Here is a 56,056-nt window from a genome sequence, read left to right as displayed (position 1 = left end):
GGGAAAATACCCAGTAGTTTGATCCCTGGGTTGTAAGGTAGCTCTATTTTCAACTTTATTTATTTATTTTAATTTCTTTTAGGTGTACCAGAATTTATGTACCACACCCAGTATTCCATGCAATATGTGCCCTCCATAATATCCACCATTAGGCTCACCCCACCTCCCATCCCCCAAACCCTTCAAAACTCTCAGATTTTCAGAGTCCACAGCCTCTCGTGGTTCGTCTCCCACTCCAATTTCCATAAACTTCCTTCTCCTCTCCATCTCCCTATGTCCTCTGTGTTATTTCTTATGCTCCACATATAAGTGAAACCAAATGATAATTGCCTCTCTCGGCTTCACTTATTTCACTCAGAATAATCTCTTCCAGTCCCATCCATGTTGCTACAAAAGTTGGGTATTCATCCTTTCTGATGGAGGCATAATACTCCATCGTGTATATGGAACACATCTTCCTTATCTATTCATCTGTTGAAGGCCATCTTGGTTCTTTCCACAGTTTGGCAACCGTGGCCATGGCTGCTATAAACATTGGGGTACAGATGGCCCTTCTTTTCACTCCATCTGTATCTTTTGGAGTAAATACCCAGTAGTGCAATTGCAGGGTCATAGGGAAGCTCTGTTTTTAATTTCTTAAGGAATCTTCACATTTCCCTAAAGTGGCTGTACCAACTTGCATTCCCACTATCAGTGTAAGAGGGTTCCCCTTTCTCCACATCCTCTCCAACACACGTTGTTTCCTGTCTTGTTAATTTTGGCCATTCTAACTGGTGTAAGGTGGTATCTCAATGTGGTTTTGATTTGAATCTCCCTGACGGCTAGTGATGATGAACATTTTTTCATGTGTCTGTTAGCCATTTGTATGTCTCCATTGGAGAAGTGTCTGTTCACGTCTTCTGCCCATTTTTGGCAGAATTACCTGTTTTGTGTGTGTTGAGTTTGAGGAGTTCTTTATAGATCCTGGATATCAACCTTTTGTCTGTACTGTCATTTGCTAATATCTTCTCTCATTCCATGGGTTACCTCTTTGTTTTGTTGACTGTTTCCTTTGCTGTGCAGAAGCTTTTGATCTTGGTGAAGTCCCAAAAGTTCATTTTTGCTTTTGTTTCCTTTGCCTTTGGAGACATCTTGAAAGAAGTTGCTGTGGCTGATATTGAAGAGGTTACTGCCTATATTCTCCTCTACAATTCTGATGGGTTCCTGCCTCATGGTGAGGTCTTTTATCCATTTCAAGTTTATCTTTGTTTATGGTGTAAGAGAATGGTCAAGTTTCATTCCTCTACGTATACCTGTCCAATTTTCCCAGCACCATTTGTTGCAGTGACTATCTTTTTTCACTGGCTATTTTTTCCTGCTTTGTTGAAGATTATTTGTCCATAGAGTTGAGGGTCCATATCTGGGCTCTCTACTCTGTTCCACTGGTCCACGTGTCTGTTTTTATGCCAGTACCATGCTGTCTTGGTGATCACCGCTTTGTAGTGAAACTTGAAATCAGACAACATGATAGCCCCAGTTTTTGTGTTTGTTTTTTTTTTTAATAAATTTTTTATTCATTTTCAGCATAACAGTATTCATTGTTTTTTCACCACACCCAGTGCTCCATGCAATCTGTGCCCTCCCTAATGCCCACCACCTGGTTCCCCCAACCTCCCACCTCCCGCCCCTTCAAAACCCTCAGGTTGTTTTTCAGAGTCCGTAGTCTCTCATGGTTCACCTCCCCTTCCAAATCCCTCAACTCCCTTCTCCTCTCCATCTACTCTTGTCCTCTATATTATTTGTTATGCTCCACAAATAAGGGAAACCATATGATACTTGACTCTCTCTGTTTGACTTATTTCACTCAGCATCATCTCTTCCAGTCCTGTCCATGTTGCTACAAAAGTTGGGTATTCGTCCTTTCTGATGGAGGCATAATACTCCATCGTGTATATGGACCACATCTTCCTTATCCATTCATCTGATGAAGGACATCTTGGTTCTTTCCACAGTTTGGCGACCGTGGCCATTGCTGCTATAAACATTGGGGTACAGATGGCCCTTCTTTTCACTACATCTGTATCTTTGGGGGAAATACCCATCAGTGCAATTGCAGGGTCATAGGGAAGCTCTATTTTTAATTTCCTGAGGAATCTCCACACTGTTCTCCAAAGTGGTTGCACCAGTTTGCATTTCCACCAACAGTATAAGAGGGTTCCCCTTTCTCCACATCCAACATTTCCTTAGCAATTCTGGGTCTCTTCTGATTTCACACAAATTTTGTGATTGTTTGCTCCAGCTCTTTGAAAAATGCTGGTGGAAGTTTGACCGGGATGGCATAGAAAGAATAGATTGCCCTTGGCAGTATAGACATTTAAACAATGTTTATTCTTCCAATCCATGGGCACGGAATGGTGATTCCTGTTTTTGTGTCTTCTTCAATTTCTTTCATGAGTGTTCTGTAGTTCCTCGAGTGCAGATCCTTTACCTCTTTGGTTAGGTTTATTCCCAGTTATCTTATGGTTCTTGGTGCTATAGTAAATGGAATTGATTCCCTAATTTCCCTTCCTGTATTTTCATTGTTAGTTTTTAGGAAAGCAACTAATTTCTGTACATTGGCTTTCTATCCTGCCACATTACTGAATTGCTATATGAGTTCTAGTAGTTTGGGGGTGGAGTCTTTCAGGTTTTTATATGGGTCCATATAAAGTACCATGTCATCTGCGAAGAGTGAGAGTTTGATTTCTTCATTGCCAATCTGAATACCTTTTATTTCTCTTTGTTTTCTGATTGCTGTTGCTAGGACTTCTAATACTCTGTTGAACAAGAGTGGTGATCCTTGTCCCACAAGAGTGGGAATCCTTGTCATGTTCCTGATCTCAACGGGAAGGCTGCAGGCTTTTTCCCATTGAGGATGATATTTGCTATGGGTTTTTCATAGATAGATTTTATGAAGTTGAGGAATGTTCCCTCTATCCCTATACTTTGAAGCATTTTAATCAGGAACGGATGCTGGATTTTGTCCAATGCTTTTTCTGCATCAATTGAGAGGACCATGTGGTTCTTCTCTATCCTCTTATTGACTTGTTCTATCACATTGATTTGTGAATGTTGAACCATCCTTGCAACCCAAGGATGAATCCCATCTGGTCATGGTGGATAATCTTTTTAATGTGCTGTTGGATCCTATTAGCTAGGATTCTGTTGAGAACCTTAGCACCCATATTCATCAGTGATATTGGTCTGAAATTCTCTTTCTGGTGTGGTCTTTGCCTGGTTTGGGGATCAGAGTAATGCGGCTTCATACAAAGAGTCTGGAAGTTTTTCTACTCTTTAATTTTTTGAAACAGCTTCAGAAGAATTGGTGTTATTTCTTCTTTGAAAGTTTGGTAGAATTCCTCAGGGAATCTGTGAGGTCCTGGGCTCTAGTTTTTCGGAAGGTTTTAGATCACTGCTTCTTGTGGTATGTTACTCTAAATTTTTAGGTTTTATTAAAAAACCTGCATAGATATTCTTTGTCAAATGATCTCTCTGTGTCTACTAAAATGATCACACAGTTCTATCCTTTCTGACTGATGTGAAGTATCAACATTGATTGGTTTGGGAATATTGAACCACTCTTGCAACCCAGGAATAAATCCCAAGTGGTCATGAATTTTTTTAATGTATTATATAATTTAATGGATTTCATTTGATAGTATTTTGTTGAGAATTTTTGTGTCCATCTTCATCAGGGATGTTGGCCGGTACTTTGCTTTTTTAGTGGTGTCTATCTGGTTTGGATATCAGCCTACTAATGGCCTCATAGAATGAATTTGGAAGTTTTGCTTTCTATTTTATTTTTTGGAATATTTTGAGAAGAATAAGTACTAACTCCTCTTTAAGTGTTTAGTAAAATTCACCTGTGAAGCCCTCTGCCCCTGGGCTTTTATTTATTGTGAGTTTTGATGTGATTATCTTTTGTGTGTGTGTGTTGAGTTTGAGGAGTTCTTTATAGATTTTGGATATCAGCACTTTGTAGTGTCATTTGCGAATATCTTCTCCCATTCCATTGGTTGCCTCTTTGTTTTGTTGACTGTTTCCTTTTCTGCAGAAGCTTTTGATCTTGATGAAGTCCCCAAAGTTCATTTTCACTTTTGTTTCCTTTGCCTTTGGAGACATGTCTTGAAAGAAGTTGCTGTAGCTTACTTTGAAGAGGTTACTGCCCATGTTCTCCTCTAGGATTTTGGTAGATTGATTTGTGACTCAATTTCTTTGCTGTTTACAAGTCTGTTAAAATTTTCTTCTCCTTTCTTCCTTCCCTCCTTCCTTCCTCTTCTTTATTTCTTCTTCTTTCTTTCTTCCCTTCCTCCCTCCCTTCCCTTCCCTTCCTCCCTCTTTCTTTCTTTTCCTTCCTTCCTTCCTCTCTCCCTTTCTTTCTTTTCTCTTTCTTTTCTTTTTTCTTTCTTTCTCTCTTTCTGTCTCTGTCTCTCTCTTTCCTTTCTCCTTTTCTTTCTTCCTCCCTTCCTTCCTTTTCCTTCCTTCCTCTCTCCCTTTCTTTCTTTCTTTTCTCTCTTTTTGTTTCTTTCTTTCTCTCCTTCTCTCTCTCTGGTGCTCTCTCTCTCTCCCTTTCTACTTTTCTTTCTTTCTCTCTCTCTCTCTCCCTTTCTTTCCCTCCCTCCCTTCGTTCCCTCCTTCCCTCCTTCCTTCCTTCTTTCTTTCTTTCCTTTCTTTTCTCTGTTTAAAACCAGCCCCCTTTTATTGAGAAAATAGAGTTGATCCCTCAATCTTTTCCCAGGTGCCTCGCCACTGATGTGAGGGGGCGTCCTTCTGCCCCCAGGCCCAAGGATGCCCGAGGGTTCACTCCATCCCTTCACAGAGGCCCACGTTTGTCTGGACAGGTATGGGTGGGGAGTGACTGGCCGCAGAAGATGGTATCTTACTGGAATTCGGGAAGGGAGAGGAGGAACACCATCATCTCCCAAGGCCTGGCACTCTCTCCCTCCAAATTCGTGGTAAATAAGACTTCACAGTAATAGAGGAATGTCCATCTCCAGGGGCAAACCAGCTGGTTTCCGGCTAGGGAACCAGGCCTTGGGGGCACCGCATGCGCGTCCTCAGCGGGTTGGGTAGCACCAAGACTGCAGAGGTTGGAGCACTGCTCTCTGGCTCTGGGGTGGGTGTGGTGCAGCCCATCTGGAGGTTCTGAGCATTGCTGAGGTAGTCAGGGCGGTCAGCCCCGCTTCCAGACGGGGTGGATGGAGCGTCACAGGACACAGCTGCGAGCGAAGCCACCTTCGAGAGAGGAGCAGCAACTCCAGGCTGGTCTGGTGGCGGGGGAGAGGGCTGCCCAGGGCCTTGCGAGCTTCCGTCTCCTGGAGGCCCAGGGGCATGGGCGGCAGAGGAGGGGCCTGTGAGCCTGCATAGTGTTGAGCTTCTCCTGAAAGGGCTGCCTGGGCCCGTGGGGGAGACTGAGGCATTTCATGGGAGGTGGAGAATCTCCTCTGTGAAGACGAGAGGACCGCCCCTCTCCCATCCAGGGCCAGGCCTAACCCGGGTACCTGAGCACGGGGGTTCCTTCAGAGGCCACTAGGGCCTCCCTCCAGGTCACAGGGAGCTCAGCAGGGAACCCAAGTTAGGAGGGGACCGGAAGCCAGCGGCCTTGCTCCCAAGATGACCTTGCGCAGGCGGGGAAGGACTACTTTCTGGGTCCACCACCGAGGTCCCCTTCTGGCTCACTGCGCCCCATCATGCCCAGGGGGCCACAAAGCCCCACGCTCACCCACCCCCACCTTCATGCGGGGTTGAGGGGCAGGGAACCACGATCTCTGTCCCGGGCATTGCAGCTCCAGCCCCAGGCCGCCGGGGGATTGGGGGTGGGGTGGGGAGGGGGATGCTCAAGAACGCGGGGGGGTCTGGCAGCTGTCAGAGCACCTGCAGCTTACCGCGCAGGTTGGGTTGCAGTGCACCAGCCCCCACATGGCCAGCAGCTCGGCTGGCAGCAGCTTGTGCACCTCGAGCACGGAGCGGAAGAAGCAGGGCTCCTTGTTCATGAGGCTGTTGCGGTTCCGGGAGATGCCGAACGTCCTGAAGCCCTCATGGGCCGTGGTGCACGCTCGGCACCTCAAGACACATGCCGAGGAAGACGTCGTCGATGGGGTACAGCTCCATCGTGTCACAGGTGCGGTGCAGGCGCCGGGCCAGGCGGGAAGCCGCCGCCGCCCGCGTATGGCGGGTAGCTGGCCTTGCTGTACAGGACCCCCGGGACGTAGTACTTGTCCTTCTTGCGGATGGGCCGGGCGTGCTGCACGACGTCGCCCACGAACAGGCCCTCCTGCGGCTGCGGGTCGGCCAGGAACTCCAGCATGTTGGTGGGGTTGACGAAGACGTCGTCGTCGCCCTTGAAGATGAACTGGACATGGGGCAGTAGGTGTCAAACCACTTGAGGAAGTGGAACTCCTTGAGGGTCAGGTTGAGGAAGCCGTCCAGGAAGTCCCACTGCAGGATGTCGCCGTACAGCCCGTCCTCGTATGCCAACAGCTGCTGGTAGTGGGCGCGCTCCTCCTGCTTGGAGGCGGTGCCCAGCAGGAAGAGGGTGCGCACAGCGCCGCGGCTCCCCGGCTCCTGCTCCCGGCCCCAGGTCTGGCGATGGCCTCGTGGCGGTCGTGCTGCGTGATGACCGACTTGACCACCAACAGCAGGTAGACGGCGCCGCGGCACTTCTCCGGGTGGTTCAGCAAGCATGGGGAAGTAGCGGCAGTGCCAGTAGGTCAGAAACTGCCGGAAATGGGGCTCCAGGCCCTGGAATCAGGGCTGGTGGGTCAGGTTGACGTTGGCTGAGCAGTTAGTGGTGCTCACATCCCAAGTCTGGGGCCCTCACGGGGCCATGCGGGTGGGGGCAGACACATCCTTGGCAGACACATCAAAGGCTTCCAGAAGCCTTTGGGGTTCACCAGGTGTCTGCTGAGGTTCTGGGCCTTCTGTGGCTCCCGGGTGGGCCGCGGGCGCTCTTCCGGTGGAGGGTCAGACTGCGCTGGAATACTGTTAACGGCCACGAGGAGGGCCAGGGACAGGCACACGCTCTTGTAGGCAGTTTTCTTCCTGGAGGGGTGGGGGAAGGTCGTGGTGGGGATGGAGGGTGGCACGGAGGAGAGAGGAAAGGATGAGTCCTCTGTGACATGTTCGGAGCTGCAGGGAGGCACATACTCAAGTCACGAGGCACCCCCTATGGTTAGAGGAGGGGCCTACTTTCTCTCCCTGCCTGCACTGCCTCTCTGCCAGGACCAGGGGACATAAGCAAGCCCTGCAGAGTCAGGCTGTCTGGGTTGAAATATTGACTCTGTCACGTACAAGCGAAATGACTCTGAATGGGTCCCCCTTACTGTCTCCAAACCGTGGTTTCTTTTTCTCCTCGATAAGGATAACAAGGAGTTGGAGCACTATCTAGGGAGTCCCACTCCCAATGGGTGTGCAGTCCAGGGAATGCTGTGAGTCTCTAAGGACGACCTCTGCGGATATTTCTGCTTGTTCCCCAACCCCAGCAAGCCACCCCGTTTGCTTTCATTTCCCTCTCCAAACCTGGTGAACCATTGGGGTGAAGCTTTGGGGGGAACCTTGGGCGGGGAGAACCATTGGAAAGGGCAAGACACAGGAGTTTCTCCACAGCCACGGAGCTCAATAACCTGCGGGGACACTGGGGAGAGTCTCTAATGTGGGACCTGAAGAAGCCTGTCCTTTCCCCTTCCACCTCATCCATCCGACCCAATGCAGTAAAGCCCACATGGCTGATGAAGGCCTGAGAAGGGGGCAGGCGGCTTCTGGCACCACCAACGCCCTCTTGCGACCGCAACTCCATCTGTGCCCCACTGTCTTAATATCCCGCTTGGAGAGAGAAGGTCCCCCATCTCTCTGGGAAGGGGAAGGGGACACATTCGGATTTTATTTTGCAGGGACATTCCTTGCCCAGATAGCCCCTACCACACCTATTTCAAAGAAGAAATTAAAGCCTTTTGCAGGAGTGCTGGCAGATCCTGGGCACAGGCAGCGGAGAGTGGGTGCTCCCCAGGACCCTCTGTCCTCAGCTCACACTCGAGGTGGCCAGGCCTCCCGCCCAAGTCTCTCTTGCCGAGACACAGGGGCTGAGGGCTACCGAGGAAGAGGCAGGATAGTAGTGTGGCCTCACAGGGCCAGGCCAAGAGGGAGACAGCCCGGATCCCCAGGGCGGCGCTGCAGGGCCAGGGCGAACGGAACAAAGGGACTGCAATGCACACGTCACAGGGACTCTGGAGAAGCCGGGGGTGGCCTTCAGGACTGGCTGGTTGAAGGTGCAGGCACCCAGGGCAAGTGAATGTGGAGTACCCTGGAGCGACATTTTCCCACGGGGTCCCCGGGTTTCCCTGTGTATGCGGTTTAGGGAAGACTGGGTCATTCCCAGGTGCTGGAGTAGGGGCTTTTGGAAACGGAGATTCGACCCTCCCAAAAGGGACAGTAGAATGTTCTGGGATCAGGGTCTCCGGGGGATTTCAGCGAATCACCCCTTCCCCCCAGTTTGGGAGATCCAGGCTGGAGGAAGTCGCACGGGGGGTTCACCCCAGGGGAGGGGGATGCGGGGAAGGTGTCCCTCCGCTCCAGGCCGGTCCACTTGCACGGCCCCACTCCATTTCTAGGACAAAAGTCCCGTAGCAAAGGAAGGAGAAAGGGAGAGGACAAGAGGTGGAGGACCGGAGGCTCTAGCTCCCCGGGAGAACGAAGAGCCCCCCGCGGGTGAGGTAGAGGACTGGGGTCGCCGAGGCGCAGGATGCCCTCGGAATGGGGGACGGGACCCAGCTTCCCCGAGAGACCTTGGGTCCCCAAAGCCCGGGGTCCCGGAGTGGGATCGAGGTGCCGAGGGGCCCGTGCAGTGGGAGCCGAGGGGCCGCCGGCGAGGGCAGCGCGCACAGGTCCCGCGGTTCCCCCGCCCCCTCGGGTTGGTTCGGGCGCCGCTCCCCGTCGGGCATCCCAGCAGTCGCCGAGCCCGTCGGTTCCGAGAAACTGAGGCCAGTCCCGGGGCACCGAGCGAGGCATCATCCTCCGATCTGCTGGAGCGGCCCGGCGCCCCCGGCGCCTGTGCGTCTCCAGACCTCGGGAGGAGGGAGCCGGGGTCCCGCGCCCCCCGCCTCTGCCCCCGGCCCGACCATCCGGGCCCCCTTTTAACCCCAGAGACGTGGCGGCCCGGGCGGGGGCGGTGGGGGCGGGCGCGCGGGTCAGGGCTCTGGGCACCGCGGCTCCACACCGCACTTCTGTTAAAATTTTCTATTTCTTCCTTTTTCAGTTTTGGTAATTTTTATGTTTCTAGGAATTTGTCCATTTCTTCCAGGTTGTCCAATTTGTTGACATAGAGTTTTTCATAATATTCTCATACATATGTATATGTGTGTGTGTGTGTGTGTGTGTGTGTGTGTGTGTGTGTGTGTGTGTGTGTGTAGATATATATTTGTATTTTTGTGGTGGTGTTTTTTTCTACCTTCTTTTGTGATTTTATTTGAGTCCTTACCCTTTTTTAAATATCTGGCCAGAGGCTTATCAATATTACTGATTTTTTTGAAAGAACAAGCTCCTGGTTTCATTGATCTCTTTTGGCTTTTGTTGTTGTTGTTTATTTCTATATCATTTATTTCTGCTCTAATCTTTATTATTTCCTTCCTTCTGCTGCTTTTAGGTTTTGTTTGTTCTTTTTCTAGCTACTTTATGTAAAATATTAGACTGTTTACTTGAGACACCCCCTCACTCCCCCCCACCCCGCCTTCTTAAGATAGGCTTGTATCACTATATACTTCCCTCTTTGGACTGCTTTTGCTTCATCCCAAAGATTTTGGACGACTGTGTTTTCATTATTATTTGTTTGCTTGCTTTTAAAATTTCTTCTTTGATTTCCCAGTTGTCCCACTCATTGTTTAGTAGCATGTTTTTAATCTTCATTATCTCCATTATTTTAATGTCCATTTCTTATGGTCTTTCCAGATTTTTCTGGTGGTTGACTTCCAGTTGGTAACACTGCGGTCAGGGAGATGCATGGTATGATCCTGGTCTTTCTGAATTTACTGAGGTTTGTTTTATGTGATGTGTTCTGGAGACTGTCCCATGTGTACTTGAGAATGTGTCTTCTGCTGTTTTAGGATGAAATATTCTGAATAATCTATTAAGTACACCTGGTCCACTGTGTCATTCAAAACCATTGTTTCCTTGTTAATTTTCTTTCTTTCTTTTTTTAATTTTTTATTTCTTTTCAGTGTAACAGTATTCATTGTTTTTGCACCACACCCAGTGCTCCATGCAATCCGTGCCCTCCCTAATACCCACCACCTGGTTCCCCCAACCTCCTTGTTAATTTTTTGCTTAGATGAACAACTATTGTTGTGTTACTATAGATTGGTTTCTTTATATTTGCTATTAACTGTTTCATGTATTTGGCTTCTCCCATGTTGGGTTCACAAACACTTAAAATTGTTACATCTTTTTGTAGGATTGTGCCCATTACGATTATGTTCTTTCCTTCTTTGTCTCTTGTTACAGTCATTGTTTTTCAAAGTCTAGTATGTTTGATGTAAATACTGCTACTCGACTTTCCTTTGACATCTGTTTGCATGACAGATGCTTGTTTAACACTCACTTTGAATCTGCAGGTCTCCTTAGGTCTATAATGAGCTTCTTGTAGGCAACATACAGATGGGTCTTTTTTTTTTAATTCATTCTGACACCCCGTGTTTTTTGATTGGAGTGTTTAGTCCATTATTTATTTTTTTAAACATTTTTTAAATTTTTTTTTAAAGATTTTATTTATTTATTTGACAGACAGATCACAAGTAGGCAGAGAGGCAGGCAGAGAGAGAAGGGAGGAAGCAGGCTCCCTGCTGAGCAGAGAGTCCGATGCGGGGCTCGATCCCAGGACGCTGGGATCATGACCTGAGCCGAAGGCAGCGGCTTTAACCCACTGAGCCACCCAGGCGCCCCTTTTTTTAAAACATTTTATTTATTTATTTGACAGAGAGAGAGAGAGAGAGATCACAAGTAGGCAGAAAGGCAGGCAGAGAGGGGGGGGGGGAAGCAGGCTCCCCGCTGAGCAGAGAGCCTGATGCAGGGCTCGATCCCAGGACCCTGAGATCATGACCTGAGCCGAAGGCAGAGGCTTTACCCACTGAGCCACCCAGGCGCCCCCATTCAAAGAAATTATTGATAGATATGCATTTACTGCCATTTTATTACTTGTTTTGTGGTTGTTTTGCTTGAAAGTATTCTGATCTATTGTCTTTTACTCATGTTTTGTGATCTTCTTTAGTGACGTATTCAGATTTCCTTCTCTTTATTCATTGCATATTTTTAGTGTTTTAAAAAAAATTTTTTTTAAAGATTTTATTTCTTTACTTTTGAGAGAGAAAGAAAGAGAGTGAGTGGAGGGGGGAGGCATAGAGGGAGAGGGATAAGGAGGCTCCCCACTGGGCAGGAAGCCTGATATGGGGCTTAGTCCCAGAACCCTAAGATCATGACCTGAGCTGAAGGCAGATGCTTAACTGATTGAGCCACCTACGTGCCCCTATTAGTGGGTTTTGATACACTGGGTTTGTATATAACCTCTTCTGCCTATACCAGTCTATATTAAGTTATTAGTTGTTTAAGTTTGAGTCTATTATTTTCCCTCTGTACATTTAAGGTATCTGTTATTATAGTTTAAATTCTTTTATTTAGTGAGTTCCTTGGGTAATATTTTACAGAAACATTCATTTTCACTGTTTTTGTATTTTCCTATCTTTTTTTACTCTCACATATGGTCTCTCCTTTCCCCTCAAATGGTCCCTTGTAAAATTTCTTGCAGGACTGGTTTACTGGTTGTGAACTCCTTTAGCTTTTGTTTTTCTAAGAAACCCTTTATCTTTCCTCCTACTTTGAATGATGGCCTTGCTAACAGAATACCCTGGGCTGCAGATTTTTCCCATTTAGCACATTGAATATTTTATATCACCCTCTTCTGACTTGCCAAGTTTCTGTGGACAGAGCTGGGTACGGCTATACCCAAGGCCAGCCTCAACCAGCAGCCAATTCACCCCATTCATAACAAGAGGGAGGAAGCAGCCCATATAGGGGGTACAACCAGATTCTGGTGAACAGGACAGTTCATAAGGCAGGGTACTATAGGAGGTTTTCTTCATAAGGTCACTATTTTCAAGAACAGGAGAGGTAGCTGACTTTCCTTATTCACAGAAACAGACACAGAGAGTGGGAAAAAAATAACAGAGGCATATATCCCAAATGAAAGAAAAGGACAAAACCATAGCAAGAGACTAAATGAAATAGAAATAAGTGGTATGTCTTGGTCTTAGCCTGCTTTTGTTGATTTTGATGGGAATTCTCCCTCCCCTAGGAGGAAGTGCATTGGTCCACACCACAGGAGTCCATAGTTTGGAAACCCAAAAATGGGTCCTGTATCTGAGATAAAAATGCTCAGTCACAGGCTGGGTGAACACAGAATTTGGGTGGAAACCAGGGACACAAGAGTGATTGACTGCTTTTCTGTGAGGGCTCACTGAAGAGGGGGGGCCTGGACATTCAGTTTCTGGGATAGAGATTGAGGCGCTGCCATTTTCATTCTGTGTGAATGCAAGACAAGTGCAATTTTGCCAGGGTAAGGACAACAGAGGGTAAGGACAATTTCATCAGGTTAAGGACAGCACAACAGGCCCCTCCCCCAGAAGGCCAGCAGGAACATTCAGCTATCACCGAGTATATTGATCATATTCAACTATAGTCCTTCAGCTCCTGGGGAAAACAGTATATAGCATTTGTGGCTTTTTATTATTCTTTAGTCTTTGTTTTAATTTTTTCTCACTATATTCTTATTTTATCAATTTTTTAAAAAAGATTTTATTTATTTATTTGACAGAGAGAGAGATCACAAGTAGGCAGAGAGGCAGGCAGAGAGAGGGGGATGGGAAGCAGTCTCCCCGCCGATCTGAGGGCCCGTTGTGGGGCCCGATCCCAGGAGCCTGGGATCATGACCTGAGCTGAAAGCAGAGACTTTAACGCACTGAGCCACCCAGGCACCCCTATTTTATCTATTCTTTTCTTGTTTTTTAATTTTTATTTTTAGATCTATGTTATATACGTATATTTTTAATTTTTGGTTTTATTTTATTTTTGGTTTTATTTTGGTTTTATTTTTATTTTATTTTTGTATGCGCGCACACACACACACACACACATATATATATATATTTTTTTTTTCTTTTTAACATTCTTAACTACTTTCCTAGTTTCTTTTAACAAACGGGACAACATGCACTCAGGATCTAGTTTAGTGTTTTGTTCTTTTTTACTTTTTTCCCCTTATTTTATTTTGTCTTCTCCTTCTCCTCCCCCCCACCCCCTCCTGATGGTTATTGCTATTTTTGTCTTTTCTCTTTCTTCTATTCTTTTCTGGACATAATGATGAGATGGAGAAATTCAACCCAAAAGAAAGAGCCAGAAGTAGTACTCTCTGCCATGGAATTATGAATATAAGATGTTGGAACTAGAATTCAAAACGATTATAAAGATACTACTTGGGCTTGAAAAAAAACATAGAAGACACTGAAGAATCCGTTTACTATAGAAATAAAAGAACCAAAATCTAATCAGGTTAAAGCTTAAAATGCCATTACTAAGATGCAATAAAAAAACAGAGGCTCTAACTGCTCGGATAAATGAGGCAGAAGAGAGAGTTAGTGACATAGAAGACAAAATGATGGGGAATAAGGAAGCTGAGGAAAACAACTATGGTCATGAGGGGAGAATTGGAGAGATCAGCAATACCATGAAGTGAAATAATATTTGGGTACTTGGTATCTGGGGTACCAAAAGATGAAGAGAGGGAGAGGGGCAGAAAGTTGATTTGAACAAATTATAGCTGAGAACTTTCCTAATCTGGGGAAGGAAACAGGCATTTAAGTCCAGAAGGCACAAAGAACCCTCCCCTCAATCAATAAAAATAGGTCAACATCATGACATATAACACTGAAGCTTGCAAATTTCAGAAGAGAAAATCATGAAAGCAGCTCAGAACAAGAGGTCCTCAAAATCTTAACTTAAAAAAAAATAAAATAAAATGAAAAGTGGAAGAATAGACTACTCACAAGATAATAAATCAACTTTTACTTTCTTTTTTAAAAAATATTTTATGTATTTATTTGACACACATGAGAGAGAGAGAGAGAGAGAGAGCGCATGCGCACGCAACACAGGCAAGGGGAATGGCAGGCAGTGGAGAAGCAAGCTCCCTGCTGAGCAAGGAATCAGATGTGGGGCAGGATCCCAAAACCCTGGGATCATGACCTGAGCTGAAGGCAGATGCTTAATCATCTGAGCCACCCAGGCATCCCTGATAAATCAACTTTTAAATACAGCAAACATTTTTACTGTGATGCTTATATTCTCCAGCTTATTATATTTTCTAAATTCTAATAAAATATTAGCTAAAAATTATTTGTGTATTGTTAATCATCCAAAAGAATGGATTAAGGCCACATGTTGCACCAAAGAGTCACTAGTGATACTTGACATAATAGGACAATAAATTTTTCTTAAACTTCTGCATAATTAAAGAAAAGCTCTAAATAATATAATCCCAATAATATATGGCTAGCTTATTTTACTTTAAAAGTATATCATGTGGTTTCTACAAATAATGATGATTAAAACAAATGTAATAGGCTAATTAATACAGCCCTAATCAATAAAATAGTTAAGTGGGAAGTCAAAAAGTAAAGAGAGATAAAAGATACTGAGATAATACATTGAAGGGAGGGATCAAAACTATTTATTTATGTATTTTTGTTTTAAGTTTTTATTTAAATTCCAATTAGTTAACACAGTATAATATTAGTTTCAGGAGTAGAATTTAGTGATTCAACAATTTTATACAGCACCATGTGCTCATCACATGTGGCCTTCTTAATCCCCATCACCTGTTTAACTACTCTCCAACCTAGCTCCCCTCTGGTAATCATCAGTTTGTTCTGTAGAGTTAACAGTCTGTTTCTTGGTTTGTCTCTCTCTCTCTCTCTCCTTTTTTCCTTTGCTCATTTGTTTTGTTTTTTAAAATTCCACTATGAGTAAAACCATATGGTATTTGTCTTTCTCTGACTTATTTCACTCAGCATTAGACACTCTAACCCCATCCATGTCATTGCAAGTGGTAAGATTTTATTTTATTTATTTTAAGAAAATACAGGATTTTTAAAATTTTTTTTAAGATTTTATTTATTGATTTGACAGACAGAGATCACAAGTAGGCAGGCAGGCAGAGAGAGAGGAGGAAGCAGGCTCCCCGCTGAGCAGAGAGCCTGATGCGGGACTTGATCCCAGGACGCTGGCACCACGACCTGATCCTAAAGCAGAGGCTTTAACCCACTGAGCCACCCAGGTTCCCGAAAATACAGGATTTTTAAAAAAGCTTTTATTTATTTATTTGGCAGAGAGAGAGATCACAAGTAGGCAGAGAGGCAGGCAGAGAGAGAAGAGGAAGCAGGCTCCCTGCGGAGCAGAGAGCCCGATGCGGGGCTCAATCCCAGGACCCTGAGATCGTGACTTGAGGCAAAGGCAGAAGCTTAACCCACTGAGCCACCTAGGCACCCCTCAAGTTTTTATTTTTCATTACTAATATATTATAATTTTTTATTTTTATCTTATTTTTCATCACATATATTAATATACATATTAATATAATATTACATTATATTAATATACTAATATATATACTAATACAATATATTGTGCCTGTTTTGTGTGTGTGTGTGTGCATGTGTGTGTATATATAATGTATTCTTAATATATATTATGTATATAATATATATATTCTTGTGCTTCCCATATTTTAACTATTGTTGATAATGCTGCTGTTCAACTATCATCGTACATGTGAGATCAACACTTTTAAAATTTTGGATTAGGGGCGCCTGGGTGGCTCAGTGGGTTAAAGCCTCTGCCTTCAGCTCAGGTCATGATCCCAGGGTCCTGGGATCAAACTCCGCAACAGGCTCTCTGCTCAGCACGGAGCCTGCTTCTCCCTCTCTGCCTGCCTCTCTGCCTACCTGTGATCTCTGTCTGTCAAATAAATAGTAAAATCTTTAAAAATAAATAAATAAAAATAAAAAATAAAATTTGGATTATATATAAATATACTATATCTTATTTTGTTATGTATTATAATATACATATACATATATTATACATACATGTAAGCATCATACATATATACAATATACTATATACATATCACATATCTCACATGTGTCATATGTATATTATATTAATTATGTTTGTTATATAATCATACAATATTTAATTATATACTATTTAATAATACATAACATGTATAAGTATGTATATGCACATATCTGCACATGTACACACACATATAATACATATACTTATACACATGTATATGCGTATCACATGTATATAATGTATATGCATTGTATGCATATGTGTATATGCATACATATGTACATGTACTATATGTACATATTATATATGTACATGTGTATATATATGTATATTTACATGTATATGCAGGCATTGTATGTATTGCACATATATAATAGGTATGTTTATATATGTATATATGTTTTATGTATAATATATGTATATAATTGTATATGTATTCAGTGTTAGGCCTGGGTTTTGCAAGCATGCATCTATCTATTCTGGGGGAGGGGGAAAAATGGTATCTGCCAGCACGTTTGTGTGTGTGTATGGGTGTGGGTATAACATACATATATTATACATATATAATGTAAGTGTATAATGTATGTATACATGCTTATGTATACATGTAGGTAGTATATATATAATATATATTATACACATATATTTTACATATATAAATATTTATGTGTATATACACAAAACGGATATAAATACATTACATATATACACACATACACAAACACACATGCAAACACACACATATTTATACTTGGGCTTTCCATATTTTGGCTATTGTTGATAACACTGCTGTACCTATTGGTGATAGTTGCATGTGGGATCAACACCTCTTAAAATGTAGGATTAAAATGGGGATGTACTGTTGCTCTACAGGAATAACAGATTTATATTGCAGTCATTGTAGAGTTTTGAGGGCAGAGAATTAAGTTTTGTAGAGTTTTGATGGCAGAGAATTAAGTTCCTTGTCTATAGATGCTGCATGTTGGACCTTGGCTTAAGTATATATAGAGTTGTTAGTCAATAAAGACGTAAGTATCAAGTAAAATAACTCAGAAATCTAGACAGGAAATTGAAAATCAAACAGCAGCATCATCAGACTTGAAAGCTCCTGAAGAAAATAACTTCAGTTTGAAGCTGGTTCTTACTTCTGACTAGCCAGGTGAAATAATTTTCCTTAGTATAAAAAGAGGGTTGTGAAAAATATCTTTATCTCAATTTTTTTGTGCTTAAGATGAAATGAAATATTCCGTGTTTAGGAAAGATGATGGCGTGGAAGGATCCTGAACTTGTTGCATTTCACAGATACATGTGGATAAGAGCTACATTGCACAACTCTGGAAATGATCTGAAGATTGGCGGAACAGACCCTTCATGGTTAATCATACAGAGGAGGCAATATCGAAAAGGTAAGAGGGGTAGAGACACTAAGAGAACACAAAGACTAACAACCATAAACAGGGACACCACAAGCATGGAAAACTAAGAAGAGCAGAACCATAGCACAACTCACTGGGAAGATAAGACGCCATAATATTTGTCTTTGAAAAATAGGACAGCTTAACCCTGAGAACTTTAAAAATCAGCACTCTTAACTCCAGGTGAACTGAGGGAAGTAGGAAACCAATTCCTTGCCCTTAGAAAGTCACCATAAAATAAATAACCCAGGCTAAGAGACAGCACAGAAGCAGCAGTCTAAAAGTGTGTCAGGTGCACATAAACAAGATTTACTGATTAATCTTTACTGAATGTGTGCTGGGAGGGTCAGGAATCTGCAGATTTCTCCAAGAACAAATGTGCTGGCAGATGCCATTTTTCTTCCCCTCCAACAGACTAGACAGATGCATGCTTGCAAAACTCAGCCCTAACACTACATCTAGCTTGCTACTCCACCCAGGTGATCCTCTGCATGCTCAGCCCAACCAAACTTCCACCCCTGGTAGGCATCACACCAAAGCCCACTCACCCTGCAACACCTGGCTGGCTCCTAGGCTGGAATGGGTGCCACTCCAAAGTGACTCCTGTCATGTGGAGGGGAACAGATAACTCCACACACTGACTGGGCTGCTTAACTAGCTGTGCAGGAAGGAAACTCTGCCCTTTGGTACACCTAAAGCCGTCAGAGAAACTAATTGCAGATAGCCACTCTGAGTGCTGTCCCTGCCCAACAATGAGCCTATAGCTGCTGAAGACAGACCTCTCACCAGTGCAGGGAAAAAACTCTGGCAAATGTACCCACACCAGGCAGAGCAGATCTGTAGAAGACTGGAGTGAAGGTAATCATGGTCCAGAAAACAGAAGGGCACATGGCACCAAGGACTTCTACCCAAGGCCATTATTTTCAGGAAGTTAGCTGACCTACCTAATACATAGAAACAAATACACAGAGACACATTAAATGAGAAGTCAGAGGAATATGTACCAAGTGAAAAAGAAAAACTCACAGAGAAAGAAGAAAATAAAAAGCAGATAAGCAGTAGGCCTGATTTTAAAAATTAAGGTAATGGTCACGAAGATATTCACCAGACTTAAGGAAAGAGGAGATGGAGTCAGTATGAATTTCAACAGAGACAGAAAATACAAAAAAGAACATGAATTCAAAAACACAATATTTGAAAAAAACAGAAGGAATTCACAGTATATTAGATGGTGAACAACAGTGGATCAGTGAATTGGAAAACAGGGAAATGGAAGAAACAAGTTGAGCTGAAAAGGGAAAAAAGAATAGTTAAAAATGACAATAAGGGAACCTAATGATATCAAGTATAGAATAATTTTATAGAGGGATTCCAGGAGGGTAAGAGAGAGAAAAGAGGAACAGAAAACTTACCTGAAGAAATAATAATTTGGTGAAGGAAATGGACATCGAGGTCTAGAGAGAAGACAACCCCTAACAAGATGAAACCAAAGAGGTCCACACCAAGAAACACAGCAATTAAAATGGCAAAAAGCAAGAATAAGGAAAAGTTTTTGAGCAGCAAAGAAAATAGTTATGTATAAAGAAAAGCTCTCAGGACATCAGCTGATTTTTCAGCAGAAACTTTGCAGGCCAGAAGAAAGTGGAAAAGGCCATAACCAGAAGTAAGAAAATAATGAAAGAAAAAATTTTCACAGGTAGAAGAAAACATATAGTGAAGATAGTAGATTAATCACATATAAAGTCAGTATATGGAGGTTAAACAATTATATTTACAAAAAAAGTCAAGGGATACAGAAAATATAAAGATATAAAGTATGACATCATACATGTGTTAGTGAGGATAAAGATTTATTGCTTTTGAAATGTGTTCAAACTCAAGCGACCATCAATTTAATACAGACTACTATACACCTAAGATGCTATATATGAACCTAAAGGTAACCACAAATAAAAAACCTATAATAGGTTTTTGTACACTGAACATAAAGAGAAAGGAATCCAAATGTAAGACTAGAGAGTGCCACCAAACCACAATGGAAGAAAGGAAGAGAAGAATGGAACTGAGAAGGACTACAAAATGACTAGAAACCAAGTTACTAGAAAATGAGTAATAAAATGACAATAAATACATATCTATCAGTGATTACTTAAAATAGATAAATAGATAAATACCCCCATCAAAAGACACTAGGTGACTGAATGGGAAGAAAAAAGCAATAAGACTCATCTGTATGCTGCCTACAAGAGATTTACTTCAAACCTAATGTCACATGCAGATTAAAAGTGATGGGTGGAAAAACACTTACTTGCAAATGGAAGCAAAAAATGCCAGGGTAGCAATACTTGTATCAGATAAAATAGACATTAAAAAAAGAGAGAGGGGGGAGGCACCTGGGTGGCTCAGCATTAAGCATCTGTCTTGGCTAGGGTCAGGATCCCAGGGTCCTCAAACTGAGCCCCAGATTGGGCTCCTTGCTTACCAGGAAGCCTGCTTCTGTCTCTCCCACTCCCCCTGCTTGTGTTCCCTCTCTTGCTGTCTCTTTCTTTGTCAAGTAAATAAATAAAATTTTAAGAAAGAGAGGTAAAGAGAGAGAGAGACTGAAAAGAAACAAAGAAGGGCATTATGTAATGATAGAAGAGTCAATCAAACAAGGGGATATAATAATTGTAAATATCTATGCACCCAAAAAGGGAGCATGCAAATACATAAAGGAAATATTGACAGATATAAGGGAGAAATTGATAATAAAACAATAACCCTCCAATTACATCAATAGGTAGATCATTAGGTCAGAAAAGTAACAAGAAAACCATGGCTTTGAATACACATTAGACCATGTAGACCTAATAGAAATATTATTCCAAAACAGCAAGGTATACATTCTTTTCTAGTACACATGGAGCATTCTCCAGGATAGATGACATGTTAGGGCACAAAACAAATCTCAGTAATATGAAGAAGACTGAAATCATACCAAACATCTTTTCCAAATACAACAGTATGAAGCTGGAAATCAATTACAAGAATAAAGCACAAATGCACAAATACATGGAGGATAAATGATATGCTACTGAACAGCCAGTGGGTCAACGCAGAAATCAAGAATGAAATTAAAAAAAAAATACACGGGGAAGAAAAAGGAAAACACAAATGTCGAAAATTTTGGGAAATAGCTAAAGCAGTTTTAAGAAGGAAGTTTATAGTGGTTTAGACTTACTTCAAGAAATAAGAGAAGTCTTTAATAAACAAATGTAATCCTACACTAAATGAGCTTGGAAAAAAAAAACCCACAAAGACCAAAGTTAGTAGAGTGAAGAAAATTACAAGGATTAGAGCAGAGACAAATGAAATAGACTAAAGAAAAAATAAAGATGATCAACAAAACAAAGATCTGGTTTCTTGAAAGATAAACAGAATAATAAATCTTGAGCCAGACTCACTAACAAAAAAAAAAAAGGAGTACTCAAGTAAAATCGGAAATAAAATATGAGATTAGCAGACACCATAGGAATACAAAGAATTCTAAGAGGATATTATGAATAGTTATATGACAACGATTTGGACAACCTAGAAATAAATAAATTCCAGAAAACACACAATATCTCAAAATATATCAGGAAAAAACAAAGAAGTTGGACAGATAGGTTACTAGTAATAAAATTGAATTGGTAATCAAAAAATTCCCAATAAACAAAAGTCTAGGACCAGATGGTTTAACAGGTAAACTCTGTGAAATACATAAAAATTTAATGCCTAATTTTCTGAAAGTATTCCAAAAAAGACAGAAAAGGAAGAAAAACTTCCAAATTCATTCACAAGGCCACTGTTATCTTGATAATAAAACCAGACACACTAAAAAAAGAAAAGAGAACTATAGAACAATGTAGCAGATGAACATAGATGCAAGAACAAAATATTAGCACACTGCATCGTCACAATACATTAAAAAAAATCAGTCACCATGATCAGGGTATTCCAGGGATTCAAGTGTGGTTCAATATCCACAAATCAATCATTGTTATTCATCACGTTAACAAGAGTAAGGATAAAAATCACATGATCATCTCAATAGATGTAGAAAATCATTTGACAAAGTATAACTGCTCGTGAAGAAAACTCTCAACATAGTGGGATTAGAGGGAACACACCTCAACATAATAAAGGCTCTGTATGAAAAGCCCTCAGCTACCATCATACTCAGTGAGGAAAAGCTGAGAACTTTTCCTATAAGATCAGGAAAAAGACAAGGATATACACTTTTACCACTATGATTCATCATAGTACTAGAAGGCCTAGCCCCACTGCAATCAGATAACAACAACAAAACAAAAAACAAACAAACAAAAAAGGTATCTGTATTGGTAAAAAAGAAGTTAAACTGTTAAATATCAGCAGATGACACAATACTATACATATAGAAAACCCTAAAGAATCTATTTTTTAAAAAAGATTTTATTTATTTATTTTACAGAGATCACAAGATCACAAGATCACAAGATCACAAGCAGAGAGAGAGAGAGAGAGAGAGAGAGGAGGAGGAGGAAGCAGGCTCCCTGCCAAGCAGAGAGCCCGATGTGGGGCTCAATCCCAGGATTCTGGGATCATGACCTGAGCCGAAGGCAGAGGCTTAACCCACTGAGCCACCCAGGCACCCCCTAAAGAATCATCATTTACAACTGACAAATGAATTCATTAAAGTTGCAGGACACAAAATTAATATACTGAAATTTGTTGTATTTCTAGACCCTAATAAGGTAGCAGAGAGACAAATTAAGAAAACAGTCCCATTTACAGTTGTACCAGAAAGGATAAAATAGCTAGGAACAAATGTAACCAAGAAATTGAAACACCTATCCTCTGAAAACTGTAAGACATTGAGAAAAGAGAGAACAACTAATGGTTACCTGGGGGAGCTGGGTAGGAGATGGGTCAAATAGGGGATGGGGATTAAGATGTGTACTTGTTATGAGATGCAGTGTTTGTTTTTAATGAAGTGTGGAGTAGTCACATTGTACACCTGAAAATAATACAATACTGTATGTTAACTGGAATTTAAGTAAAACTTTTAAGAAGAAGTAGAAGGGGAGAAAAAGAAACTAAAAAAAAGCACAAATGTAAAGATTACCATACTCATGGAATAGAAAAATTAATAGTTACAATGTCCATATTACCCAAAGCAATCTATAAATTCAAAGCAAACCTTATCAAAGTCTCAAAAGAATTTCTCAAAGAACTAAAATAATTCTAAAATTTGTAATGAACCTTTAGTATAGTGATAGCAATCTTGAGGTAGAATAAATCTGAAGGTACCAAAATCCCAGATTTCAAATATACTACTACAAAGTTATAGTAATCAAAACAGTGTGGAACTGACACAAAAACAGACACGTAGATCAATGTAACAGGACATAAAATGCAGAAATAAACCTACACTTACAAAGCCAATTAATTTATGACAAAGGATACAAGAATACACCATAGGGAAAAGACGATCTTTTCAATGAATGATGTTTGGGAAAGTGAACAGCTACATGCAAAAGAATAAAACTGGACCACTTTCCTACACTACACACAATTTAAAAAATTGATTAGAGACCAAAATGTAAAAACCTGAAAACCATAAAACTTCTATAGAAGAAATAAGTAATATTTCTTGGACATTAGCCGTAGCAACTATTTATGTATATATTCTGTGAGGCAAGGGAAACAAAAGCAAAAAATAAATTGTGCAGCAAAAGAAACCATAAACAAACAAAAAGTCATCTTAATGAATGGAGGAGATATTTGCAAAAACATATCTAATAAGGATTTAATATAAAAAGCATATAAAGAACTTACACAACTCAACACCAGAAAAACAAACCCAAATAAAAAGTGGGTAAATGACCTGAATACACAGTTTTCTAAGGAAGAGATGCAGATGACTAATGTACACAAAGACCCTCCATATTATTAATCACCAGGAAAATGCAGATCAAATGAGATATCACCTTACACCAGTCAGAATGGCTAGTGTAAAAAAAAAAAAACAAAAAACAAAAAACAGGAAACAACAAGTGTTAGTAAGGATATGGAGAAAGAAGAGCCTTATGCACTGCTTGTGCATAAGGTGTAGCCTTTCTGGAGAACAGTAGGGAGTTTCCTCAAAACAATTAAACATAGAATACCATATGATCCAATGATTCCATCACTGGCTATTGACATGAAGAAAAAAACCCACCAATTCAAAAAGATATATGCACCCCTGTGTTTGTCACTGCCTTATTTACAATAGCCAAGATATGGAAGCAACCTAAGTGTTCCTCAAAAGACAAATGATTAAGAAAATATGGTCTATATGTATGATGGAATGTTACTGAGCGATAAAAAGAATGAAATCTTGCCATTTGTGACAACATGGTTGGACCTAGAACATATTATGCTATGGGAAATAAATCAGAGAGAGAAAGACAAATATCATACGATTTCACTTATGTATGGAACCTAATAAACAAAACAAATGAACTTCCCCAAGGGGAAGGAGGGCATAAATAAAACAGACCAAATTTATAACAGGAGCAAACTTGAAGCTATAAAATAAATAAATTATAGAGAATAAAAATACTGCATAGAGAATATTACCAATAATATTGTAGAAACATTGTGTGGAGACAGTGACTAAATTTGTCATGGTGAACCTTGAGTAGTGTATAGAATTGTTGAGTCGGTATATTGTACATTTGAAACTAAAAGAAATTTCTTTTTTTTTTTTAAGGGACTAACACACCATTTTAATATGTTTTTAAATATTTTTAAGGTTTAAAGAGTGTTTAAGGTTTGTAGTTCCTAGTAGGAAAACATCTGAATTGACACCCTAATGGCAAATCATTGTAGAATGTTTCAGTTGCCTGGGGGCAGGAGGGTAGGGATTCTTTTCACAGCACCCCAACTTTCTTCATGCTTCATGAGAAGATCAGAGGTACACTGGTTTGTATTATTGTGACATCCATTAGGTGATTGAAGTTGCTTTTCCTTCAGCAGAGGCATTATTTGTCAGAAGGGTGTTATGCTTGACCTCCAAATTTGGCTGACAATTTACTGATAAGATTCTTAAACATTGAGTTGCTCTGATATTTTGACATATTCACTGGGTTCTGGGCCACATCCTGGAAGGCCACCTTAACTTCCAGATCCTGCGTGGCTGCAAGAACCTCTGCATCACAAAGAATTTTATTGAGACCAGACATTCCTGCCATTCCAGGCATTTCTGCAGGAAAATTACTAGGCATTCCCCCAGGAAATAGCCATACTGGGAAAGAGCCATACTGAGCTCCTGATTGTCCTCTGGGTTCTTCCTCCCTCTGGGCTCTTTTTTTCTATTCTTTCTTTGATTTCTCGCCCTTCGCCCTTCGTGTTGTCAATCATACTTTCTCCGATGTGCAGCAATTTTCTGGGCCCTCAGTTGAACTTTCAGCATTGCACTAGCATCTTCATTATAATCCAGTTTACAAGCAAGGGCAAGATCATGTGCTGCTTCTTCCCAATGGGCCAGAAGTCTGTGTGCTTTCCCTCGCCACTTAAAACGCTGAGCTGAATCAGGATATATTTCAGTAGCTCTGTCACAGTCTCAAATGGCCGCATTTGCTTCTGTAATTTGATGAGAAGACTGGCTCTCTTGGCATACAGAATGGCCAACCAAGGATTCACTTTGATGACATCTGTGAACAAGTCAATGGCATTCTGTAGTTCAGCATCATTGAGAGCATCAATGACAGCCACTTTTTAAATCATTTGCCTGATCCACCATTTGCTCAGTTATCTCTACATTTCTTCTCCCATTTCGGAGGGGCATTAGTATCTGGTTCAAACACACCTTCATTGTCAATTTCTCAGTCACTTTTGTCTTGATGGTTCATCTGTCTTTATGTTTTCATCCACTTTCTTACTGTTTTTTCTGATTTAGTTTTATGAGTGGCAGGTGGTATTTTACCCCCCATGCCCTCCACCCACTCCTGCAGGAAGCGCATTTTCTCAGTGTGCAGAACACTCGGATCCTTCTTATACATTTTCATGAGGGCCCGAGGCTCGTTCCCTTTGCGGGGATCCATGGTCCAGAGGCGGTGGCAGGCAGCAGGCGCTGGTGAGGTTGGGACCTGATTCCAGGTGCGGATACTAGCTCCTGAAACTAAAATAAATTTCATGCCAATTAGACTTCAACAAAAAAATCTTTGTAGGATGTTGGAAAGAAATATTTTAATGATCAAAAATTGTGTTTTGGCTGATATATGTAGTATTCTATTGAGTAACAGAAAACTAATGATTAACCATTATGATACAAAGTTTTAATATATTACCTTTGGGGTCATGAGCCTTGTGTTTGGACAATAATCTGTAATATGGAAATATTCAGGACAGACCATCATCTAGTTGTTTGTTATTCTTAATTTATTCTAGTTTTTAATTCTTAAAAATGTAATGCATTAAAAAATAAATAAATAAATAAATAAATGTAATGCATTAAACAAACTGCAAACTCTTACAAGTTTCTTCTGTATATGAGTCCTGTGATAGTAAAATGTGCTACACAGTAATACCGGTATGTCCTCTAACATTTTTTTTAGCTCTTACTCCATTGTTATTGACATAGATAGTACACATTTAAAAAAGGCTAAAAGGATGCCTGAGTGGCTCAGTCAATTAAACATCTACCTTTAGCTCAGGTCACCATCCTGGGGTCCTAGGATAGAGTCCCACATTGGGCTCCCTACCCCTACTTGCTCCTCCTGCCCCCATGTTCTCTCTCTCCCCATCAGTCAATAAATAAAATCTTAAACAAATAAAAAAATAAATTTAAAAAATAGAGAAATTTTAAAAGTCTACAAAAAAGTCTAAACACTCATTGTGGTGTTCTGTTACTCTTAAGTACAATGGAGAATTCACCTAAAATCATGACTTACACTCTTTCAAGAACTTTAATTATATATACTTTAACTTAATTATAAATTGAATTAAATTTTACATTCACTTATTATATTTCTAACTGAGAATGAGTCTTGTACCTGCTACAGCATTTCATATGGTTAAAATATGCTACAACAAAGTATTTATTACCCTTAAGATGTTTAAGATAGAGGCACGTGGGTGGCTTAGTGGGTTAAACCTCTGCCTTCAGCTCGGGTCATGATTTCAGGGTCCTAGGATCGAGCCCCGCATCAGGCTCTCTGCTCAGCAGGGAGCCTACTTCCCCCTCTCTCTGTCTGCCTGCCTCTCTGCCTGCTTGTGATCTCTCTATGTCAAATAAAAAAAGTCTTTAAAAAAAAAAGATGTTTAAGATAATAAGCAACAAAAATTTTATATATAGCCTAACAAATAACTTTCTATGTTCAACAATAACAGAAAATCTTCAAAAGCATAAACAGAATGCCAAAAGCTTGTGGTATAAAACTATCACTAAGTGCACTACCATTGCTTTTCATTTTGATAAATTTTTAAATTATATTATTAGATTTTCAGCTAAATTAGAAATATTTGTCAAACTATGGGGAAGAAATGATACTTTTCCAGTGTTGAATTTTTAGCAAGAACAAGATTCAGTCAATTTCATATACCTCTAGAGAATTTATAGTGTTCTATTTAATTGTTCTTTCACAATTATTCACAGATATTAGCTATCTTCTACTGTGAAAAGAATCTCTTCCATAATAGAATAAAATTTCTCTTCAGTGTAATAATTCTTTGAATATAATACACACAAAAAAGCACTTTTTTAAAGCTAAGCTCCACACCCAGCATGGAGATTCTGAAGATTAAATATGTATGATTCACATTAGAGACACATAGTAATGTGAGTAATTATTAACATTGTGCAAAGTATAAACTTTATCATTTTCATAGGATATTTTTATTACAATTAGTTTTTGGAATAAATATAGATTCACATGGGATTGTAAGAAATATCAGACACATTACATAATTTTCCTGTTTACCCACTAATAATCCTTGCAAGACTGTAGTATATTTTCAAAGATAGTATACTGATTCTGATACAGTTAAAAAATATTTCCATCATCACAAGGAGCCCTCATGTTACCGTTTTTGACTGCAACTATCTCCCTCTCATCCCTAAACCTTCTTTAACATCTAGCAATTGTTATACATTTCTTTAATCTGACATTTCAAGAATGTTGTCTTAATGGAATAAAACTGTATGTAACCTTTGGTTCTGTCTTTTTTTACTTAACCTAATTCCCTAGAGATACAGACAATTTTTGTATACAATAAATGATACATTCCTTTTTTATTGTTGACTAATATTTCATGGTGGGATGAACTATGTTTTATTTAACTTTTCACTCCGTGAATGATGTGAATGAATAGTTGAGTACATTATTTTTAGTTTGGGCCTGTCATGAATAACGCTTAATAATTAGAGGTTCTGTGAACAATAAATTTTTAGTTCTCTGGGTAAATGCCCAGATAAATTCTTTTTTCCTTTAAATAGTACAATTTTTTGGCCTCCAATTTTGGTGTTTTCTTTTCATTAAGAATTTGAAGTGTTACCTTGATATAAATGTTATTATTTTCCTTGCATATGTAAACATTTCAAACTTCAGGTTACTTTTCCCTGGCTGCTGCTTTGATTAAGCCTTATGTTAAAGTGATTTGTTACAGTTTTATCCCTCCTTAGGAATATCTGTTTACTGGTGAATGAGTTCTTCATGGTGTGACTTTCATATTCAATTCTTACATGAATGAATATATGAACCATACTAACCTCCTACAAGTTGACACTTGACTTCTTGGTGTTCTGTACCACTTACCCCCACCCCCACACCACACCCCCGGTATTTTATTTTTTTACACACAATAAGGCATTTAGCTTTCTACTCTATTTTCAAATTATTGTTATTATTTTTTTTATCCTGGAATGATCTTACCCTCTTTTGTATATGACTTTGAATTTCTGTTTAAATTTCCTTATGTAAGAAATTTTACTTATACTTAAAACCCACTGACAAGGACAGGCTGGTCTAGCTGGGCCACTTCTTGCTTTCCCTTTTAGTATTCATCTTAAAATGTCAGTTTAACATTACCTGAATAAGTTTTTTCTATCTTTCCATAGTCCCATTGGACATAGGCTTTTGTCTGCCTCATTTATGGCTCAGTCACCAGTACCTGGGACAGAGTATCTCATTTATAAACCCACAATTAAAAATCTGTATAATTTTTTTGGATAAGAATTGATGACCTTTAAAGAATGTATAAATGTCTTAAGTATCATTTATTTTGCTTGGCACAGATACTCATTTTTTTGTGAACTGAATGAAAAAGGGTGAGTTTTTAAGCTTCTAAATAGGATTTAATAAGTCAGAAAGAAATTTTTCCATATTTTATTGCCACTGGGTACTAAGTACTAAAGATACATGTTAAGAATATGATTTTTCATGCACCCCATCAAAATCTTTTTGTTTTTTGTTTTTTTCCCCCTGTCAATGCATAGAGGAAGAAATGCCTTTAGAATTCCATTAAAAATAGCTATGTGAGGGGTGCCTGGGTGGCTTAGGGGGTTAAGCCTCTGCCTTTGGCTCAGGTCATGGTCTCAGGGTTCAGGGATCTAGCCCGCATCAGACTCTTTGCTCAGCGGGGAGCCTGCTTCTCCCTCTGCCTCTGCCTGCCACTCTTTCTGCCTGTGCTCACTCTCTCTGACAAATAAATAAATAAAATCTTTAAATATAAATAAATAAATAAATAAATAAATATATATGTATCTATATATATATTTTAAGATTTTATTTATTTATTTGACAGACACAGATCACAAGTAGACAGAGAAGCAGGCAGAGAGAGAGGAGGAAGCAGCCTCCCTGCTGAGCAGAGAGCCCGATGCGGGGCTCGATCCCAGGACCCTGGGATCATGACCTGAGTCGAAGGCAGAGGCTTTAACCCACTGAGCCATTCAGGTGCCCCTATATATATATTTTTTTAAATTTAAATTTTGTACAGTACAAGGGAGGAGAAGGGGTAATTGGCTAAGAGTAGTCTCTTAGCTATTATTTACCACCCCAGAAATGAAGCAACTAGCCTATGTCTCCAGACCTCAAAACGTATAATTTTTTAAAATACTTTCTTGACATACACAGGTGAATTCAACTCTCCATCTACAAGTAGCCTCCCCAGGGCCATTCCACTAAGTCATTCAGAATTAAAGCAAAGACCATTCCAATTCCATAATTGGGGCTTCTGATGACAAGGGAAAATCCAAACCCAAAGGTGCAGGACATAAAGATATTCAGGAAGAATAATTTTTCCTAATTACATGAATGTTTAATGGTTTGGAACTAAACTCACCCAGTTATTACTAAAGCCTTTGAGCAAAGGCTCAAATCTAATGGAAGGCATTAGATGAAGCCCGACTCCTTCTCCATCATATTAGGATGATACAATGGGTCTATCACTTCCTTAATAAACCTAGTAACCCCAATGATCCAGATTCATTTCCAATTCTGAGAAAGCCCTGGTAAACCCCACATCCAGAAAATTTTGTTCATGGAGAGATCAAATTATAGGTATACACTCTTCCACATTGTGAGGACTTCTCATACTATTCAGGAGGCTCTTGGTGGAAACAGATATGTGGCCTTACATGACGGAGATGCTCACAAGACTCAGATTTTATAGTATAAGGGCCAGAAACAGAGCCAGTCCTCAGTGCAGGCCTACATACTACCATACAGAGAACCCTCCTACCCTGGGTCCCATGGCCCCCATGGCAGCCCTGTCAGGAAACAAGGGCTAGGACAATTGTAGACAGCAGAATGACTTACACTGGCAGTTTTGGCAACAGGGGACCCTTAGTGGGCTTATATGTGGACAAGCTCCTCTGTAACAAATGATCACCTTGCTACAGAATTCAATCTCAATGGCCCAGAAGTCTACAAAATTTTAAGACTCCCTCTTCCTGAAACAACTTCCCCAAACTAAGGGCTTTACCAGCCCCAGGTCATTACTCTAGGGCATTGGTTGCTCCATTTCCGGGGGATAATCACCAATTTACAACTTGTGGTCCAGGGGACAAAATCAATAATGAGATAATAATTCTTACCTATAGAAGCCTAAGTCACAGTACTTCTAGAAAACCCTTCTAAAATCCCCCAAGGGAACCTCCTATGGCCAACACAGGAGGGAAAACTGTAAAGGGAATACAAATTAAACTATATTCATCTATTGGCAAAACAGTTCACAATGGCAGTGGATCCCTGGCTTTCTTTTCTTAACACACTAAAAAGGTGCAAACTTCATTACCAATGAAGAATCCAAAAAAGAAATTAAGAAAACAACCTGAATGAAAAAGAAAACCCCAAGAATTAACAAAATAATTGAAAGCCTTGTGTAATGAAAAGTATAGAATATTCCTGAAAGAAAAAAGACATAATTCAATGAAGATATATTGGTGCTTATATGCTGGAAGAATTAATAGTTATAATGTAAATACTACACAAAGCTGCCCAGAGATTCAATACAATCTGTCTCAAGATCTTAATGCTGTTTTCTACAAAAATAGAAAAATCCATCTGAAAATTCACATGGAATATCAAGGGACCTCAAATAACCAAAACAAAAACAAGATTGGACACACAGTTTCTGATCATTTCTACTTCCTTGGTGTTAGTTGTGATCTCTCCCTTTTCATTCATAATTTTAATTTTGGATTAGTTTGGCCAATGGTTTGTCGACCTTACTGATTCTTTCAAAAAACCAGCTTCTGGTTTTATTGATGCGTTCTGCTGTAACTCTAGTTTCTGTCTCATTGATCTCTGCTCTAATCTTGATTATTTCTCCTCTTGTGTGTGAAGTTGGCTTAATCTGTTGTTGATTCTCCAGTTCTTTAAGGAGTAAAGACAGTTGGTGTATTCTGGATTTTTCCTTTTTTTTTTTTTTTTTTTTTTTTTGAGGGAGGCTTGGATGGCTATGTATTTCCCCCTTAGGAACATCTTTGTTGTGTCCCATAGGTTTTGGATGGAAGTGTCTTCATTCTCATTTCCATGAATTGTTTCAGTTTTCTTTGATCTCTTGGTTGGTCCAACCATTCTTAAGCAAGGTGGTCTTTATCTTCCAGGTGTTTGAGTTCCTTCCAAACTTTTCCTTGTGATTGAGCTCCAGTTTCCAAGCATTGTGATCTGAGAATATGTGGAAAATAATCTCAATCTGTTAGCATTGGTTGAGCCCTGATTTGTGACCCAGCATGTGGCCAGTTCTGGAGAAGGTTCCATGTGCACTCAAGAAGAATGAGTATTCCATTGTTTTAGGGTGGAATGTTCTGGATATCTATGAGGTCCCCCTGGTCCAATGTGTCATTCAATGCTCTTGATTCTTTATTGATTTTCTGCTTCGGTGATTTGTCTATTACTGAGAGTGGCGTGGTAAGATCTCCTACTATTAATGTATTCGTATCAATATGATTCTTTATCTTGATTAACAGTTTTCTTATGTAATTGGCTGCTCTCCTATTGGGGGAATAAATATTTACAATTGTTAGATCTTCTTGGTGGATAGTCCCTTTAAAAATTATGCAGTGTCCTTCTGTATCTCTGAGTACAGTCTTTAGTTTAAAATCTAATTTATCTGATATGAGAATCACCACCCCAACCTTCTTTTGAGGCCCATTGGCATGAAAGATGCTTCTCCATCCCCTCACTTTCAGTCTGAGTGTATCCTTAGGTTGAAAATGGGTCTCCTGTAGACAACATATGGATGGGTCCTGTTTTTTTTTTTTTATCCAATGTGCAACCTCATGTCATTTTATGGAAGCATTTAGGCCATTCACAGTGAGAGTGATTATTGAGAGATACGTTTTTATTGACATCATGTTACCTGTGAAGTCTTTGTTTCTGTAGATTGTCTCCATATATTTATGTAAGGAATCTCTTCCCCTTAGCTGCTTTCAGGAGCTCCTGTCTAAACTAATGATTCATCATTTTCAGAATCAGGTACCTCAAGGTCTTTCTAGATTCTATGATCTTGGGGGTAGACCTTTCTGCCTCTAGTACATTCACGTTGGTTCCATTCACCAGATGGGGAAAATTTTCATGGAGAATTCGTTCAACTATATCCTCTAGTCTTCTTTCTTTCTCCTTCCCCTCAGGGATTCCAATAATTCTGACCTTAGAATGTTTTATGGCATCATTTATTTCCCTAGTTCTGTTTTCATAACTTCTAAGCTGTTTATTCCAGGCTTCCTCCTGATTCTTTTTCTCCATCAGTTTGTTGTCCAGCTCACTAATTCTATCTTCTGTCTCAGTTACCCTAGCTTTTAGAGAATTTAGATTTGATTGGAACACATTGAGAGAACACATTGAACACACATCATCCCTGGTGGCTTTCACTTCTGCCCTAATCAATTCCATTTTGTTATCAAAGGCTTTCTCCAGCCTAGCTATTGCCTGGATAATTGTTAGCCTGAATTCCGTTTCCGACATACTGTTTATGTCCATATCCAAAAGCTCTGATGGAGAGGTTCCAGTGTCTGAATTTTTCCTCTGTTGGGCATTCCTCATCCTAGTTATTTTGGTGAGAGATGGCTTAACGGATGTGTAGCTGAATGTATCAACTGTGGTGCAGGCAAGGTGCCCTGCCGAATGCCTCAGAGCAATCAAGAGTCCCCACCAAAAAGAAAGAAAAAGAAAAAAAGAGAGAGAGAAGAAGAAGAGAGAGAGAGAGAGATGGGGAAAAAAAAGAAATAAAAGAGAAGGCCCAGCCCAAATGCACCCCAAAGGTAAGATTTATAAAGTAGAAAAACAAAAACAGACAAACAAAGAGACTGATAAAAGTAGATGACAAGAAAAAAAAAAAAAAAGAAAAGAAGAAAAAAGAACCCAGCCAAAACGAACCCCAAGTATAAGACTTATATACTACCAGAACAAAAACAAACACACAGAAACACTGACAGAAGAAAAAGATGGGAGGATGGTTATAAATTCTCAGTGTGGGAGAGGAAGGTTATTTTGATTCTTCCTGGATGTATCTTGATATCTTTGTTTTGGGACTCAATGTTCCTGAGATAAAGGGGGATTAAAACTTGTTTACATATAGGGGTAGCATTGATTGGGGAAAGGGGATTACCTTGAAGCTTATCTCTATATGAATATTAAAAAAGAATAAATAAAATAATAGAAAAGCTAAAGAAAAGCACAGGTATATGTATCAAAAAAGTTCAGGTTAAAAGTTATTATGGAATTTGATTTACTGAACATCTCATTGTGATGGTAAATAGGTTAAAAACTTACATTAAAAAAAAATGAAAAGAACCAGAATAGTGGGAGTGAATTAAAAATAAAAGTTGTATCCATGAGGTAGTGGTGGTTGTCCTCTTGTTGTATTTTTGGGGGGGGAGGCGTTGGCTTTTGGGGGGAAGGGCCTGCTTTTGGTTTTTCAGGGACTCTTGCTAGAGTTGAGTCCTCCTACCCCTGTCAAAGGGGCTGGGATCTGAGGGAACCGGTTTTTCAGGCTTTCCTTCTCTGGAGGTTTTTTTTGTTTGCTTGTTTTGTTTTTTCTCCCCTTGCTGGCTTTTGATGGTTCTTTAGAGGGAAGCAAACTGCACGCAGACCTCCATCTCAGAGAGAAGCCTCAGTCTTTTCCCCTCTGGGTGCTCCAGAGCACATAAATTCTCCCTCTGCCACTGGCAGAGCATGTCCCCAGTCATGGTCTCTGGGGTCACAGGAACTCCTGCTTGTACCCAAAACCACAAGAAATACTAGCTGCGGTTGTCTGGGCAGGTCTAGACTGCCAGAGAGTTCCCAACCAGAGATAGCACACTGAGATTTTCACGCTGGTCTGGGCTGGGAGTGTTCAGAATCTCCCAGTCCTAGAGAGCATGGGCTAGCGCCTGCACGGACCCCTCTCAGGGAGGGTGTGTGGAGTGCAAATCAGACCCTGGTCATGCAGTATGTGCGCAGAGTACAAAAGGCTGTGGTTCTAGAGAGCGCCAGCTGATGTCCACCCCAGACTCCCTCACGGGAGCTGCCACCCAGATGCTGTCAGGCAGGCTGGCTGCTCAGGGGCCAAGACCTGGCTTCTTCACTGCACTCTCCGGTTTCATGCCAGCAGTGGCCATCCTGTGCCTGTGGACACAAGTCCCTGTCCCTCACCGCCCATTTCCACCAATTTCCCTTAAGATCTTTTGCTCTTTTTGAGTGCTTTCACGCAGACTCCGAGTTAATGCTGGTCCCCAATGACAGTGCACTCTCGTATCGGGGTATTACTTTCCAGTGGGTCACTTCTGGTGGCTCCCTCCCCATTTTGTTTTTCTTCCAATATCAGTCTAATGTTCCCACTCCACTTTACCTGCCCACTGGCGTCTTCTGCCCCCATAGAGATCCAGAAATGTTTAATTCTAATCTCAGGCTGATTTCATGGGTGATCAGAGTTCCTTGGTAGGTAATCAGCTCAATTTAGGGGACCGGTTAAAACAGCACCTCCTACTTCTCCACCATCTTGTCGCCTCTTCCTACCTTCAAGTTTTTGAAGAATGTCCATGCTGTTTTCCAGAGTGGCTGTACCAGCTTGCATTCCCACCAACAGTGTAGGAGGGTTCCCCTTTCTCTGACTCCTCGTCAGCATCTATCATTTCCAGACTTGTTAATTTTAGCTATTCTGACTGGTGTGAGGTGGTATCTCTTTGTGGTTTTGTACTTCCCTGATGCCAAGTGATGTGGAGCACATTTTCATGTGTCTGTTGGCCATCTGGATGGCTTCTTTGGAGAAATGTCTGTTCATGTCTTCTGCTCATTTCTTGATTGGATTATTTGTTCTTTGCATGTTGAGTTTGATAAGTTCTTTATAGATTCTGGATACTAGCCCTTTATCTGATATGTCATTTGCAAATATCTTCTCCCATTCTGTCAGTTGTCTTTTGGTTTTGTGGACTGTTTCCCTTGCTGTGCAAGAGCTTTTGATCTTGATGAAGTCCCAATAGTTCATTTTTGCCCTTGCTTCCCTTGCCTTCGGTGGTGTTTCTAGGACGAAGTTGCTGTGACTAAGGTTGAAGAGGTTGCTGTCTGTGTTCTCCTCAAGGATTTTGATGGATTCCTTTCTCACATTGAGGTCTTTCATCCATTTTGAGACTATTTCTTGTGCGTGGTATAAGGAAATGGTCCAGTTTCATTCTTCTGCATGTGGCTGTGCAATTTTCCCAACACCATTTGTTGAAGATGCTGTCTTTTTTCCACTGGACATTCTTTCCTGCTTTGTTGAAGATTAGTTGGCCATAGATTTTAGGGTCCATTTCTGAGCTCTCTAGTCTGTTCCAATGATCTGTGTCTGTTTTTGTGCCAGTACCATACTGTCTTGATGATGACAGCTTTGTGATAGAGCTTAAAGTCTGGAATTGTGATGTCACCAACTTTGGCTTTCTTTTTCAACACTCTTCTGGCTATTCAAGGTCTTTTCTTGTTCCATATTAAATTTTAGGATAATTTGTTCCATTTCTTTGAGAAAAGTGGATGGTATTTTGATAGGGGTTGCATTAAATGTGTAGATTGCTTTAGGTAGCATAGACATTTTCACAATATTTGTTCTTCCAATCCACGAGCGTGGAACGTTTCTCCATTTCTTTGTGTCTTCCTCAGTTTCTTTCATGAGTACTTTATAGTTTTCTGAGTACAGAAACCTGAGTACAAACCTAACTTTGGTTAGGTTTATTCCTAGGTATCTTATGGTTTTGGGTGCAATTGTGAATGGTATCGACTCCTTCATTTCTCTTTCTCCTGTCTTGCTGTTGGTGTATAGATGCAACTGATTTCTCTACACTGATTTTATATCCTGACACTTTATTGAATTCCTGTATGAGTTCCAGCAGTTTTGGAGTGGAGTTTTTTGGGTTTTCCACATAAGGTATCATATCTGCGAAGAGTGAGAGCTTGACTTCTTTGCTGATTCGGATGCCCTTTTTTTTTTTCTTTTTGTTGTCTGATTGCTGAGGCTAGGACTTCTAGTACTATGTTGAATGGCAGTGGTGATAGTGGACATCCCTTCTGTGTTTCTGACCTTAGCAGAAAAGCTCTGTTTCTCCCCCTTAAGAATGATATTCACTGTGGGTTTTTCATAGATGGCTTTGACGATATTGAGGTATGTATCCTCTATCCCTACACTGTGAAGAGTTTTGATCAAGAAAGGATGCTGTACGTTGTCAAATGCTTTTTCAGCATCTATTGAGAGTATCCTATGTTTCTTGTTCTTTCTTTTATTAATATACTGTATCACATTGATTGATTCACGGATGTTGAACCAACCTTGCAGCCCAGGAATAAATCCCACTTGGACGTGGTGAATAATACTTTTAGTGTACTATTGGATCCTATTGGCTAGTAGTTTGGTGAGAATTTTTGGGCGTCCATGTTCATCAAGGATGTTGGTCTCTAATTCTCCTTTTTTGATGGGGTCTTTGGTTTTGGCGTCAAGGTAATGCTGGCCTCATAAAGTGAGTTTGGATGTTTTTCTTCCATTTCTACTTTTTGGAGAAGTTCCAGGAGAAAGGTTTGGTAGATTTCCCCTAGGAAGCCATCCGGCCCTGGGCTCTTGTTTTTTGGGAGAGTTTTGATGACTGCTTCAATCTCCTTGCTGGTTATGGGTCTGTTTAGGTTTTCTTTTCTTTTTTTTTTTTTTCTGGTTCAATTTTGGTAGTTTATATGTCTCTGGGAGTGCATCCATTTCTTCCAGATTGTCAAATTTGCTGGCGTATAGTTGCCCATAATATGTTCTTATAATTGTTTATATTTCATTGGTGTTGGTTGTGATCTCTCCTCTTTCATTCATGATTTTATTAATTTGGGCCCTTTCTCTTTTCTTTTTGATAAGTCTAGCCAGGGTTTTATCAATCTTATTGATCCTTGCAAAGAACCAGTTCCTAGTTTTGTTGATTTGTTCTACTGCTCTTTTGGTTTCTATTTCATTGATTTCCACTCTGATCCTTTATTAGTTCTCTTCTCCTGCTGGGTTTAGGCTTTCTTTGCTGTTCCTTGTCCAGCTCCTTTAAGTGTGGGTTAGGTTGTGTACTTGAGACCTTTCTTGTTTCTTGAGAAAGGCTTGGATCGCTATATACTTTCCTTTCAGGAAAGTATATAGCCTTTGCTATATACTTTTGCTGTGTCCCAAAGATTTTGAACAGTTGTGTTTTCATTTTCATTTGTTTCCATGAATTTTTTCAGTTCTTCTTTCGTTTTCTGATGGACCCAGTCATTCTTTAGTAGGATGCTCTTTAGCATCCATGTATTTGAGTTCTCTCCAACTTTCCTCTTGTGATTGAGTTCTAGCTTCAGGGCACTGTGGTCTGAAAATATGCCAGGAATGATCCCAATCTTTTGGTACCAGCTGAGACCTGATTTGTGACCCAGGATGTGATCTATTCTGGAGAATGTTTCATGGGCACTAGAGAAGGACATGATTTCTGTTGCTTTGGGATGGAATGTTCTGAATATATCTTTGATGTCCATCTGGTCTAGACTGTCATTTAAAGCCTTTATTTCCTTGTTGATGTTTCACCTAGATGATCTGTCCATTTCGGGGGGGGGTGTTAAAGTCCTTTCTATTATTGTATTATTGTCAATGTGTTTCTTTGATTTTGTTATTAATTGGTTTATATAATTGGCTGCTCCCATGTTAGGGGCTTAGGTACTTAAAATTGTTAGGACTTCTTGTTGGACAGGCCCTTTAAGGATGATACAGTGTCCTTCCTCATCTCTTATTATGGTCTTTGGCTTAAAATCTAATTTATCCGATATAAGGTTGCCACCCCAGCTTTCTTTTCATGTCCATGTCCATTAGCCAGGTGAATGGTTATCCACCCCATCACTTTAAATCTGGACGTGTCTTTGGGTCTAAAATGCATTTCTTGCAGACAGCATATCAATGGGTCTTGTTTTCTTAATCCATTCTGATACCCTGTGTCTTTTAATTTGGGCACTTAGCCCATTCACATTCAGGGTAACTATTGAAAGATACGAATTTAGTGCCATTGTATGGCCTGTACAGTGACTGTTACTGTATATTGTCTCTGTTTCTTTCTGATCTTTTACTTTTAGGCTCTCTCTCTGCTTAGAGGACCCCTTTCAATATTTCCTGTATGGCTGCTTCAGTGCTTGCAAATTCTTTTAGTTTTTTTTCGTCCTGGAAGCTTTTTTTTTTTTTAATTAAATTTTTTATTTATTTTCAGCGTAACAGTATTCATTGTTTTTTCACCACACCCAGTGCTCCATGCAATCTGTGCCCTCCCTAATACCCACCACCTGGTTCCCTGGTTCTGCTTATTTCACTCAGCATAATCTCTTCCAGTCCTGTCCATGTTGCTACAAAAGTTGGGTATTCGTCCTTTCTGATGGAGGCATAATACTCCATAGTGTGTATGGACCACATCTTCCTTATCCATTCATCCGTTGAAGGGCATCTTGGTTCTTTCCACAGTTTGGCGATGGTGGCTGTTACTGCTATAAACATTGGGGTACAGATGGCCCTTCCTTTCACTCCATCTGTATCTTTGGGGTAAATACCCAGCAGTGCAATTGCAGGGTCATAGGGAAGCTCTATTTTTAATTTCCTGAGGAATCTCCACACTGTTCTCCAAAGTGGCTGCACCAGTTTGCATTCCCACCAACAGTGTAAGAGGGTTCCCCTTTCTCCACATCCTCTCCAACACACGTTGTTTCCTGTCTTGCTAATTTTGGCCATTCTAACTGGTGTAAGGTGGTATCTCAATGTGGTTTTGATTTGAATCTCCCTGAAGGCTAGTGATGATGAACATTTTTTCATGTGTCTGGTAGCCATTTGTATGTCTTCATTGGAGAAGTGTCTGTTCATATCTTCTGCCCATTTTTTAATATGATTGTCTGTTTTGTGTGTGTTGAGTTTGAGGAGTTCTTTATAGATCCTGGATATCAACCTTTTATCTGTACTGTCATTTGCAAATATCTTCTCCCATTCCGTGGGTTGCCTCTTTGTTTTGATGACTGTTTCTTTTGCTATGAGAAGCTTTTGATCTTGATGAAGTCCCAAAAGTTCATCTTTGCCTTTGTTTCCTTTGCCTTTGGAGACATATCTTGAAAGAAGTTGCTGTGGCTGATATCAAAGAGGTTACTCCCTATGTTCTCCTCGAGGATTCTGATGGATTCCTGTCTCACGTTGAGGTCTTTTATCCATTTCGAGTTTATCTTTGTGTACGGTGTAAGAGAATGGTCGAGTTTCATTCTTCTACATATAGCTGTCCAGTTTTCCCAGCACCATTTATTGAAGAGACTGTCTTTTTTCCACTGGATATTTTTTCCTGTTTTGTCAAAGATTATTTGACCATAGAGTTGAGGGTCCATATCTGGGCTCTCTACTCTGTTCCATTGGTCCACGTGTCTGTTTTTATGCCAGTACCATGCTGTCTTGGTGATCACAGCTTTGTAGTAAAGCTTGAAATCAGGTAACGTGATGCCACCAGTTTTATTTTTGTTTTTCAACATTTCCTTAGCAATTCAGGGTCTCTTCTGATTCCATACAAATTTTAGGATTATTTGCTCCAGCTCTTTGAAAAATACTGGTGGAATTTTGATCGGAATGGCATTAAAAGTATAGATTGCTCTGGGCAGTATAGACATTTTAACGATGTTTTTTCTTCCGATCCAAGAGCATGGAATGGTCTTCCATCTTTTTGTGTCTTCTTCAATTTCTTTTAGGAGTGTTCTGTAGTTCCTCGAGTACAGATCTTTAACCTCTTTGGTTAGGTTGATTCCGAGGTATCTAATGGTTTTTGGTGCTATAGTAAATGGAATCGATTCTCTAATTTCCTTTCTGTATTTTCATTGTTAGTGTATAAGAAAGCCACTGATTTCTGGACATTGACTTTGTATCCTGCTACATTACTGAATTGCTGTATGAGTTCTAGTAGTTTGGGGGTGGAGTCTTTCGGGTTTTCCATATAAAGAATCATGTCATCTGCGAAGAGAGAGAGTTTGACTTCTTCCTTGCCAATTTGGATACCTTTTATTTCTCTTGGTTGTCTGATTGCTGTTGCTAGGACTTCTAATACTATGTTGAACAAGAGTGGTGAGAGTGGGCATCCTTGTCGTGTTCCTGATCTCAATGGGAAGGCTGCAAGCTTTTTCCCATTGAGGATGATATTTGCTGTGGGTTTTTCATAGATAGATTTGATGAAGTTCAGGAATGTTCCCTCTATCCCTATACTTTGAAGCGTTTTAATCAGGAACAGATGCTGGATTTTGTCAAAAGCTTTTTCTGCATCAATTGAGAGGACCGTGTGGTTCTTCTGTCTTCTCTTATTGATTTGTTCTATCACATTGATTGATTTGCGAATGTTGAACCATCCTTGTAACCCAGGGATGAATCCCACCTGGTCATGGTGGATAATCTTTTAAATGTGCTGTTGGATCCTGTTTGCTAGGATCTTGTTGAGAATCTTAGCATCCATATTCATCAGTGATATCGGTCTGAAATTCTCCTTTTTGGTAGGGTCTTTGCCTGGTTTAGGGATCAGGGTAATGCTGGCTTCATAAAAAGAGTCTGGAAGTTTTCCTTCTGCTTCAATTTTTTGAAACAGCTTCAGGAGAATAGGTATTATTTCTTCTTTGAAAGTTTGATAGAATTCCCCAGGGAATCCGTCAGGTCCTGGGCTCCTGTTTTTTGGGAGGTTTTTGATCACTGCTTCAATCTCGTTACTAGATATCAGTCTATTCAGGTTGTCAATTTCTTCCTGGTTCAATTTTGGGAGTTTATAGTTTTCCAGGAATGCATCCATTTCATCTAGGTTGCTTAGCTTATTGGCATATAACTGTTGATAATAGCTTCTGATGGTTGTTTCTACTTCCTTGGTGTTAGTTGTGATCTCTCCCTTTTCATTCATAATTTTATTAATTTGGGCTTTCTCTCTTTCTTTTGGATTAGTGTGGCCAATGGTTTATCGCTCTTATTGATTCTTTCAAAAAACCAGCTTCTCGTTTCGTTGATACGTTCTACTGTATCTCTGGTTTCTACCTCGTTGATCTCTGCTCTAATCTTGATTATTTCCCTTCTTACGTGTGGAGTTGGTTTGATTTGTTGTTGATTCTCCAGTTCTTTAAGGTGTAGAGACAGCTGGTGTATTCTGGATTTTTCAATTTTTTTGAGGGAGGCTTGGATGGCTATGAATTTCCCCCTTAGGACCGCCTTTGCTGTATCCCATAGGTTTTGGAGTGAAGTGTCTTCATTCTCATTGGTTTCCTTAAATTGTTTAAGTTCTTCTTTGATCTCCTGGTTGATCCAAGCATTCTTAAGCAAGGTGGTCTTTAGCTTCCAGGTATTTGAGTTCCTTCTGAACTTTTCCTTGTGATGGAGCTCCAGTTTCAAAGCATTGTGATCTGAGAATATGCAGGGAATAATCTCAGTCTTTTGGTATCGGTTGAGCCCTGATTTGTGACCCAGTATGTGGTCTATTCTGGAGAAGGTTCCATGTGCACGTGACAAGAATGAGTATTCTGTTGTTTTAGGGTGGAATGTTCTGTATATATCTATGAGGTCCATCTGGTCCAATGTGTCATTCAATGCTCTTATTTCTTTATGGATTTTCTGCTTCGATGATCTGTCTATTTCTGAGAGAGTCGTGTTAAGATCTCCTACTATTAATGTATTCATATCAATATGACTCTTTATCTTGATTAATAGTTTTCTTATGTAATTGGCTGCTCCCATATTGGGGGCATAGATATTTACAATTGTTAGATCATCTTGGTGGAGATTCCCTTTAAGAATGATGTAGTGTCCTTCTGTATCTCTGACTACCGTCTTTAGTTTAAAATCTAATTTATCTGATATGAGAATCGCTACCCCGGCCTTCTTTTGAGGCCCATTGGCGTGAAAGATGCTTCTCCATCCCTTCACTTTCAGTCTGGGTGTATCTTTAGGTTCAAAATGGGTCTCTTGTAGACAATATATGGATGGGTCCTGTCGTTTTATCCAATCTGCAACCCTGTGTCGTTTTATGGGTGCATTTAGGCCATTCACATTGAGAGTGATTATTGAGAGATACGTTTTTATTGACCTTGTGTTATCTTTGAAGTCTTTCTTTCTGTCGATTGTCTCTATATTTCTGTTCAATGCTATTCTTAGGATTTTTCCTCTTTTATAGAACCCCCCTTAATATTTCCTGCAGTGTTGGCCTGGTGGTTTCATAGTCTTTTAAGCCTTGCCGGTCTTGGAAGCTCTTTATCTGTCCATCCATTTTGAATGTCAGTCTTGCTGGATAAAGTATTCTAGGCTGCATGTTCTTCTCATTTAGTGCCCTGAATATATCTTGCCAGCCCTTTCTGGCTTGCCAGGTCTCTGTGGACAGGTCTGATGTTATTCTGATGGGCTTTCCTCTGTATGTAAGGAGCTTCTTTGTCCTAGCGGCTTTCAAGAGATTGTATCTACAATTATGATTCCTCAATTTTACTATGAGGTGCCTGGATTTTTTTTTGAACTTATAATCTTGGGTGGGGGGACCTTTCTACTTCTAGCACATGAACACTTGTTCCATTCGCAAGATTGGGAAAATTTTCATGAAAACTTGTTCCACTATATCTTCTAGACTTCTTTCTTTCTCCTCCCCTTCAGGGATTCCAATAATTCTGACGTTGGAACGCTTCATGGCATCATTTATTTTCCTGATTCTGTTTTCGTGGCTTCTAAGCTGTTTGTTCCAGGCTTCCTCCTGATCCTTTCTCTCTATTTGTTTGTCCTCCAGATCACTAATTCTATCTTCTGTCTCAGTTACCCTAGCTTTTAGAGAATTTAGATTAGATTGGAACTCATTGAGAGCGTTGTGAACCTCATCCCTGGTGGCCTTCAGCTCTGCCCTAACATTATGAACATCCTCCCTGGTCGCTTTCAATTCTGCCCTAATCAATTCCGTTTGGTCATCCATGGCTTTCTCCAGCCTAGCTATTGCCTGGGTAATTGTTAGCCTGAATTCTCTTTCTGACATATTGTCTATGTTGATAGCTGTTAGCTCTGTTGCAGAAGGCCCATCGTCTGTATTTTTCTGCTGTTGGGGATTCCTCCTCCTAGTCATTTTGGTGAGAGATGACTGGACAGATGTAGCTGGATGTATCGACCGTGGTGCAGTCAAGGTGCACCCTGGAACGCTTCTGAGCACTCAGGATTCCCCACCCAAACGAGAGAAAAAAGAAAAGAAAAAGAAAAAAGAGGGAGAGAGAGAGACAGGAAAAAAAGGGAAGATAAAAGTGAAGGTTCAGCCCAAATGGGCCCCAGGGTAAGATTTATGACGTATACAAACAAAAACAGACAAACAAAAAGACTGATAAAAATATATAACGAGAGAAAAAATATATATATATATAAGCAAAAAAAGGAGGAGCCTTGTCAAGAAGAACCCCAAGTATAAGATTTATATACTATCAGGACAAACATAAATACACAGAGACACTGGCAGAAGAAAAAGATGGGAGCATGGTTATAGATTCTCGGTGTGGGCGAGGAAGGTTATTTTGATTCTTCCTGGATGTATCTTGATATCTTTGTTAAAGGACTCAACTTTCCTAAGAAAAAGGGGGATTAAAAATTGGTTCACCTATAGGGGTAGCATTGCTTGGAGAAAGGGGGTTACCTTGAAGTTTAACTCTATATGAATATTAGAAAATAAAAATAAAAAAGGAATAAACTGGACTAAACTAAATTAAAATTTTTTTTAAAAATTAAGAAAATAGAAAAGCAAAAGAAAAACACATGTGTATGTATCAAAAAATTCAGGTTAGAAGTTTATCATGGAATTTGATGTACTGGACATCTCACTGTGATGGTAAATAGGTTAAAAAATTATCTATATAAAAAAAGAAAAAAAAATGAACCAGAATAGTGGGAAAACTAGAAATAAAAGTTGTATCTATGAAGTAGTGGTGGTTGTTCTCTTGTAGTCTTTTTCTTTTTTTTTTCTTTCCTGATTTGTTTTCTGGGGGAGGGGGCTGCCACTTGGGTTTTCAGTCAATGATGTTCCCTGGGTTAAGTCCTCCCGACCCCCTCAAGGGGGTGGGCTCTGAGAAAAATAGTTTTTTCAGGCTTTTGTTCTCTGGAGGCTTTTATGTTTGTTCACTTCTTTTCTCTCGCCTTGACAGCTTTTGATGGTTTTTGGAGGTTTAGAGGAAAGAAAACTGCACCCCAACCTCCCTCTCAGAGAGAAGCCTCAGTCTGCTCCCCTGCAGGTGCTGCAGCCGCTGGGCCGCTGGCAGAGCAGGTTCTGAGTCGTGGTCCCTAGGGACGCAGGATCTCCTGCTTGTATACAAAACCAAGGCAGCTGTGGCTGTCTGGGAAGCTCCAGACCGCCAGAGGGGTTCCAAGCAGTGATGGCACACTGAGATTTTCCCACTGGCTGGGGCTAAGAGCACTGGGCTTGCGCGCACCTCTCCCGGGGGAGGGTTTGGGGCGCGGCACCTCCAGCTCTATTGGCTCTATCGGCTCTATCGCCGCGTGGGTCCAAGAACACCAGGCTGGGCATTCGTGCACCTCTCTCAGGGGAGGGTGAGGCACGCGCGGATCTCCAGTAAGGTGTGCGTTCTGCCGTCTGGTGTGGCTCCCAGCCCCTCACGGGAGCCGGACTCCACCCGTTCTCGGGCGCACTGGTGGCTCAGGGACAAAGACCAGGTTTCTCCGCCGAACTCTCTCTGGCTCAGTGGCAGGGGAGGCTGTCCTGGGTCTGGGGACTCAAGCCCCTGTCCCTAGCCACCCCGATTCCCACAATTTCCCCGCATGATCCTTTGCTCTTTTGAGTGCTTTCAACAAGACTCCAAGTTAATGCTGGTCCCCAGATGCAGGGCACTCTCGTATTGGGGTATTATTTTCCAATCGGTCGCCTCTGGTGGCTCCCTTCCCCTTTTCTTTATCTTCCAATATCAGTCCGACGTTCCCACTCCACTTTACCTGCCCACTGGCGTCTTCTGGCCCCCATAGAGATCCAGACGTGTATAATTCTGATCTCAGGCTGATTTCATGGGTGATCGGAGTTCTTTGGTAGGTAATCAGCTCACTTTAGGGTACAGGTTGAAAAGGCGCCTCCTCCTACTTCCCCGCCATCTTGTGTCCCCTCCTGGAAGCTTTTTTATCTCTCCTATTTTCAATGACAGCCTAGCTGGATACAGTATTCTTGGCTGCATATCTTTCTCTTTTACTTCTCTGAATATATCATGCCAGTCCTTTCTGGTCTGCCAGCTCTCTGTGGACAGGTCTGCTGCCAATCTAATATTTCTACTGCTGTATGTTACATACCTCTTTTCCTGAGGTGGTTTCATGATTTTCTCTTTGTCACTGAGACTTGTAAGTTTTACTATCAGATGACAGGGTGTGGACCTCTTTTTATTGATTTTGAAGTGGGGGGGAGGGTTCTCTGTGCCTCCTGGATTTTGATGTCTGTTCCCTTTGCCACATTAGGGAGAAACTTTGCTATAATTTTCTCCAAGATACCTTCTGCCCCCTCTCTCTTTCTTCTTCTTCTTCTGGGATCCCATTTATTCTAATATTGGTTCATCTTATGGTATCACTTATGTCTCGAATTCTCCCCTCGTGGTCCAGTAGTTGTTTGTCTCTCTTTTGCTCAGCTTCTTTATTCTCCATCATTTGGTCTTCTACATCACTAATTCTCTCTTCTGCCTCATTTATCCTGGCAGTAAGAACCTCCATTTTTTATTGCATCTCATTAACAGCGTTTTTAATTTCAACTTGGTTAGATTTTAGTTCCTTTATTTCTCCAGGAAGGGATTTTATTTCTCCAGAAAGGGATTCTCTAATATCTTCCATGCCTTTCTTGAGCCCGGCTAGCACCCTTGATAATTGTCATTCTGAACTGTAGTTCTGACACATTACCAATGTCCATATTGATTTGGTCCCTAGCCATAGGTACTGCCTCTCGTTCTTTTATTTTTTTTTTTAATGGTGAGTTTTTCTACCTTGTCATTTTATACAGATTAGAGTAGATGAATGAGAGAACAAAATACTAAAAGGGTAGCAATGACCCCAGAAAATTATACAGTAACCAAATCAGAAGAGACTTGGGACTGGGTGGAGAAGAGAAGAGGGGAAAAAAGAAAAAAAAATCTATATATTAGGCTGATGACTAGAACAGAGACATCCACTTGATTTTGGGTGTGTTTGGGCCTGTTAGAAGAAACCACCTCCCAAAATTTTAAAGAAATAAAAACGTATATGTATACAAAAATAAGGTTAAACACGATGAGAGGGTGGAACATTACTGTAAAGATTAACATTTAAAAAGATTCTAAAAAAGGAATAAATAAATTGGTTGAAAAAAAAAAAAAGAGGAAAGAGTGTGATCAGGCTGGAGACTAGAAGAAAGCCATGCTCTAGTTAGGGTATATTTTGATCTATTAGAACTTTTATTCCAAAATTTTAAAGGAAAAAAAAAACCCTTATATGTATACAGAAAATAAGAATAAATACAATGAAAGGATAAAATATGACTATAACAATGAAAGCTTTAAAAAGATTTTTTAAAGGCATTGATAAGTTAAAATAGTTATAAAATGTTAAAATAGGAAAGAGAGAAAATTTTAAAAAATAGAATTTAAAAAATTAACTTTGAATGACTAAAAGATCATGGAGAAAAGCCATGAAATCTATGTGTTGCTTTCCCCTAGCTCTGGAGTTCCACAGTTCTCATCGATCGGTGAACTTGGTCTTGGCTGGATGTTCTTGCTGATCTTCTGGTGGAAGGCCCTATTGCAGTGATCCTCAAATGTCTTTTCCTGAGGTGAACTGCACCACTCTTGCCAGGGGCCAGGCTAAGTAATCTGCTCGGGTTCACTCTCAGTAGCTTTTGTTCCTCGAATGCTTTCCATACAGATTTGGAGGATGAGAATGAAAATGGCAGCCTCCCAATCTCTGACCTGGTAGGAGCCAAGAGCTCAGGGGCCCACTCCTCAATGTGCCATCAGAGAAAAGCAGTCAGTCCCTCCCATCTCTCTGGTCTCTGGGCACACTCCAAGCTCTCCATGTCTGTGGCTGAGCATTTGGTGCACAGCCCCATTTGGAGTCTCCAAACCTGGCAGATTCCTGCAGTGTGCTCCTGTGCTACTCCTCCTGGAGGAAGAAGGAGGGAGTCTCTCTGGATCTGCCAGTTGTGGGGTCCCTGCTTGAAGAGCAGAGACCCTACTGTGCCTCTGGTAATCCTGAGCTGAAAGCCCAGTCCTCAGCTCCATTTCTGTAGCTCACTCCAATACCTGGGAGCTCTGCCACACCCCTGGTCTTATTGTGTCTCTGCAGGTCCTGAATCCACACTGTGCCTGCAAGGGCTCCATCCCCCGCTTAGCCTCTGGAGCAACGTCCCTCTGTGGAGCAGACTTCTAAAAGTTCTGGTTTTGTGCTCCACTGTTCTACCACTTGCTGGGAGCCAGCCCCTTCCCCTGCAGTCCATCTTCCTGTCACTTCAGATTCACCTCTCCGCACATCCTACCTTCTGGAAAGTGGTTGGTTTTTTTCTTCCTAGAATTGCTGCTCTTCTTCTCTTCTATCTCCTGTTGAGTTTGTAGGTGTTCAGAATGGTTTGATAACTATCTATCTAACTCCTGAAACCTGGTGATATTTTGGTCTCCTACTCCTCTACCATCTTGCTCCTCTATCAAACATTTAAAGAAGAACCAATACCTATTCTTCTGAAACTGCTCCAGAAAATAGAAATGGAAGGAAAACTTCCCAACTCATTCTATGAGGCCAGACTTACCTTGATAACAAAACCAGACACAGACTCCACTGGGTAGAATGATAGACCAATATTCCTGATGAACATGGACGCCAATATTCTCACCAAGATACTAGCTAATAGGATCCAACAGTACATTAAAAGGATTATTCACCTCGTCCAATAGGGATTTATTCCTGGGCTGCAAGGGAGGTTCAATACCCACAATTCAGTGTGATACACTACATTAATAAAGACAAGAACTACAGAATCCTCTCATTAGATGCAGAAACAGCAATTGCCAAAATACAGCATCCTTTCTTGGTAACCCTCCCCCCTCACAATGTAGAGATAAAGGGAACATACCTCAATATCATGAAAGCCATATAAAAAGGTCCATAACAAATATCATCCTAAATGGGGAAAAACTGAAAATGTTTCCCTGAGGTCAGGAACATGATAAGGATGTCCACTCTCACCACCACTTTTCAACATAGTACTGGAAGTCTTAGCCTCGTCAATCAGACAACAAAAAGAAGTAAAAGGCATCTAAATCAGTAAAGAAGTCAAACTCTCACTCTTTCCAAATGACATGGTCCCCTAGGGAGAAAACCCAAAGGCTCCACAAAAATATTGCCAGAACAGATATTCAGCAAATCACAGGCTATAAAATCAATATACAGAAATCAGTTGCATTTCTATCCACTATCAAGGAGGCAGAAGAAAGACAAATCATAGAATTGATCCCACTTACAATAGCACCAAAAACTGTATGATACCTAGGAATAAACCTAATGCAAGAAGTAAGAGATCTGTACTCTGAAAACTATAGAACACTTATGAAAGAAACTGAGAAAAACAAAGAAATGGAAAAAGTTTCTATACTCATGGATTGGAAAGTAAATATTGTTACAATATTTATGCTACCCAGCGCAATCTACACATTCAATGCAATCTCTATCAAAGTACTATCAACGTTTTTCACAGTGCTGGAACAAGCCCTAAAATGTGTATGGAACCAGAGAAGACCCTGACTAGGCAAAAGAATGTTGAAAACACAACCAAAGTTAATGAAGTGCCTGACTTCAAGTTCTATTACAAAGCTGTAGTGATCAAGACTCTATGGTATTGGCACAAAAAGAGACACATAGATCAATAGAACAGAATAGAGAGCCCAGAAAAAGATCCTTAACTCTATGGTCAACTAACCTTTGACAAAGCAGGAAAGAATATCCAATGGAAAAAAGAACAGCCTCTTTAACAAACGGTGTTGGGAAAATTGGGCAGCCCCATGCAGAAGAATGAAACTGGACCATGTTCTTAGACCATACACGAAGATAAACTCAATATGGATGAAAGACCTCAGTGTGAGACAGGAGTCCGTCAGAAGCCTAGGGAAGCAACCTCTGTGACCTCAGCTGTAGCAACTTCTTGTTAGACATATCTCCAAAGACAAGGGAAACAAGAGCAAAAATGAACCATTGGGATTTCACCAGATAAAAGGCAGAGACAGTCAAAACAACTAAAAGTCAATGTGCAGAATGGGAGAAGACATTTGCAGATGACATCAGATAAAGGGTTAGTATTCAAAATCCATACAGAGTTTATCAACCTCAATACCCAAAACTGAAAAATCCAATGAACAATTGGGCAGAAGATAGGAAAGACATTTCTCCAAAGCAGACACACAAATGACCAAAGACACATGAAAAATGTTCAACATCCCTCGACATTAGGGAAATACAAGTCAAAACCACAGTGAGATATCATCTCACTCCAGGCAGAATGGGTAAAACTAACCAGTCAGGAGAGAACAGGTGTTTCGAGGATGCAGAGAAAGGGGAACCATCCTACACTTTTGGTGGGAATGCGAGCTGGTGCAGCCACTCTGGAAAACAGTATGGAGGTTCCTCAAAAAGTTGAAAATAGAGCTACCCTATAACTCAGCAATTGCACTACTAGGGATTTATCCCAAAGATATAAATGTAGTGATCCAAAGAGACATCGACACCCCAATGTTCATAGCAGCAATGTTCACAATAGCCAAACTGTGACAAAAGCCCAGAGGTCCATCAACAGATGAATAGATAAAGAAGACTTATCATATACCATATATGTAATGTGTTATATATATTATATATGTACAATTGTATATAATGGAATACTACTCAGCCATCAGAAAAGATGAATACTACCATTTACCTCATCATGGATAAGCTGGATGAAGGATTTCTTTTTTAAATTTTTAATTTTTTATTTATTTTAATAAACATATAATGTATTTTTATCCCCGGGGTACAGGTTTGTGAATCGCCAGGTTTACACATTTCACAGCACTAGATGAAGGATATTTTGCTGAGCTAAGTAGGTCAGTCAGAGAAAGACAATTATATGAAATTTAAGAAACAAGACAGAGGATCATAGGGTTAGAGAGGGAAAATAAAATAAGATGAAATCAGAGAGGGAGATAAATCCCAAGAGACTCTTAACTCTAGGGAACAAACTGCGGATTGCTGGAGGGGGGAATGGGGAAAATGGGGTAAATGGGTGATGGGCATTAAGGAGAGCATGTGATGTGATGAGCACTCGGTGTGATATGCATCTGATAGATCACTAAATTCTACCCAACTTATAATATGCTATATGTTACTGAAATTGAATTTAAATAAACATATTTATTTATTTATTTATAAAGATTTTATTTATTTATTTGACAGAGAGAGCACAAGCAGAAGAAGTGTCAGGCAGCAGAAGAGGGAGCAGGGAGCTAGACTTGGGGCTGGATCCCAGGACTATCTGAGTCAAAGGCAGACACTGAACAACTGAGTCACCCAGGCATCTCTAAACAATTTTTAAAAACCAAACTGGGCCTTCTAAATCTCATAAAGATAGAGACTAACCAAAATGTTTTTTCAAGTTCACATGATCTGGAAAAATGTTCAATATTACAATGAGTTTAGGTTTATTGGTTTAATTAAAACAGTCATGTATTCTGGGGTTACCAGTGTCAAATATAATACCAATAATCAGCTTTTTCCCACCTGAATTTATTAGTTGAATTCATGTTGTCAGCTATAGGATGATTTAAAATGATGGTTAATTTTATCTATTAGTGTTTTCATGGGTAATTTGTAAAACCAAATTGTTTAAATGAATAAAAAGTTTAATAGCTTTTAAAACTTTAGATAATCTGAAACTGACTAAGTTAAAGGATAAATTGGGTTAAATTTATGGAATATCTAAATGCTTCCAAATGAGACAAAATAGTAAAGCACAGATTACCGAACATAGGTTTATCCACTTTTCTTCTTATCAAAGAGAAACCAAAGATAAAGTTGAGACTGTTAGCAAACACGAGCTGGGGGAAATTGGGGAGAGAGACAAACCATGAGAGACTGTGGATTCTGAGAAAGAAACTGAGGGTTTTGGAGGGGAGGGGTGTGTGAGGTTAGGGGTGAGCCTGGTATTGGGTATTAAGGAGGTATCATGGAACACTGGGTGTGATGCATAGACAATGAATCTTGGAACACTGAAATAAAATAAAATAAAATAAATAAAATAAAACTGTACTATGGAAAAGCGCTAATTTTTAGAGATAATGAAATGTATTTGTAAATTTTCAACCTAAAGAATTCTGGTGTAACAGTTTACATGTAGTTACTACACAGTTTTTGCTAGAGCCAAAGGCTTCTAAGAGTTAAAATTCTGCTACATGTGAGACTTATAGAAATGATAAGGGAAACAACTATGTAGGAAAAGTAGGAGATATGTAAGAAAGATATAATGAATGGCAGTACATTTTTACTGAGGGAAAGGAATTGATTTTATCCTTAAGGGAGAGGGGTTATTTAGAAGAAGAAAGTTTAGGACAAAATATGAAAAAGAAAGAAATTTGGAGAAGGTTTGTGAAGGAAATTCTTTGGAGAAGAATTTTATGTGTGGCCAGAACTAAGATTGGAACAAATGAGGGTTGTTTTTTTTTTTTTTTTTATTTCTTTTCAGTGTTCCAGAATTCATTGTTTATCACCACCCCCAGTGCTCCAAGCAATACATGTCCTCCATAATACCCACCACCAGGCTCACCCAACCTCCCAAGCCTCTCCCATCCCAAACCCTCAGATTGTTTTTCAGACTCCACAGCCTCTCATGGTTCATCTCCCCCTCCAGTTTCCCTCAACTCCCTTCTCCTCTCCATCTCCCCATGTCCTCCATGTTATTCCTTATGCTCCACAAATAAGCAAAACCACATGATAGTTGACTCTCTCTTGACTTATTTCACTCAGCATAATCTCTTCCAGTCCTGTCCATGTTGATACAAAAGTTGGGTAGTCCTCCTTTCTGATGGAGGCATAATACTCCATAGTGTATATGGACCACATATTCCATATCCATTCACCCATTGAAGGGGATCTTGGTTCTTTCCACAGTTTGGAGACTGTGGCCATTGCTGCTATGAAGGGTACAGATGGCCCTTCTTTTCACTACATCTGTATCTTTGGGATAAATATCCAGTAGTGCAAATAGAACAAATGAATTTTAAAAGTACACTGGTATAGGAGCACCTGGATGGTTCAGTCGTTAAGTATCTGCCTTCGGCTAGGGCCATGATCCCTAAAAAAGAGTTTTCTTGGACTGTGGCGTGCTCTTGATAAAAAAAAAAAAATTGTGTGTACCTGCCCAGAAAACAAAAGTTCTGATATTTCTCTTTATCAGGTGTTTGAGTACTTAAGAGAACTAAAATTTCTCAATGTTGAAGAAACTAAGTTTTGGTAAAAAACACATAATCTCTGTAGAATCTCTTATTCTTGCTTTGAGCGAACACAAATATTGTTTACATAACATATTAATATTACATATTAAAGCATACAGATTAAACTTTCTGAGTTTTTAATAAAAGTTCTCAAGTACTCAAATTCTAAATGAAGTCTTTTTGACTGTTTAAGCTGGTTCGTTTAGTATGTTAAGGACCAGGGGAAGGATTGTCAAACAAATGTTAGGTTATATTGCATGAGTAAATGCTATAGCTAATCCAAAAATTATATAAAATTCCCAAGGTTTTACTATGTTCTGAGATAACATCATCACATGCAATCCTAATTATTGAAATGTTGCGTGTCACAGGAATAACTGGATTTCCTAGTAAACTGCATTATAGCAAACTCTCATCAGATTTTTAACCATGACGATTTTTTTGGTTAGTCTTTTGTCATTTATAGTTATCATTCTTATGCTCTTGCACAGTGTTTTATCTTTAAGGAGGTTCATGAGAAGGGCTTTTGACAAATAAAGTTTTCTTATATCCTAAACCATAAAACTAAACTGAGTGAAGATTTCCAGAACCAGTGGGAAAATTGCATTCACACAGAACAAAAATCAGTAACACAGGACTGCATGAATGAGAAGGATGATTATGACTCCTGTTTGAAACATTGCTGGATCCCGGTTTTCCAGGTTTAAGGAAACATTTCTCTTAAGATATCTATGACTTAGAGAAATATGATAAAATATTCCTTTGTGAGGAAATTAAAACACTTACCTTTTATCCTTATCTGAACTCTCCAGAATTCAGAAACCACTAGTGAGCATTCTTTTTCAAGGCAATTTTAATTATTTGCATCAGTTCAATGAGAATGTTTTCTCCTTGTAACAGGACATCATTGAAACACTGATTATTTTACCAAGGCTTTGACTGGAATGTCACATTTGGGAGAGACATACATAGACTCAGATATGACCAGACAGCTTTAAGGGACCAAAGTTATATTTATGGAGCCAATAGAGCCCCTTGGAAAAGTTGGCCTGGTACCTTGCTTACAAGAGCTCAGCTGCCTTAACTACATTCCTGGAGTGTGCAGGAAACTTGAAATATTCTGGGGGCTTCATGATGAGGAAATTCACCTGAATCTAAGGTATTGCAGGCAAATATAACAAGAAATACTTGGCATGGCTCTGGTGGTAAGAGGCTAGTTAAACCTCAATAAGAAAATCCTTATAAAATATTCCAGCAAGGCAGATTTAAAATAATTTATATGGCCAAATACTATTCTAGCTATTCTTATATAAATAATTAGAACAAGTTTGTTTAAACCAGACTTGTTTTAGAAACAGTCTTCATATGGTTGTCTTTGGTAAAAATGAAAGTGATTAGAGAAAGAAAAGATTTCAGAGAAATTAAGATGGCAGAGGGGCAGGGGGACCCTAAATTTGCCTCCTCCCTCGAACACAGCTAGATAAATATTAAAACATTCTGAAGATCCAAGAAATTGAGGACTGAGAGAACTAACTGCAAATCTACAGGTAGAAAAGTGGCTATGTCATGGAAGGTAGGAGGTACAGAGGATTGATTTGGGGGAGAGAAGAACTGTGGGTGCTGTGGAGGGAAGGGAGCCCTGATGATGGAGGTGGGGGGTGGGAAAGAGAGCGAGCACACAGGGGACTGCACAAGAAATCTCTTCACCAAAGCTGTTGAGTGGGTAAAGAATAGGGACTGACTACTACAAGTTTATACAAGCAGCAGAGCTCAAAGTCTGTTTTAGAAGCCTGCACCATCACTGGAGTTGTGCCTGGTGAGCTTAGCGGTGCTCCAGTGAGGAAGGAGGGCAGAGGCCTCGGAGCAGAGAGTATGGTCTGAGGATCCCCTCGGCCACCTGGTGAGAAATTATTCCCCTTCTTGGAGTACACCTGGGAGAGGTGTCATGGCTTCTCTGGGGACAAAAGAAATGGCTGAGCCAACATGCTGCCCTGTTTATTAGCATAGGAAGGACATATCAGCTGATGGCAGCACACCTTGGTACCAGGTTTGGCTATATTTTACCATAAACTCTGAAATGCTGTGCTGTCCTGTGACTGCTTCTCTGGGACAAACTGACACTGACCAGACTGTGGTGAGGCCTTTCCCTAGATTACCGGTGCAGGTTAGTGCAGCACAGTTCCCTAAAACTTGGAGTGTGTGAAACCCAGGTGCACCTGAGATAAAACACAGGAATACTGTGCTACCTGGCAGGCAGACAGCTTGTACATAGACAGGTGAGGGCAGGGATCTGATGGAAGCTGGGGACAGAGAAGGGGTGATTGCTCTTCTGTGAGGGTTCCCTAAGGACTGGCAGCACAAAATCCCCATTCAAGGGATAAGAGAGTGGGGTTTTACCATCCCTGCCCATTAGCACTAGCATACGTCAGGGTGCAACCCACGGTAATCCAAGGGAGTCTGGAGCCATTCACAGCAAACCCCCCTGTGCCTACAGGTGCACCTCCACTAGGATAAGTCTGCCTGAGAATCAACACAGCAGGTCCCACACCCAGAAGACCAGTACAAACCCCTTGCACACACAAAGTCTACTGATGATAGGGTGCTGTAAAACTTCAACTTTAGGGGAAATAAGATCTAACTTCTTCTTCTTTTTTTTAAAATCTAACATCTTTTAACAAGAAGGTCAAAACATAACTAAGATATAGCTTTCTAGGTTCCTTTGGGGGGGGGGAGAGAACTTCTTAATATAGACCTTGCTCTCAGCGGCAGGAGTACAACAGACTTTCCTGACAATCACATACAACAAAAGTGACCCAGGCAAAACAAGAAGACAATGAATTCACCCAAAAAGAAACAACAAGAAATCGTGGCCAGAGACTTAATCAATATAGATACAAGTAAGATGTCTAAACCAAATTTAAAACAATAATCATAAGGATACTAGCTGGAGTTGAAAAGCATTATAGATACTAGAATCCCTTATTGCAGAGATAAAAGAACTAAAAACTAGTC

General features: G+C 40.4%; 2 pseudogenes across 2 annotated transcripts; both read right to left on the bottom strand.

Moving 5' to 3' along the window:
* Positions 1-5,883: 5,883 nt before the first annotated feature.
* On the bottom strand, positions 5,884-7,813 carry LOC308337786 (UDP-GlcNAc:betaGal beta-1,3-N-acetylglucosaminyltransferase 7-like; annotated as a pseudogene). Its single transcript has 2 exons — positions 7,572-7,813; positions 5,884-7,146 (listed from the first exon to the last, which is right to left on the bottom strand). The product of its transcript is annotated as a UDP-GlcNAc:betaGal beta-1,3-N-acetylglucosaminyltransferase 7-like (transcript).
* A 16,839-nt stretch (positions 7,814-24,652) lies between these two features.
* On the bottom strand, positions 24,653-25,696 carry LOC308337757 (hsc70-interacting protein-like; annotated as a pseudogene). Its single transcript has one exon. The product of its transcript is annotated as a hsc70-interacting protein-like (transcript).
* Positions 25,697-56,056: the final 30,360 nt, after the last annotated feature.

Source organism: Martes martes (assembly GCF_963455335.1).
Source record: "Martes martes genome assembly, chromosome: Y".
Classification (NCBI taxonomy): domain Eukaryota; kingdom Metazoa; phylum Chordata; class Mammalia; order Carnivora; family Mustelidae; genus Martes; species Martes martes.
Note: the sequence above shows the minus strand (reverse complement) of the source record. Positions and strands in the feature narration are given on the sequence as shown.